This window comes from Malus sylvestris, chromosome 7, assembly GCF_916048215.2.
Source record: "Malus sylvestris chromosome 7, drMalSylv7.2, whole genome shotgun sequence".
Lineage (NCBI taxonomy): Eukaryota > Viridiplantae > Streptophyta > Magnoliopsida > Rosales > Rosaceae > Malus > Malus sylvestris.
The window spans coordinates 13,651,712-13,723,800 of record NC_062266.1 but is presented as its reverse complement, the minus strand read 5'-3'; the positions used below and the strand labels follow the sequence as shown (position 1 = coordinate 13,723,800).

General features: G+C 36.9%; 1 protein-coding gene, 3 long non-coding RNA genes and 1 pseudogene across 11 annotated transcripts; 3 read left to right on the top strand and 2 right to left on the bottom strand.

Moving 5' to 3' along the window:
• Window positions 1-17,038: 17,038 nt before the first annotated feature.
• Window positions 17,039-20,357, bottom strand: LOC126630541 (autophagy-related protein 8f-like). Of its 5 annotated transcripts, XR_007626028.1 has the most exons (8): window positions 20,207-20,350; window positions 20,068-20,085; window positions 19,813-19,908; window positions 19,615-19,670; window positions 18,404-18,456; window positions 17,673-17,791; window positions 17,222-17,424; window positions 17,039-17,114 (listed from the first exon to the last, which is right to left on the bottom strand). XR_007626028.1 is itself a non-coding variant. In XM_050300656.1 (7 exons), the coding sequence occupies exons 3-7, from the start codon at window positions 19,847-19,849 to the stop codon at window positions 17,336-17,338; spliced, it is 354 nt and encodes a 117-aa protein (XP_050156613.1). In that variant the 5' UTR covers window positions 19,850-19,908; window positions 20,068-20,085; window positions 20,207-20,350; the 3' UTR covers window positions 17,039-17,335. The 5 variants fall into 5 exon arrangements, 4 of the variants coding, with proteins under 4 accessions (XP_050156613.1, XP_050156615.1, XP_050156616.1 ...); XM_050300656.1 differs by having other exon boundaries at window positions 17,039-17,424; XM_050300658.1 differs by having other exon boundaries at window positions 17,039-17,424; window positions 19,813-19,863; window positions 20,207-20,328.
• Window positions 20,358-25,031: 4,674 nt separating this feature from the next.
• LOC126629261 (uncharacterized) lies at window positions 25,032-26,689 on the top strand. Its single transcript, XR_007625692.1, has 3 exons — window positions 25,032-25,467; window positions 25,573-25,983; window positions 26,574-26,689. It is a non-coding gene; the product is annotated as an uncharacterized LOC126629261 (long non-coding RNA).
• A 224-nt stretch (window positions 26,690-26,913) lies between these two features.
• LOC126629262 (uncharacterized) lies at window positions 26,914-30,010 on the top strand. Of its 4 annotated transcripts, XR_007625694.1 has the most exons (4): window positions 26,914-27,080; window positions 27,168-27,212; window positions 29,164-29,214; window positions 29,302-30,010. It is a non-coding gene; the product is annotated as an uncharacterized LOC126629262 (long non-coding RNA). The 4 variants fall into 4 exon arrangements; XR_007625693.1 differs by having other exon boundaries at window positions 29,164-30,010; XR_007625696.1 differs by lacking the exons at window positions 26,914-27,080; window positions 27,168-27,212 and adding an exon at window positions 27,238-27,532.
• Window positions 30,011-32,324: 2,314 nt separating this feature from the next.
• Window positions 32,325-33,268, bottom strand: LOC126629263 (uncharacterized). The gene is made up of 3 exons (XR_007625697.1): window positions 33,179-33,268; window positions 32,891-33,007; window positions 32,325-32,404 (listed from the first exon to the last, which is right to left on the bottom strand). It is a non-coding gene; the product is annotated as an uncharacterized LOC126629263 (long non-coding RNA).
• An 11,171-nt stretch (window positions 33,269-44,439) lies between these two features.
• On the top strand, window positions 44,440-57,613 carry LOC126629260 (E3 ubiquitin-protein ligase At3g02290-like; annotated as a pseudogene).
• The last annotated feature ends 14,476 nt before the right edge of the window (window positions 57,614-72,089 follow it).

Here is a 72,089-nt window from a genome sequence, read left to right as displayed (position 1 = left end):
TTCTCGGGATTGTTCAAAGGCCGGTTTGAATTTGAACGATCTTGGATATATAAAGGTTTAAACCCATCTTAGTCACGGCCTTACTAATTTTGGCAGAGACGTATGATTATAGGAATTCTACAATTACACTCAGTCTCTGTTCTAAAATTGGGTGAAGGCTAGAGAGGTTAGTTTTTAAAATTCATGATTTATTAATGGAAGTTTAGGGATTTTGGGGGCTAAAACACACACACACATATAGCCTATATATGTGGACTAAATCCATGCCTTTAAGGAAGCTGTTTGGGTGAGCACTTCATGACAGTGATGAATTAGTTGGTCAGCATTCATCGACCTCTAAATGCCTTTTAATTAGCCTCTTCCGTTGTATACGTATAAAAATATGGAAAAGATTTGTGCGTACATGCAATAGAAAATTTAAAATATTCGCCGAACCACATGAGCTTAGGTCCCTTAGAAAGTAAGAAAGTTAACAATGACATACGGAGTACTCTATAATCTCCTTTTTATGTAGGGTTGGTTGCAAATTAGCTGGATATTTGTATACATATATTATATAGTAGATTGGCAAAAAAGTTAATTGAGAAGCTTCCCCAAATTTGGTTTATTAATGCAATAGTGTTGGTTCGATCAACATTCTAACACAGTAACCCATAGGTATATGGAAGCGGTTCCAACAAAAAAAAAACAGTAAGGAAGTGGAGCATTGAGTGGTTTAGCTATTGCAGGCAGTGTGCTGGGGAGTAAGGTTTCAATTATATTCACACACCCAAAATTACTTCTCCCACACCTTTTTAATTTTTAAATATTTTTCTATCAAGTGTTAGTGGTGTGTAAAAAATATTAAAAAATTATAAAGGTGTGAGAGAAGTAATTTGGGGTGTGTGAATATAATCTCTCTTATCCTTTATTACCATTAGTTTATTTGATTCTTAGTTCTCATGTGAACTAGTGTGCATTGGTTGTAAATTATTAATTCGTCGATTTTCTCTTATGTATACGATTTATAAATTATAGTAAACTTTGTGGTCAGTTGTACGTACAGTCACATTCTAATGTTCTGGTGTTATCTCGTAGATTTTGAGTGTACTGTAAATATGAAAACTGACAATTTTCAACGGTATAATAAAGAGATGAGACCTAAAAAATAATGTTTAAAATATCTCACATTGTAAATGAAAGTGCTTTAGTTAAAAGATCTTATATTCTTTACCCATTGCTAATTGGTTCTGAATTGGATGTTCACATTCTACTAACTTGCTCACATTACTATACTTGATATTGCTATTTGGTCATATATAAAAATACGGCATTCTTGGGCCAATATGTTTTTATTTACACAAAGTCGCACAAATCCGGCCCACAAACTTCAAGGCCCAATTCGGGATCCTATCCTAGAGCTCTGACTACCTTATCTTTTCATTTCAACCCGTTTGAGGGCTCGAACAGGGTTCTCCCCAAAGCTTGTAAGCCAGCAGATGACCAGACCAGGAATATCCCACCTCCTTAAATGTCAATGAATCCGACAATGTTGATGTCACCGCAATATGGGTGATTTTCGGAAGGATTGGATCAAAAAAAAATATTTTCAATTTCTTTAAAAAATTTGGAATCAAATCAGATTGGATAACAATTTTCAAATTTAGAATTTTCGGTATAATCAGAAATTTTGAAATCAAAATAATCTTGAAAATTTCGGAACATAAGCCGAAAATTCATACTTTTATGTTTTTTTTAATACTCTCTTAACTTTTTCGTACATGAAATTTATTGTTCTTTCTTAATATTGATATATGCTTATGTATAAATTCAATTAATATTGTGATGTACTGTTTGCTTATCTTTTCTAATATATAAGTGTATGTTTAATATAAAAACAATTAACAAAATGTATTATAAAAAACTAACAGTAAAATACAAACATTGGATTACAAAATGTATAATTTGCGTAAATAACTGTAAAAAATTGGAATTTTTTGGATTATTGGAATAAGTTTAGAACACTTTGAAAAAATTTGGATCAGAAATTCGAAATTCTCAAAATTACTAGGGAATTTTAAAATGACAAAATTTTATTTTCAAGAATTTATGAATTTTCTTGTTTGGTTAGCCTAAAAAAACAATGGAATTTGAATACGGAATTTGTTATTTTTAAACTCTCTCATTGAAATTGAGAAATGACACATGTTTTCATAGAATTTAAACTTGGGAATTGGAGGTCTCAAATTTCAAGTTCTTTTTCCCACGCAGAAATTCTAAATTTCTAAGTTTATGAATCTAAATAATGGAATTGGTGCATGTCAATTTATAAATTCTGACTTTTGTTCAAATTCCAAGTTCATTTCTCCCATATGAACATAGTGTAAATGCATTCCAATTTTTGTTCCAATTTTCGAAAAATACTCGGATTCGAAATTTTAGGGTTTAGAATCGAAAACACCATTCCAACTTGCAGCCTTACACCGCAACGATCATGTGAAAAGCAATAGGGCAAAGTTGAAGGCCACCATTAAGGAATTAAAGTCATTGTCAGCACTGTATGACCGACCTACCTATATTCTAGCTCAGCAATAAGATTGAGGCTGCTTCTTCTCCATTGCTTATAAATAAAGATGAAGGCCTTTAAGCTCAGAACCTTCGTATACGACTTTACAAAAGTTTAAGTGATTTCAATCAACCCAACTATTTTACGACACAAACCTAATTGTTTTTCAGCAAAACCTCTAGCTCTTCAACTACAATCTCAAAGCTTCCATTTGAAGAAAACACTGCTTACAATCTTAGATCTAAAATTTTTATAGCTCTACTACCCCCGTTGTATGATTTGGTTGACGTGCAATTTCAACCACCATGATCACCTTTGTCTGATCCTAGTGACCTCGATGGACTCCTGTAACACTATCTTGTCCTAGCATGACCTAAATCTTGGTAGAGTTTATGAAAATGTGCTAGGTTTATTAAATTTTATGTAATATTTTTTTCCGCCAATCTTATTTTCATTCTCAGTTTCTTACATTGTATGAGTGTTCTGTGGGAGATGCATTTTGTTTTAGCGTCGGGAACTAGTATGAAGAAAAGACTTTAGGGCATGTTTATTGACAAATGTATGTTATCATTCTCATTTTTTATATAATTCATGTTTATGCCAGCATATAAAGAGCAAGTCCACCTCACTAGGGCAATAATTGTCCAGTCAATTGGGCAAAGGCAAATATTGCCTAAGTGAATAGTAATTGTCCGAGTGCATCTTCACCCGGTAAATAAATTGTATGAGCAATTGATATTAAAAAATTATTTTTTAAAAACATTAATATTATATTTCATTTCGAATAGCATTTATAACCAATCTTATCACGTTACGTGTTATTATCCGAAATTACAATCCCGTCCTAGTCACCCGACGCTTCATATTTCTATACCTTTTATGATTTTAAAGATTTTTTTATTAGCTGAATTAATATAGACTGTTGGATGACATTTTTATGCAACCCAAGAGTCCAGGCTGTGCCACGTGTTCACAAAATCTTTTTCAGATATTTCTTTTTTTTTTTTCAATCCAATAGCCCTGGTTCGCAATCCTAATTGCCTGCAGCGTGGGCCCCATCGCCTGCATTTTTTCGGACGGTTGGTCATGGGCCCATTGGATTGTCCGACCATTGGGAGTGGGTTGGAGAGGTTTAGGTGTGTTTTGGCAGATTTAATCAATAGGCAATTAGATGGGTGGAAATGTTCTCAGGAATAAAAAAATGAGGGAGTCTCACTTTAAGATCCTCTACGCTCGAATCCTAGTCAGTCTGGCTACAATGGAAGGAAGCAGAGCTCGACTGCTCAATCAGGCAGGAATAGCCCAACTCAACGACTGAGTGGATCTAACGTCAATCACGTTTTATTTATTTTTACATCAGGCACGTGAATCACATGCGTGCAGCTAAGCGTGAGCCAACAAGTTTGTTGCGCTAGGGCCCACATTGCAGCCATCTACACACACAAACTGTTGAATTACCCAAATCCGACGGTCTATGTTAATCTGACATATTTTTTAAAATTCAAACAAAATAAAAAAATGGAAAATATCTAAAAAAAATCATTGTGGTCACATTGCATAATGTGGGTTGTTGGATTGCAAAAAAAATAAAAAAAATTAATTCAACGGTCTATATGAATTTTGTAAAATTCCATTCTCGGATTTCACTATTATAATTTACGTATTTCGTATTTGTAGGATTTTATATTATTTCTTTTCATTATTTTTAGAGCTTTAGTTAACTAGTTGCAAAGTTTGAATTCACATAGTTAGTTATTGAAAATTCGTAAACCATTTGATGTTGATCTTAATATCTTTAGATGGAACTCTATCCCACAAATGAGTAGGCAAAAACCGTTTGCATAATAGAGTTGTAACGAAGGAGAAATAAGTGAGCAAACATAGGGGCAATATGGTCATTTGGAGCTCTATAAATAGAAGGCCCCAATTTGTTGGAGTAACCTTCCCGATTTGGAAAAGGGACAGCCAGGTTGACTCAACGAATCGGATTCTTGCAACTTGACTCACGATCTTGGTGAGTTTTCTAGGCCGGTCTCCAGTGAACTAAGGCGACACAAAAGGTGAAAGATGTGGAAAAATAAGTGGAAGAGGAAGGAGAAGAAGAAGTGGAAAAACAAGTGGAGGAGGAGGAACTTCGACCCAAGCACAACTTCAATCCACATGAAATTGAGCCCTCACATGCTTTACCAACTCCCTTTCTCTGCCTCTTGTTCCCGGTGAAGACAACCTTATGTTGGAACTTTACAATTAACTTCTCACCTTTAGCTGTTGATAGAAAGAAATAAATAACTTCTCACCTTTAGCTGTTGTATGTCTAATAAATAAATAACTTCTCACCTTTAGCTGTTGTATGTCTAATAAATAAATAACTTCTCACCTTTGGTTATCATTTCAACCTAAATGCATTTGATAGAAAGAAATAAATAACTTCTCACCTTTAGCTGTTGTATGTCTAATAAAGCCGTGAAACGGTGAATAAGGAAGAATCTTCTACTCAATGGGGACCTTATATTCTCACTAGAATAGGGCTAGTTTCTGTATAGAACATTTTCCTCTTGAGCAAGGACCGTTCCATATATAGCTGCTAATCCAAACTGCATTCCACCTATTATGGACAGCAGTTGGTAACTGAAAGCACTACTCAATCCTTATAGAGGTGGGGCTTTCCATCACTTCAACATGTTTGCCTTAAGGTCCTACTTTAAAGGAAGGAAGTTAACATAATAATTAGCTCTAACTAATTATAATTATAATGTGACAATTAATCCTTATCATGACTTGTAGAGTCCAAATAAGATTCCAACACCTTAATCTTTGCCTCTCTCGATGAGAAAAACACATCCAATGAACAGAAAAAAAAAAATTAAAGGCATAAGATTACTGCGTCATAGTCGCAACGCACCTTTAATCCTACTGAAATCGATTCCTCACCCCATCTCCCTCTCTCCACCTCTTTTTCCTTCTTCAATGCGCTGGTAATTCCTTAGTTCCTCGCCTTCCCTTTTCTCTTTGACAAAAAGACACCATTGAATAAAAAAAATTCAAATTTTTTTAATTACACTAAGCCACAACAACCCAATTTTACTGTGAGCTCAACAAATCAAGACTGCCCAATTTCCGCCCGCATGCAGAACCTTATACTAAGGTCTGCACCTTAGAAACGCCCATAGTATTGCCATTTCATATACGCTTTCCATATGATCATGGCATATAGTTTGAAACAGTGTAACATGGCCCCATTCGGGGTCTACAAAAATTTTGTATGGTGCGGGGACAGCAGACAAGAGCAGCGTTGACCATCCCTCCTTTTGTTCCCCTAGCAATGAACGCGACAAAATATCCTAACCGTCAATACCGGCCAACCTTGACACGTGGTGAGTAGCCATGTGAGGTCTCCAAAGTGTCGACTGTAGCTGCCATTGCTAAGGGGTTCGTACTACTGTTTTTTTTTTTTTGGAAACTGCCAAGGGGTTCGGACTTAATTAGGAAGAGGAATGCACAAATTATGCCATTGAAACCTCTTAAATATTGGAGGGGAAAACCATCACCCAAACATCTTAAATATATTGTGCAAATACTTATACTACATACCTATATATTCATTCATTCACTTACTATTTATTTATTTGTTACTATATATTCATTTATTCACTTACGAACAAATATATTCCTAGTACAACACATGTACAAACAATAATTCTTTCAACATTATTTTCCCTTTTATAAAAATGGTAGGGTACAACAAAATTAATCATTTGTATATTCGCAAGTTGACGAACATGACATATAACATACACATAATATGTAAATGGATCAATACACATACTATGTAAATGGATCACACAGCTAGTGGCGAAGCCAAAATTTTACCCCAATGGGAACATGTTTATGTCATACTTTTAATCTTGACCCTTCACAAACATTAAATATGATGCCAAGATTCAACATCAATCTTAGATATCTATTGTTTTGCTAATTCTCTAGTATCTTATAGAAAAATGTCATCTTATTGGTTCTGGGATGTGAAGCACTTATATGGAGGAGGGTGGAGTGTCTTGGGGTAGGATGGAGAGTGATATCTAAGATTGATGTTACTTTTGGGGGTCAAGATTGCACCCATTGCTATGGACTGGTTCGGTTTCAATTAGTTCCTTTTTTTTTTTCGAAATTGAAAACCAAACCAAAATTACTATTCGGTTTAGTTTGATTGCAGTTCGGTTTGAGTTCGGTTCATATTTTTTTACCTAAAAATTGTTTTTAACTAATCAGCTCGTACTTCTTAGTATGCTTGTAAATTTTTTTTTATAACAAACGATATTATATACACTAAGGGGGTGGGGGAGTGGGTTAAGCCTCACGACGAGCTAGCAATAATGAGGTTCAAATTCATATTTGGCGAGAATTAAACCTAATACCTCTCTGTATTAGACATAGTTCCTTTGCATCCTTCAATCTTTCATTCAAAGACAACTTCTCTGCAAGAAGTGCATATTTCTTATCCTTCTTCTTTGAGTATGAACCTTCTTTTTTATTTGATTCAAGATTTTCAAAACCTTTCTTTATAAGTTCCCAAAGCCCATGAGATTTGAAGATGATTTTCATCCTAATAGTCCAAAACTCATAGTTGTCACCATTGAAGATTGGTGTTCTCAGCTCACAACTCCTGCAACCTGCTACATGCCTGTTGATGAAGTCCTGATCCAAGAACCAAAAACTCACCATTTGAATATGCCGTATATGATCTAAATTATAACAAAAAACCAGAACCCATACCACTGCAACCAAAAACCCAGCACATCCATTAACCTGCCATCATCATATCACAAATCTGTACCCGCATGATGACCCACTCCTGCAAATCCCCGGAATCACGCCTACACCGTCGTGCAACAATTTGAGATCCAATCATCCAATCATTCATGCGCCTTTGTTGTCCGACGAACATAGTTCCATTTATGTTTCGCACCACCATTTGCAAATGCTGCTACATGTTTGCCTGTTGAATATTTGAACGTAGATTGACCCAAAACCACCACCTTTGTGTTGAAATGTAAATGTGTTCACTGATTTATGTTGAATTTCCAGGTGTAATATTGTTATTGGAGAGTGTTGGTCAAGTAGCTCCTAAGCTAGAGGAATGACAGATGTAATTAGCTCATAAGCTAGATTAAATGGAGGCTGAGATTGATTGATATGTGTAGCTCTCTCTCTCTCTCATCCAACAGTAATATACTGGTATTGTTGTGAGCTCACAAGCCTAGCATGTGAATGGTCAATCAAGCATCACCAGAGCAACATTCTCTTAGTGAAGGAATTTCTAGATTTTATTCTTCCAATTTTGTGCTTCCATTTGTTCTTTCATTTTTCTACACTCATCACAGAGCATTTAGCTACAAATTCTAATATGGCCTCAGAGCCGGTTTCGATCTAATATATGGGCGTTTAATTATGTGAAGAATCACAAGTTGTTTCAAGGCGATCTTTCCTTGATTCGAACTTCGATTCTTAGAGATCCAAGTCTAACATGGCTGGCTCTAGTGGGAGTGATCTAAAAGCACCTGTGTTCAATGGTCAGAATTTCGATTTTTGGCAGATTAAGGTGAAAACCATCTTCCGTTCCTATGAACTATGGAGTTTGGTTGAAAATTGGGTTGAATCATCAACGAAGGAAGAAGAACTCACAGCTAATGAGCTGAAACTCAGAATGAAGAATGTTGTGAAAGATGTAAGAGCCTTGGGTATCATACAAAATGCAGTCTCTAATCAGATTTTTCCCAAAATCTCTAATCAAGAATTAGCCAAGGTGGCCTAGGATATCTTGAAGCAAGAGTTCATTGAAGATAAGTAAGTGAGGTTAGCTAAATTACAAGGTCTTAGATGTGAATTCGAGTATACTAGATTGGCTGATAATGAATCTCTCTTTGTGCTTTTCGATAAAGTGTTTGATTTTATTAATCAAATGAAAACTAATGGTGAAGAAATTAGCAATCAATGGATAGTTAAAAAAACTATTGATTAGCTTGCCTAAATCCTATGATATTATAACATTTGTGATTGAAAATACCAAAGATCTGGAGGTTATTGATGCACAAGGTGTTGTTTCCATCTTGAAAGACTATGAGCAATGCTTGAGTAGGTACAAAGAATGTAGCACAAAGAAGGCCTTTGCTAGTATTGATATCCCCCAAACATGCTAACAAGTTTGGTGGTCAAGCTGCAAGTTCCAGATTTCATAAGGGTTTTAAGAACAAAAGGAAACATTGGTCAAATAAGGTGAATAATCTTGTGAAACCATGGCCGGGTAACAATTTTGCTAAAATCCCTTTGTAAGATTTGTGATAAGCTCCATTGTGGTGAATGTTGGAACAAGGGGAAACCCAAATGTCATAAATGCAGTAGTTTAGGCATATTGCGAAGGATTGTAATCTCAACAAACCTTTGCAGCAAGTCAATTATGCTACGCAGATTAAAGATGTTGGGAATCTTTTTCTATGCTAGTTATGATTCAAATGGAAAGAAGCTGAGTGATGTATGGTACATAGACAATAGATGCATCAACCATATGACTTCTAGAAAGGATTTACTGGCTGATATCAACATAAATGTTAATGCTAAAGTTCAAGTTGGCACTGGTGTTTTGGTTGGTAAAGGGTCACTTATGATTGAGAGAATGAGGGGAAATAAATACATAAGGGAAGTTATGTTGGTTCTTGAAATTGTAGAAAATCTTCTAAGTGTAGGGCAAATGACTGAACATGGTTATTTCCTATTATTTTGAGATTACAAGGTGGAAGTCTATGAAGATAGAGAGTTGACAAATCTGGTTGTGAGTGTTCAACAGAAAGCAACAGATGCTTTGCTTTGAAGTTTAATTTTGAGAAACAGTTTGCACTAAAGACAAATATTGTGCAGGACTTAGTTACTTGGATCAAAAGATTTGGCCATTTGAACTACAAGAGTCTGAAAATGTTTGAAGAGAAGAACATGGTTATCGGACTACCTGAAATACAAGAGAAAAGTAATGTATGCCAAGGTTGTGCTATGAGAAAACATCATAGGGATGCATTCTAAAAAAAAACAGGCATAGATAGCTAAAGAACCATTGGAACTGGTTCACTTAGATGTTTGTGGTCCAATGAAGATTCAAACATTGGGTGGCAACAAGTACTTCCTAACATTCGTTGATGACTACTTTCGGATGTGTTGGGTTTATTTCTTGAGGAACAAGTTTGAAGTATTTTGTGTCTTCAAGAAATTCAAATCAATGGTTGAATTAAAAAGTGGATACTCACTGAAGAAAATGAAAACTGATAGAGATGAGAGTTCATTTCTAATGAGTTCCATAAGTTTTGTGAAGATCTAGGGATGGAAAGACAATTGACCGTGGCTTACACTCCACAACAAAATGGAGTGGCAAAAAGAAAGAACATGACAATTGTAGAAATGACAAAGTGTCTATTGCATGAGAAATAGTTGCCCTATTAACGATGGGGTTAAACGGTGCATACCTCCGTATACTTATTGAATAGGTGCCCCACAAAACCTCTAGATAGCATTACTCTATTTAAGACTTTTAGTGGAAGAAAGCCAAGAGTGAAACACTTGAAAATATTTAGTTTTGTATGCTACTCACTGATACTAAGTCACCTGAGACATAAATTGCAACCTACAAGAACAAGTGGCATATTTGTCGGTTATGGTACATGTGAAAAAGGGTACACGATTTATAACCTTAGCACAAGATAAATCATGGTATCTAGAGATGTGCTTTTCAATGAAGATGAGAAATGGAATTGGGCGACTAGCATAACTACAAATGTCAGAATTTCACTGATTGACTCATAAAGTGAAGCATCGACTGAGAATGGTACTGAGAATGTTCCCTTGTCTCAGTAGCTATCAAGTAGTACTCATTCTGGTATTCTGGCATTCTAGAATCTGAAACTTATGATATGACACCTCTGAAGTGGAAGAAAGTGAGTGAAGTGTATGAGCACTATAATTTGTGCATTATGGAACCTGAAAGTTATACTGAAGCAACAACTGATGTGTCATGGAATAAAGCTATGGAAGATGAGCTGAGCATGATTGACAAAAACAATACATGACAGTTAGTTAATAGGTCATCAGATAAGCCTGTCATTGGAGTAAGCTTGGTGTATAAAACTATATTGAATCTTGATGGATCAATGTCAAAGAACAAAGCTAGATTGGTGGCTAAGGGTGTCACGCCCCGATCCCGACATACGTTCAGGATTAACACGTGACGTCAACAAATACCCGTATCTCTGACATACCCCGCCTCCGGGATATGTACAAAGCCTAATTCAATACTAGAATTGCTTTACAATTTTTGTATACTTTATGGCTACATCTAACCTCCTCGTTAAACTGCCTACGTACCCTCATTTAGGATCAAGCCATTTGTAGTTCGTCGCTCACAAAATCAAACATGTATCACACTGAGTTCAAGCAGAAAAGCATAGCTTTCCTCAATCATTTATTAGAACCTGATCAACATAAAATTTCTGGACTCAGGGTTACATAGTAAACCCCCATGAAGAATCACGATTTCTCTTCCATACAACAAATAACGCATTATGTCTCAACATGATATCGCAATTCATAACATATAACATATGAAAGAACTGACAAAGCACAAACCGTTCTCTAGCCACATTAATTAACTAATTTGATCAAAATACTAACAATCATTTCCATATCTTCTAAATTCATACTTTATTAAATCATAATCTAATCGTAGAAAATCCCGAATGAGTCACCCAGACGTCCAACATCTTTTCTGACTCAATTCACAAGATTCTCGAAACCATTGTCACAATATATATAAAATTAAGGCTAGAGTAACATAGTTAGGCCAAGCCTACTTCTCCAAATAATGAGATTTTAGACCACTCCACGAAATCCCACAACCTCGGGCTTCTGACCACTCAACGGAACCAAACTAAATATGATCGCCTATCAAATGTACCAAGTAAAACTAATCATCATCACCTCTAGAATGTGTATGGTCCCCCATCGTTGATATATCAAGCAGAACCATAAGCATAATCCCATCATGCAGACAGTGATCACCTATCGCGGATATACCAAGCATGATCACCCTTAGCATATTTATGGTCCCCCATCGCAGGTATACCAAGCAGGACCATCCATGTACCACTACTACATGGTACGATCTCATCATCTCACATTATACCCAATTATACGTATGCACGCTATCGATTCTACATATCAACCAGCATCTAGTCATATGGAGCACAACACAAGGAATTCCCCTAATTACTATTTCTACTAAAAATCTAATAAAGTACCTAACTCATCTCCTGACTTTCATCCCTATCACATACTAGGTAGTAATGCCAAGTTCAAATAGGTATTCAGTTGGCAATCATATCCAAAATATTATCAAACAATTTTTAAATCCCATAATTGTCATAACATTCATTATAATTATCAATCACATTATTAAAAAGATAGTTAAACACATATATATCACAACCTTCATCAGTGCACAAGCCAAATCCTATTTAATAAGCATAGGATGGCTAAATATATATAAATCACATTTCAATAGAAATCATATTTATAAAACCAATTCATTTTCACAATTGATACCAATATAAGAAATTAAGATATAAGAAATTAAGATAATAAGCATATCTCATATATCCAAGTCACTATCTAACCAACATAGGTCCAATGGTCACACGTCGTCGCATGAGCCGCCGCGGGTGGCAGTCGGCTGCCCCGACTCGCTGGAAAAATTCAACTATTTTTAAAAAATTACCAAAAATTACAGAAATGAAGATCTCAAGGAGTAGAACAAGCTTTATACTTATGGCCAAGTCCAATTTGGCCGGGAAGGCCCTCAAATTGGCTCGCACCTGTCGAAACCCTAAAGTGGGTGTCTTTCAATTCGGCTCCCCTTGGTGTTTCAACGCCCCAACCACCAATTGGGTCTTGTTCCTGGGTCTAAAGGAAGTTGATTAAGGATGATGGTGAATGGTGATACTTACCTGAATGACGAATCGCCGTCGAGAACCCCCGGTTCTCCGATGGAGTTCTACCCGAATTATACCTTAAAAACCCTTGATTTTTGGTGGAGATGGAAGGAGGAAGGTAGCTGAGTAGGTTGCAGGTGATGAATGGGTGCAAAACACCTGAAAAATGAAGGATTTTGGCTTGAAATTGGCCGGGTTGAAACCCTTTCTTTTTGTGAGTGCATGGATTGACAAAAATTTACCCGGGGGGGGATCCTTTCCCTCTTTTTCTTTTCTTCTCTCGCCACTCCCATGGCTTTCTTTTTTTTTTTTTTTAAGCAACACGACTTCAAACATCTGTAACTATACCCTTATAATCCGGACTCACAAACAGCTTTCGCCTATGCATTCGTGACTTCGAGACCTATTCGAAAACGTTTTGTGACCTCGAAAGGTCAACGAGTAATAATGATTTTCCAAACTTCACTCTTCGTAATTAGTTTAATTGAAATCTAATTTCAAATAAATTAATATAATTTCTCGAAAATAATATAAATCTCAATAATACAAATATATAGATTATAACAGTGAAATCCAAGAATGGGATTTCACAAAAGGATATGCTCAAAAGCCTGGAATTGATTACAATGCGACTTTTGCACCAGTTGCTAGGCTTGACACTGTCAAGACACTATTGCTTTTGCTGCTCAGAAAAGTTGGAAATTGTTCCAATTGGATGTTAAATCAGCCTTTCTAACCAGAAGGCTATGTGATTGAAGGAAAGGAAGATAAGGTGTACAAATTGCATAAGGCTCTCTATGGTTTAAAACAAGCTCCCAGAGCTTGGTATGGGGAGATTGATTCATACTTTACAGAGTGGATTTCAGAAAAGCTCAAGTGAGGCAACACTCTATACAAAGTGCAATGCAAATGGAGGAATCATTATTGTCTCCATTTATGTAGATGACATACTCTACACAGGGAATGATTTTGAAATGATTCAGAAATTCAAAGAAGATATGATGATCAAGTATGAGATGTCTGATCTTGGTTTGTTGCACCATTTTCTGGAATGGGAATTATGCAAACTGATACCAGCATATTCATTCACCAGAAGAAGTATGCAACTCCCTTGCTTAGCATGTTTAGATTGTAGGATTGCAAAACAGTGAGCACACCATTGGTTCCAAATGAAAAATAGAGAAATGAGGATAGGAGTGGACTTGCAGATGAGTCAAAGTACAAACAAATTGTTGGAAGCTTGTTGTATCTCACAGGAACTAGGCTGAATTTGATGTATGCAACTAGTTTGTTAGTAAGATTCATGCACACTCCTTGCAACAAATATCTTGGTGCAGCAAGAAGAGTCTTAAGATATGTGCAAAGAACTTTGGAGTATGGTTTAAAGTATGAAAAGGAGAAAGGGGCAGTCCTAATAGGATACTGTGACAGTGATTGGAGTGGCTCATGAGAAGCACATTAGGCTATGCATTCTCATTTGGGAGTGGAATGTTTTCTTGGGCCTCAGTAAAACAAAGTTGTGTTGCATTATCCATAGCAGAAACTAAATATTATCAATGCATCAGAGGCAACCACTCAAGCTATTTGGCTTCGATTTGTTTTGGAAGACTTTGGTGAAATGCAAACCTAAGCAACACCACTATGGTGTGACAATACATTTTCCATTGCAATCACTAAGAACCCTATTTTCCATCAACGAACAAAGCACATTGATAGAAGGTACCATTTTATCAAGGATGCACTGTAGCAAGGAAAATTTGACTTAAAGTATTGTTCTAGAAATGACCAAGTAGCTTGACATCTTTACTAAGTCTTTGTCAAGAAAAAGTAACTACTATTTGAGAAGTATGCTTGGAGTAAAATCAGTGCACAATTTAAAGAGGAGTGTTGAAATGTAAATGTGTTCACTGATTTATGTTGAATGTCGAGGTGTAATATAGTTATTGGAGAGTGTTGGTTAAGTAGCTCATGAGCTAGAGGAATGGCAGTTGTAATTAGCTCATAGGTTATATTAAATAGAGAGTTGACATTGATTGATATCTGTAGCTCTCTCTCCTCTAACGATAATATGCTTGTACTGTTGTGAGCTCACAAGCATAGTGTACGAATGATCAATGAAGCATCACCAGAGTAACATTCTTAGAGTGAAGGAATTTCCAGATTTTGTTCTTCCAATTTTGTGCTTCCATTTGTTCTTTCATTTTTTTACACTCATCACAGAGCATTTAGCTACAAATTTTAACACTTTGCACCCCTTGGCCGCTTGCAAATCTCTAACGCCTATCATGAATTGCCCACATCCAGTGCACCTGATCCATCGTCATCCTTGTTGAACCGTCAATGTACCTGTATGAACCCTGGAACTCGCCCGTACCCAGAAGTTACCATCTACACCTGTTGTCTGACGAAGTCGTAATGCTTGCACCACTTTTGCTGCTGCAATTTTTCAACCTTGCTTGAAACCCAGAAGAAGAAAAAAAAAAAAACTAATTGCTACACTTGCATGTTTGTGCTTTTTAATTTTTTTTTTTGGAGAAGAGAGGAAAAAACTGAAGAAAAAAAAAAGAGAAAATGAAGAAAAACAACTAGGCCACTAGTTGTTTTGTTTTGAGGGTCACATGGGCTGTTGTGATTTATTTGAAGCTTGTTGTTGGGCCCTAAGTTTTTCAGAATGATTGTTGTGGAGTTTGCTTGCCCGTCAATGCCGTCACTCAAGTCTTGGACTGGTGAGCATTTGAATGACAGTTTTTGGAGTTTCTGAAGGTGTTTTGTTTGTTTGTTGCCGTAGTTGGGATATGGGAATTATGTTCCTTTAGTAACGGGCCATTCATACGCCTTCTTTCCATACTCCCAACATCCGTTCGTTGAATCTGTTTGCTAGAATATGCTTGCATTTTTGCCTATTGGAATCTGCATGCCTGAATCTGTCTGTCATCTGCCATCTAAATCTATATTCATTAGCCACCAATCTGAATATGGAATCTACCTGTCCGCCTAACGGAGCTTGCCTGTCTAGGCCAAACTTAGGTTCATTTTTAATGTTTGGGTTTGGGATGGTTTCTTAGTTTTAGCTCTCTATAAATATAAGTTGTAGTTTAGTATGAGAACAAGTCAGTCACAATGCAATTCTCGAAGTTGTAGTCGTTTCGACAATCTTGTTTATTTATTTTGCATTAATAAAATAATGTTCATAGCCATATTTCGTTTGTCCATTTTTATTTTCAACTTTATGCATTTGTAGAGTAAGAGAAATCTCTCTTTGTAAGAAAAAAATGAGCCTATTTTGCTCCCCACCATTAATTGAGAGTAATGGTTACCACCTCTTTGATTACCGTTAGATGAGTTTGATTTAACTTATTTACGATACAAATATCAAAATTTAAATTCATATAACTACAATCAATAGGGTGGTGAGGCGAAAATATTTCCTAAATGAGACAACATGATCACGTTCACCACACAATTTGATAGGTGAAATGATTTCACACATCTTTTTATTTCTTTTGCAGATTCAGGTTTTCTTTCATGTCCATTCATATTTGATTTATTCAATTTTATAAACAAACTGAAATGCACAGGAAAAAGAAAATGTGCGAAAATCATTTCTTAGCAAGTCACTTTTGAATGGTCTTAAATACTTTCTTTTTTCTCAACCAATAGCAGGTGTATGTGGAGTTACATTTCCATAATCATTCTTAAAAAAAAAAGAAGTTATTTAGCCAAATCACAAAGCGTTTCTCCAATTTGTTATCGTCACCATTATTTGAAGGGAACTTTAACGAAAAGCACCCGGTACTGTTCACTTTTCGTTAAAACTCTCTTTAAATAACTTATCACTTTAGTTTATGACAATGAAATGAATAAAAGTAATCCCTGAATTTGTCCACCATTGTCATCCTATGAAAAATTTGTCAATTTCCTGATTAAATTGTCACGTGAACGACCACGTGACCACCTTTGAAGGTATTTTAGTCAAACCAACTCCACTTAACAAGAATATTGACTAGTTTTTCACAGATAGACCAACATAATTTAAGGTAAACAAACTTATGAACCACTTATATCGATTTTTATTGTCAAAGACAAAGTAAAAAATATCAATCTCAAAACCATTTTAGCTCAAAAACCAAGAAAATGGTTATGAATAGAATGGGTCAGATTCGTACTTCTCGTACCGCAGAATTAGATGATTAAGAGAGAATTATCAATTTAGTTGTTACATAAATCTATGTGTATATTGGCTTTTTGTATAGATGAACCTCAAATATTAGGGACTTAAAAATTGAGACGATCAAGATCACGTTGTTAAAATAACCAAAATATATAACACGATATAAAATGAATGCTCTTAACCATTTGAACTATAAGTTCTTATGGCTCGCCATATATTTGGCAAAGAACATGATCGTAAAGTTGCATTCGACAATGTTTTACTTGTACTGTTCCAGACTCCTAAGACCATGATAGTTAAAAAGCATATGATTAGGAATTATTCATTAGATTGGGATCATATAAGTTGCTGAAAAGCTGTATACAAACCATTCCTGTACAGAAACAGAGAAAGCACTTACATGTCATGCAGATTGCGATATTGTAGAAGATAACGTGTTAACAGACATGGGTAAATATAACGATAAAAAAAAGGTCGTACCCAGTGCACAAGGTTCCCGCTTTACGCAGGGTCTGGAAGAGGTGACATGGGTAAATATAACGATGATAGAGAAAAATAAAAAATGATAGAGATAAGGCAATATCTGATCATCCGCTACCCAAATGTGTTCTCGCCACTGTATGTAACATAAAGAAATCCATCTGCATCCTTCTTTTCATCATATATGGTAGACATTATTGCTCCTGCAAAAAATATGAAATATAGTCCTCATAATCTTTGAGAAAAAAGTGGGCACGATGTCATAACTTCTACAGATCCAAATATTATTGAAAAATTTAAGATTATATCTCACAATCTTACTGAACATCTTTCCAATTGACTGTACAGGAATAACACACTTTACCATGACCAATTGACCATAATCCATGATTGGTCATGGATTAAACACAAATCAGAGGGAGGGAGACGGAGTGAAGTGACCACTAGATACCTGTGGCTGGGAGGACATTGTCTACAAATATGAAGATTGCCTTTTCTGCACTCAGTTTAATTCTCTTGCGGATGACATGGACAAATTGACCCACAGTCAAATCAGCTGGAACTAGGTATCTGCTACGTACCAAATGAAGTTATTAATATATTAAAAGCAGTTTAGCATTAAGTACCGAATACAACATATAGATTTGTACTGATAATAATAGAGAGAGCTTTAGAGCAAGTCCACCCATTTGTAAAGGGAAAAGGCACTATTCACAAATATATTTTTTTAATCTTTTTATACTTTGTAAGTTTGTTCCATGAAAATAAAATGATTGTCTAATTTCAATAATATATTTCAAATCAAAGGAATGAAGAAGATGGTTAGGGTATTTTTTGTTTTTTCAAAACTTTTACCCTTAGAATAATCCTAGCTGTTGAATTTCAAAATTATTTGTTGGATGCCCCAGTTTGCACCACGTGGCACGTGTAAAAAAAAAAAAAATTCAACGGTCAACAGTCCATACCACCAACTGACGGTTGGAAATCCAACGGCTCAATTTGGAGGAAAAAGGGGCCACTTGGCCCAATTGCCCTTTGATTTTGCAACCGGTGGAGATGATTTTTTTTGGGTCGGGGGCAATTCAACCCACATGCCAAGGCTTCCATAGCACCGGTGGAGTTGCTCTTAGCCAACTAAGAATATTCATTACAAATAGGAAGTAATGTGAAACTGGTGCTTACTTTTTCCTGTCAATGTTGGGAATATCGCTTCTCTCTGCCTTTTCCACAATCACCTTCAAAGAACAAAAGATATAATTAAATAGAAGCAACGATTGGCATACCACAAGTGTGTTGATGCATTTGAACCGATATTACTAGTCATGTACAATGGTACTATTTAGAAAGAGATGAAGAAGTTCCATAATCTTGAGGGCTAACATTTGCAGACAACTCATATTTTCATACAATGCATCCTGGTAATGTTACTGATCTAAGTGGATGATAGTTCTATGATTTTCAATGACAATTCATGATTCAGCCATTCCCTTTGATATACCAAATGAACATATAAATTTAAATTATAATAAATCCTCACAATTTCCATTACATGCGTTATTAATCCTCTACACTCCAACATTCCATGAAACAAAGCACAATAAGCCCAACATATACCAAAGCAGACCATTTTTGTTATACCACCCTCGATGGAAAAATCGCAACAATATTTATGAATTTTCAAGCTCGCTCATAACAGACCAAGGTTAGGCTCTTTTACGGGAAAACAAGTAAATTATGATCTTTGTACCCCTTTATAAAAGTAAAGGCAGTCAGTCTCTCAATAATTTGCAGTATACTGATACAAAACATCTATTATAACAACAAGGTGCACAGGGAAACAGATCATCAACATACTACTTTCAGTCTAAAACTTAATCGCGTATGAAGGCACCTCGACACCCTAGTTCTGCTACTCATCATATCCAGGAAATGAAGTAAATAACATGAAAAAAATAATAAATATCCATAACAGGTACAAATACACCTTTTAAGTGTTGAGAAAACTACTCAAACAATGACCTTCAGCAGAATTTGTGCATCTTGCTTGAGACTACAATACCTAGAATTTTATGCGGAAGCAAGCACCAAGAAACCTACAGTGCTATCCCACATTTTGATAGGCACGTTGCTAATTGAAGTTTTTACTTGAAACACGAATTCCTTCAATGCAGTGTGAAACTGATTACTATGCGGGTTACAAAATTATAAAACATGATTGGAGCTATGAAGTGTCAATATACACCCAACTAAGTGTTTAAGAGGCGGAAAAGAGAACTTATATGATAGAGAAACACTAGACATTAAAAAATAGCAAGGTAATAGCAAAATTCGGTACACAAAGATAACTGTGAACGAGAATATGTCAAATTAAAAGATAAAAGCTTGGTCCTTACTGGAATTCTGTCTGAATATTTCTCTCTAATCCTTGAGGCCTCAGCCTGTCTCTTCTCTGCATTTAAAAGATACAGCACAATTAGCAACTGATTCCGCAGACTTGTAAACATCACAATTATAAATTCTGAAACTGATAAAATTGAATAGACTATACACAAGGCATAAACAAATTCAGCATATGAACACCAAAAACTTACCAAATTCATGTGCTTGCTTGAAGCTGCTTTTGGTCATAATTCTACAATCCACTGCATAAAAGGGACCAAACAATAACGGCAAACTATATATATAATCTGCTCAAGAAACCCAAAAAATAAAATCAAATTAAAAATTGAGTAGAAGTCATGATCAAAGTCGTAAAATTCAAGAAAACATCCAAACCCCAGGAAAAAAGAACAAATTCTTTCAGAAAAATCAAAGAAATTCAATCAGGTAAACAATCAATTAAGTACCTGATTCCCTTGGATGCCCTGAATAAATATAACAATCCAAGATAAACATTAACAGTCCAAAGTTATAATTTTCCAGTTTCTTTCTTCTTATTCTCGGGAAACAAACAAATCCAAAAACAAATAATTGAAGAAAACTTACAGAAAATATTGGGGAGGAGTGACAGACAATCTGCTGAGTTCTTCACTTTGCAGACAAGAGACGGTGCCTTCTCATCGAGTTCATGTAAGTATTGCCCCGCAATTTAATAATCGGTTTTGTCTTCTCTTTCTTCGGTGAGGTTTGGTCCACCGGGTGGCGACCAATGAGATCTTGGCATATCAGACTAGGACCGGCTTCTCTGCCCTCCCATTTTTCATACACTATCTTTTCCTATTTTGTACGGTCACGGTTAAGCGACGTCAACATTTTATATTGATTTTTTTTATAGAGATAATAAGACAAAAAAAATAGTAATATAAAATATTAACGTGACTTAACCGTGACAGCATAAATATGAGAGAATGATAATTTATGGGAAGTGGGGGCAGAGAAGTCACGTCCATCAGACTAAGACCTAGTTTGGGAGTGAGGTGCTTAAAAAAAAAGCACCCATGAAAAAAAGCTGTGAGGGTTTTAGGTGTTTGGTAAACTGAAAAAAAAAGGGCTTATTTTGGAAGCTGCTGTAAGAATAAGCTGAAATCAAAGGAAAAAGCTGAAGCTGCTATTTGTAGCTTTGGAAAACTGGCTTTTTTTCAAAGCACACGGAGCTACAGTGCTTCTTTAATGAAAAGATCCACTATTAGACTACTTTTTTTTTCCAAAAGCACTTTTACAAAAAAGTTTACCAAACACTCTGCTGATTTTTTTCACAGCCGCTTATTCTCACAGCACAGCCGCTTATTCTCACAGCAGTTTTTTTTCAAAGCACATTAATACCAAACCAGCCCTAAGAGATTGGTCCCATTGAAGGCAATATTGGCTATCGTGTATTGACATTTTAATACTACGACTTAGGTGATTTCTAACCGGGCCGTCCATAGGATCATAAATCAAAGGATAGTTTTTTTTTTTTTTTTTTTTTTTTTTTTACACAAAATTTATATCCAATAAAGGTTTGGGTAAAAAACTCTTGGGACCTACGTTGATGCAATGCATGACATTAAATATAGTTTTTATGTTAAATTTGATTGTTTGTGGCTTTTCATATTTCAAAGATATGTTTTATTAGGTTTCTAGTAACCATAATAGTTAGTAATAGGTATTTATCCTACCAATGTTTGCAATCTCTCTATTTAAAGGACTCCATATGTATATTTTGCTTTGTGCAATTGAAGTGAGTGATTTCTCCTTCCCCAATCAAGCATTTGGCTTGATCATGTGAGCAAATCCACGATTAGCGACGTGAGATAGCTCCGTTGCCCCTGGTTGAGTGATTCTCAGGTTATCTATCCCTCGTCTTTTCGAGACCCTTGGTCTTTCCTGCATGGTACCAAAATCCAGCCATATGCCCAGCGGACTGACCATCTTTAGCCAGCTAGCCCCTTCAGTTGGGCCTAGTTAGAATTTTTATTTTTAAAATGAAATTAAAAATTCTAATTTTTTCCTATAAATACCTAAAACATTTATACACCATTTCTCACATCTTTTTTACCGTTTCATACACCATCTTTCTTACTTATTTTATTTCAATTCTTCGCATTCTATCCACTTCAAACACTCTTTTCATACACACCCCTACCTCTTCCAATAATCTTTCCTTTAATTTTTTCAATAATTTTCAAACGGCGACATCTTCAACTGGTACTTAAAATATGTCCGGAACTCTATTTTAATATGATAGTTTAATTCAATTAATCAATAAAATTAAAGAACAAACTTAAAATAATAAATTATTTAGGGGGCAAAAATAGACCCCTCCAGTTGGAGATGGTATATAAATATGACATGACACTGTTTATTAAAAAAATATTTTTTTTATTTTGTAGGGCTATAATCTGGATGGGGACAAAATATTGCTCCTTCGGTTGAAGATGACCTTAGTATTACGATTTGAGCACTTAAGTTTGAATTTTGTGGATCGAGAGTTCTTAATTAAATCTCACCCCTTAGTTTAAATATCTAATTGGTGTGTGTGTGTCTATATATATATATATATATAATTGGTGGAAGTTTCAAGTTGTGTCTAATTTTAAGATCGAAATATTTTGCAGAGTGTTGAAGGTTTTAGTGTGAGGCACTCGAGGAATAGGGTAAGTAACATTTAGAGATTGTTTGATAATTATTTTATTTTTAACTTTTCATTTTCATTTTTTTTTAAATTTAAATAGTTACTAAAAAAGTTTTTTTTTTATTAAACTGGAATTACTCCAAAGCAAAGCTAAAATACACCAAAAAAACCCACACTCATATACCACCCCGGGCCCCCACCACATCCCGAGCTCAACTCCATCGTAGCATGATATTGTCCGCTTTGGGCCTCGACCACGCCCTCACGGTTTTGTTTCTGGGAACTCAGATGATAACTTCCCAGTGGGTCACCCATCATGAGATTGCTCTCGCACGAACTCGCTTAACTTCGAAGTCCTAATGGAACTTGAAGCCAGTAAGCTCCCAAAAGTCTTCGTGCTAGGTAGAGATGGGAATATACATATAAGGCTTATAGGATCCACTCCCTTGGACGATGTGGGATGTTACAATTCACCCCCCTCAGGGGCCCGACGTTCTCGTCGGCACAGATCCGACCAGGGATTGGCTTTGATACCAAATTGTCACATCTCGGCCCGAGCCCCCACCACAGCTCAGGCTTGACTCCATCGTAGCACGATATTGTCCGCTTTGGGCTCTGATCACGCCCTCACGGTTTTGCTTATGGGAACTTAGACGAGAACTTCCCAGTGGGTCACCTATCATGGGATTACTTTCTCGCAAACTCGCTTAACTTCGGAGTTCCAATGGAATCCGAAGCCAGTGAACTCCCAAAATGCCTCGTGCTAGATAGAGATGAGAATATACATATAAGGCTTACAGGATCCACTCCTCTGACCGATGTATGATGTTACACACATAGAGGACAAACAACGCTACAAACCAGAAAAATAACATACAACAGAGTGATACAGGGTTAAAGACTAACACAGTCAACAAACACATGTCATCCTAAATCACTCCAACACTGACTCTAATTAATGTGGACAAGGTAGACCATCTTTGTTCAAAATATGTACAATCGAAGATGGGGGTCTTTCGACCCAAGTATAATTGCTCATCGCCGAGTACTTCGCAGAAGCTAATCTGTGAGCCACCATATTGGCAGATCGAGGAACCCAATACCATCTACACTGTTGGAATGACCCCTTCAGCTGCATAGCTTTCCAAAGTATTGGAACTGCCTCCCACCTTCCCTAATAAATGGAATTGCATAAGCTAGAGACAACTTTCCTTGAATCTGATTCAATTATAACCTTCCCTAACTCCAAATGATTAGCAAGCTTGCACCTTTCCAAAATAGCTTTTGCCACAACTTCTTGCACTCCCTCTGCCAAAATACTTTGCTTCCTAGCAGCAATAAATTTGACATTAGAGTCTCTGATCACCGTGGCCACATATCATTTTTTCGTTGTCGAGATCCAACTTGTATCAACATTTATTTTGTACCATAAAATCTTAGGTGGAGACCAAACCAAGATTGATTGAAAATCTCGAATCAAATTTGCTTGATTACCTGGAGAAGTTCCCGATCCCAAAGCAACCATGTTCGACCTTTTGTTAGCCTCCATGCAGGTAACACGACCACAATTAATTTTATGAATTACCTGCAAAGACAACATAGTTTTCTGATTGAAAATAGCATTACATCTCTCCTTCCATATATTCCAACATGTGAAAGCCACTTGTGATAAAATTCGGTTCTTATCTTGCTTACTTCTCATATTAGCATTAATTAAAGAATATAACCAATTTTCAAAAGTATCAATTTCATTTCGATTCACCTTGTAATTAAGTTGACCTCCAAACCAGACAGGCTGAACCCATTGACACAACAAGAACAAATGCTCCACCTATTCCTCTTCCTCATTACATATAGGGCAAGTAGGAGAGAGAGCAACATGTCATTTAAAGAGATCCAACCTGGTTACCAGAGCTCTATGAAGGATTTGCCACATGAAAATTCTGATCTTTGGAGGGACCTCCAGCTTCCAAATACTCTTCCAAACTTGTTTGTTTATCGAAACAAGTAAAGATGATCTCCTAAGCCGAATAGGAGCCTCCCTGCTATGAATCCAATGATAACCAGACTTAACCGTATACTTAGCCTCTTCTCTGAGGCCAAGTGAATCAATCATACAGGAATGGTCTCCAATTTGTACCTCTTTTATCTGTTCCATCTCACGTTAAGCCACACAATAACTAATGGGTTGGAGGTCCCATTCATGAGAAGATGGCCTAATTCTGGAAGTAAAAGTTTCAGTTTCCAATTTTAACAAAAAGTAAAAAATGATGACGAAATGGCTCCTAAGCAAATTGTTTTAACTGGCTATATGTTTTGAAAGCAAATTTAGGATTAAACACTTGGAGGTGAAATTCTATGGTAGCCTTTAATAAATATTAGGTATCAATATCATTTAAGTTAAACGATGATAGTGTAATGCAATCACGTTAAGTGTTTATAATATTTTACCTTTACAATGTAATATGATTATGGTAAGGTTCTCATTACTAACACATCATGACATTACTTTACTTTAGTCTAAAGAAGGGATTCTAATTGCACTGGTCAAATGAACAGTGTTTTGTGATGGATTTTGAGTTATTTACAAAATTGCCATCGCTTCTACACTTCAGATTGGAAATTTCAATTTATTTACGAAATTACCACCACTTCTCCCATGCACGTGTCGGCCATCGTAGAAAGGGTGTTCCGTCGGTCTCATCAGAGTGGGTTGAGGGCAGGCAGAGTGACAGAGGGTAGGTCTAGGGTTTATCTCTCTCCCATCATCTTCTTCTTCTCCATCAAAACCCTGATTTTCCCTATCCGATTTTTCCTATTTCTCAACATACCCACCTCCCCTCTCAAGTCTCTAGCTTTAGCCGGCCGCAGCTCGACCAAACTAACCCAAACCCTCAAATGGGCAGCCCACCCGAACCCATCACCGTCCATCCCCATCATCACAGCTTACTCCACCGACCCACCTTCCCTCCACCACCTCTGCACCCAAACCAACGTCCAAATGCATTCTCTTGCTTTGTTTTTGGAATTCGTTTTTAAATTTGATATCTTTTTTGAAGCGGCTGGAAAGAGGTCGCATGAAAATTTCTCTTCTGGGAGTTATGGAGGAGTTGAGAAGGAAGAACAGAGTCTTCAGCAAAGATTCAAAGCTGCTTCGCTTTCTTTCTCAAGTGTTTCATCAAGGAAGAAGATGGTCAGTTAGTTCTCTATTTTTCAAAAAAAAAAAAAAAAAAATCATGATTTGAAGAATTTTTGGGAAAGTTTTGAGAGTTTGAGCTTATGAATTCATGTTTTGCAGAAACCAAATGAACCCAAGATCCGGATTCCCAAAACTTCAGGACCCGTAGAAGAGGAATAGGCCATTGAGATTATTCTTAATGCATGCTGAAACAGAATCTCAACAAGACATTACGCTGCTGATTTAATCATCAACTATAGTATTGTGGTCTGAATTTTTTCTTATTAAATTCAGCTGATATTTTACCCATATTAAAATCTGTATGTGCAGCATTCGTTTTTGAGGTCTCTAATCCCAGAGTCTTTTTTGTCAAATCCTTTCAGTAAATTAGCATGTCGAATCACGTTTGTTGATCTTTTTTCGAAAGCATGTTCACTGAGTACACTACCTGCATAATACAGGCTTATATAATACAAGCTTAAAAAGATATCAGAATTTATGTTTGGGAATGAGCTTCCTGCCAAAAGAGAGGTAATTGTCTTATATCTTCTTCTTTCTTTGTGTTTATATTTATTTTTCCTGAGTTGTGTTCAAAATTGACAAACAAGAACTACAAAGGCAGCTAAGAATATCCAGCAATCCATTAGCGGTTGAAGAATTAATTGGCTGTATATCTTGGATTTGTAGCGTTTTCGTTTCAGAAACATGTGAGACTTTATTCACCATGTATATCTGTGCAATGTATATCCCTTATATATTTATTGTACAAAATATTAGTTCACTTACAATTTAATTCTATTTATCGTTGTCGTATCTTTTCAGGGTAAACAGTTAATGTTGAAGTTTATTGATACTGCAATTTTTAGTTCTATTCAATAATACTTTTAGTTATGCCTGCTCAAATTTTGGTTTCTAGAAACGCTTTTAGCCTTACCAAAGCATTCCCAAACACACTCTTTAAGTTGATCAATCATTTGTTTTGTTCAACATGGCACGTTGCTCTTTAATATTTATGTGTATTTGTTAAAAATTGAATCACTTGATTAGGATGAGAACTTCAGTTTTGGGTTTTGTTCCATAGGGACCCTGGTTGTTCATTTATATCTTTGTGAATTTTGCAGTGAAATTAAGGAGAGGATTAAGAAGACCAAGTAAAGAAGAGGTGTGGTTTTGGCGTGGTTTTGCAATCTATGACTGCAGCTGTGACAAAGCTTTTCGTAGTGGTTAGGATGGTAAAAGTTTAAAAATGTCTAATTTTATTCACATGTGTATTCTTTTTCATGTGCATAAGCAAATGTACGTGCATAAGCAAATGTACGTCCATAAGCAAATGTACATGCATAGGCATGGTGTGTGTTTTTCTTCTTTGATTTGCCTTTATTTTTATTGAGATTTGGTCAGTATTAATTGGATATTTATATTTTAGACTTTACTCCTTATGTGGTTTTAGGAACCCAACATGTGAAGGGTTAATTCTATTTTTAGATTGAAGTAATATAAAGGGTGTATAATTTGGGAAGTGCCTTCAATTCTACTCTCATCTCTAATATGAATATATATTACAACCTTGGCCCTGAGTAATCCAAAAGCTAAAATCACACCCTCTCAATCTGAACTTCATCGTAGATGTACTCTTTTTCCCTCTTAATTGCTTCTTAGGGCTTCTCTGTTTTGATTTTCATCATCCAATTTGTTAAATTTGTTGTTAATTTCAGGGTACTACCAGTTTGCTGCTGACTCCGATTCCACACTTCAGAAAGGTACGCCTCTAATTTATGATAAATTTTGCTAATTTTCTTCTATTGATTTGGAAAGGTATGACTCCAATTACTTTGTTTTCCACAGCCATCTTAACATCTGCATCCCCAATTGTAGAACAAAAGCTAATCCAATTGCTAATCTTAGCATTTACATCACCACCATTATCTTTCGATTTTGAGTGCCTTTATTGAATAGAGGACAACTACACAGATTTATATCTTCAATATACAAATATCAGCACTGATTTCTTTTGTTTACTAAATACGTGCATAATCTGTGGTTCGTTTGAATTTTGATATATGTCAAACTTATAATACAGGTACTGTTGTGAATTAAGCTGCATACTAGCTTAAATTCAACCTGCAAATGACAATCATGCAAAATGGAATTGAAGAGAATGAAGAAATCGAAGGAATAAAGAACTTGCTAATTTTAGAAATAGCCGTTAGACTTAGAATTGCAATGGCTAGTTTAGTTTCTACTTTTAGTAATTAGAGCTATTATTCTTATCTGTTTTTGGATTGTACTGTGCCATTCGATCCTCTCCCAAATGGAGAGGATCCTAGCCTCCAATGGCGTGAATGGCTGGAGATGTGTCCTTTCTCCCTAAAATGTAGGATCTGGGCATTTGATTGTTTTTGGGGTTATAGACTTGTATTTTCTTCTTCGATTTCAATTTAAGAAAATCTACTGAGCATTCACTACTCTCTGTGTTCATCCTTCTCTACCATTTTATCTACCATAAAGCTTCAACCTTTATTTAGACCTGGTATTCGTGTCGTGTTTTCCGTGTTCGTGTTGTTTTCGTGTTATACCCGATATCTTAACGGGTCGTGTTGTGTAACAACCGTTAAAATAAACAGGTAAAATGACCCGACCCGAAATCGACCCGATAATATTAACATGTAATATGATCCGATCCGTTATCCGTTAAGGAAAATATATTTTAAACTAATAAATAATCAAATAAAAAACATAATACTAAATAAGTATATACATATCATATTGTCACATCCAAAACATAAAACATATTTTTCTTTTAAGTATATTTTCACTTACCTAAAGTCTTTAATAGTTTATTGAAACGTGATATCAAAGATCTGAACCGTTCATCTTCTTACATTTGTCATATGATCATGTTTTCAAAAAAGAAAATTTAAAAAATAAAATTCAGTAAGAAGAATAAAGCGTAAATGGCAATCAACGGTTAAATATAAATTTAAGGTTTATGAATTATAGTGTTGGATTTCGAAGTTGACCCCTTCATGAAAGTTGTAAAGTTTGTCACTATGAGTGATTGTATATTTTTTTTTACATTTTTTACACTTCTACAATAATTATTATTAATTTTATTATTTCCCTCAAATAAAAAACATTATTCATGAAGGTTTGGAGGATTTTAAAAATCTAAACGATAATGTAAGTGTAAATCATGAGTGTTTATATATTCTTTCACATTTTTCATACTTGTATGTATGTCTTCTTAGTTCTTGCCTATACAAATACTGTATTAGTTTATTTTAATTTTGGACAACAACATGTTAAGTAAAATTTATCCTAGTAATGATAACAAGGAACTCCCATAATAAATAATGACTAAAACTTTTTTTTTAAACTTATATAGAATAATAATACAAAACTATATATTTAATATAGAATATATTGTATATATTAATATGGCTATTGTATTTTATAAGAAATCTTTTAGTAATTAAACTTTAAAATTATCAAAATAAATTTTTTTCTTAACGGGTTGAAACAGGTTACCCATGTGTTACCCACGTGTATACCCGTTAAGAATAACGGGTTCTTTATGGGTCACCCGATAAGTTATTGTATTGACCCGAAACTTGTTATTTTCAAGTTGTTTTCGTGTCTTGTCAGAAACTGCTGGGTCTACCTTTATCTGTTAAACAACCTAAGAAACCATGCCTGATACCATTTGAACAGGTACTAGGACGTTGTTTGGAACAGAGTTGGAGGTGACGATGTGGTGGAAAAGTATGTCCTCTTACTTTCCTCTCTACCTAGCATATTACATAATCTTTCCAACTTTGACTAAAATTCATATCCACAACTCATTTGCAGGCTACAAGGACTGGATATAGAGTAATGGTCCAATAAAGGTTTTAGAATGGTAAATGATTGCAAAAGCAACATGGAATTCAATAGTTGATATTTTGACTATAAGATGATTTTCATCCCTGCCTTAATTCACTTAAATCATGTGATTTCATGCCTCTTTTTGTTCTGATTCTGAGAGTTTGGGATGGATTGTGGTTTAAATTTTTGCTTTGATATGCCTCTAGACAGCCACCACCACCACCGGTCCAAATCTGACGGCTCGCGCTGTAGCATCTGCGTGAATGTCCCCGCACAACTGGACTCCGGGACGTTTTCCAAATAAACTCCAGATTCCAAAGGGTGCGGCTGAAAGGGTTGAATCTGAGGCAATCAAATCCAATCCAGGGAAGAAATTGGATAGTTTCTGAGGTGTGGCTTTCTATTTTTAATCAAGTTTTTCTTTTTACGAAATTGTAAAACCACTTCAATTTTTCAGCAATGGTGCTTGCAAACTGCGCAGGCTAATCCGGAGAATACAGTTGGGGTATTGACAATGGCAGGCATAGGGGTTCGGGTTTTGGCTACTCCAACCTCTGATCTTGGCAGGATTTTGGCATGCGCGCAAGGTATAGTTCTCAATTCATAACTAATTTGTTTGTGTGATTTGAATTCAAAAGTTTATATGTTTATCTTATTTGTAGAGTTAAATAGCTGATGAATCTTTATCAATGAAGCAGTGTGAATGATCATTGTCTAGGGGGAACATTATAATCCAAAGCTGTAACTTGAGTTTTGGAGTGAAATTCAAAAAACCTTTAGTACTAAACTAGAAATTGTAACCGCGCGTTGCTGCGGGATTGAAAATTATATGAAATGTTATACAGCTTTATTCTTCTCATAAAACAAATATAACAGAAGTAAGTTTTTGATAATTAGATAACGGAAACTGGGTGTAAAAGTGGCAAAGTAAATGTAAGCGGTGAAGCTATCCTAATTATGTCCCTAATCATCTTTATTCAACACGGCCTTGAACAAAGAAGCAAACATTTCAACTTTGGTGATTGAGCATGAACTTCAGCACGGTAATTAGAAACTGAGGGCCATTTCCTTGCGTTGGCTACCTACAAAATCTCCAACTTAAAAATAAATGACATGATACAGCAACGTACTTTCTAGGTGACACCATATAAACGTTGCTAGTCCAAACGCAATAGTGTAATATTACAGTATAGAATATGAATTTAAAACGTTCAGTTTACCCCCCAACCCATTGTTAGTCTTCCTTTCGCGTATATGTCCTTCCCAAAGTTTCCCATAATATGATCTCAAACTACTGCATCGGCGTATGGCGTATCTTTCTAATTTCTAGACCATCTTCTAAATTCATGAAAAAAAATAGATACATAAATAAAAACACTTAAAAGAGGGTCAGTAAAAATTTTAATGAAGATGAAACGCAGAAGTAGAACCAAATAAGCCACATTCCAACTTTCACAATTTTACGTTAGAAAAATAATCATATAATCATGATTGGAAAGCTTAAATTTAGAAATGGTGCAGAATTAACACTTCAAAATATTCATTAAAGAAACTCAACAAAGGGTAGAATGTTTCTAATATTTATATTTTATACCAAAAATTAGTCTTCTGGAAAAGCGAAAAAACACAGATCGGGACATGAAATATATAAAATTCGAGTAATAGGTACGCAGAAGAGTCATTTAATGGTGATTGTTCGACCAAATTTTGTTAAGCAATCACATGGATTATGCATGTGATAATAAGTATCATGTAGAGCAATGTCTATCCCATAATTTCCTAGGACTATTCTAGTGAGTCTTCCTATGGTGAACAAAAAGATGAACCCTAAGCCAAAGCTAGATGATTGTAACAGTCAGATAATATACTCACTGGAATGTTGAACTTCAATGATTCAACTATACGCCAAATACTTAAACAAATATATATATATATATATATATATTTACTGAATACAAATATAAAAAGGCAAGTAAAAGAATCCATGAATATCCATATTGTGTACCAAGTTAGTAAAAATATACTCTAACATGACCAACTCAAAAGAAAGAGATTGCTTCACTCAATATGTTAGTAGAGAAACAATTTCTTACATATTTCAATAAATCCAGAAAAATGGTTCATACATTGATTCAAAACCTTAGATCATCACTGTAAAGGACCAGTGGTATTATGTGTGTAGATGTAGAGACTAACCCAAAATTAAGACACTTTACCTGACCACCGACGAAACAAAAGGCTCAAAAATAGGATTTGAACTTGGATTTGAACGATGACTACTACCTCGCTCTGAGCTCAAACCTGGCAATTAAAGAAGATACCATGAATTTTGAGACATGCAATTCAATTATGAAATAAACGACTGAACTTTCAGACATGGAATCCGAAATTAAGCTTCACCATAGTAATATGGGACGGACTTAAAGACTTATTGAGGTTGCAGAGACTAAATCAGAAATAATTTACCAAATAAATAAGCCATCAGTTGGACCATGGTGTAATCATAGCATATATTATGACCACATTAACTGAACATTGTTTGTAAACAAAATATGCAACGCAAATAAGCTTACACAAAAACCTTCCAAAAACAGCAAGATGTCATTTAATTGTTAAGTAACAAAATTATAATACCAAAAAAATAACTTATTGAAGACCCATATCTATTTATTTCACCCAAAATAATTAAAAAGAAAACTTATGAGCGAAAAAATCCCTAATCTAAAAAATTCAGCCCCTAATGTTACAGGCCAAATTAATTGATGTGAAAAAAACCAAAAACTGAGAATTGGGTTTGAGGATTTTACAGATGAAACATTGGAGTAGTGGACAAACTCCTATGCTTCCTCTTCCTCTAATTAAAGTTTAGTTCTCTAGTGAAGTGGTGTTAAGTTTAAGTAAATGTCAAAAAGGAAGAACTTTGCAAGAGAATACAATATTATTATGATGAAAGTCAATAATTACACATTGAAATTATATAGCGGAAAGAAACCGTACTAAATTTGAGGCCCAAACGATCAAACTTTCGAGCCCTTCCTTTCTCAATATTTTCCAGCAACCAAACAAACTTTAAAAGAGCCTGTAGAACCTAGAGCAAGCATTAAAGAAAGTCAACAGTGCAGGGCATACACGTTTGCCAAAATAAAAAAGGAAAGATGTTTCCCTAGCTATATTTCAGGAATCTAAATATGTCTCCTCCCTTGATATGAAGAATATATAGTAATAGCTTATAATTTGTTTAACAATCTATAGGTTTTAACAAACAATTAAAATCAATCGTTTTTAGAGATGAGACTAATGCTTCAATTGCATCTTTCTGTGTAATTGAAAGTAGAAAATGGGAAAAAGTTAGAATGTTTACCATTTAACCTGAATAGCAGGCCTCGTAAATTTCCCTACTTATGCTAAAAGATAATCAACAAAATCAACTTTCATCACATTTGAACCTAAATCATGGTTAACTTATGATAGTTACCATTTCTTTCTATCATTACTGAGATTTGCAGATTATGAGATTAAATAAATATTTTGCAGATTATGAGATTAAATAAATACAGATACCAAGGAGAAATACCTTTGGCTTGCTTTCGGGTTTTACAACGGCTGCAGGTACATATTTCCCTTGACAACTTCATATGTGCTACTTTGTATTTCCTTGTAGAAGTACAGGATCGGATAATTTCTGGCACATCTGTAAATGGCACAGGAATTAATCCTAAACAATATTAAAGCAATAAATTGAAATCCCCAATTCCCCATCCACAAATAATTGGAACAAAAATCCCATCTCTGATTATGTGATTATCCTAAGTTTTATAAAATCTACTCTACTAACATCTGAACATTGACAATAAGAACTTACCAACTTTTGAGCAACTGACATCTGAAGAAAAAAAATGAATTGAGAAATTAAGGTATTGTAATGCAAAACTAAAAATTCTGAAGGAAAAAGGTGGAACTAAGAAATCATGCCATCAAACAAATTTGAGAAAAAAGGGGAACTAAATTTAGGTTGAATAGAGATGAGAGTGTTCGTGGCTAGAATTTCCGTTGGGGATGTTTCCTAGCCGACAAGCACACAGCTCTCCGAGAGGTTGGCGCCAGTCGATACTTTCTGTCGGGCTTCTGCTTCACTGGTGGGCTTGTTGGGCAAAGCTTGTCGGGCAAGGCTTGTTGGGCAAGGCTGAAAGAGAAGGACAGAGTTAACTTTGAAATGTGCCTTTGTGGGGCCTCAGGTATAGGCCTTGAGGCTCACAATCAAGATTAACTTTTAAGTGCTCAGGCGTGCCACTGCCATCTTCAACATGGCAGATGTAAAATGGATGTTGAGTTTTAGTTGTATATATATCCGAGAGGCTGTTTTAGTTATGAAATGTGCCTTTGTGGGGCCTTAGGTGTAGGCATTGAGGCTTCCAATCAGGAACTAACCCCGTACTTGAATATATAATGTTTGTTTCATTGATTACAGAAGTATTATGCCTATTATACTTCTGATTACCCGAGCCCGAAAAGCCGAAAGAATCCAAATAGGTGCCTTTGTAGGGCCTTAGGTGTAGGCCTTGAGGCTTCCCATCAGAATTCATTTTATGCTCAAACGTTCTATGATAATCATAATATAATAGAAATAACACTAAGGGTTAGGTAGATTACTTGCGCCCCAAGTAACGTCGGACTTCTTGTTTATCAAAGATTGTCGTGGATGAGTTAAGTCCACATAAGGTTCTTTTTTATGCCTTGAGACCAAGGACTTTTAAATGATCAATCTTACATGCCCGAGGGCTTAGAACTTAGATCTGATTTAATCTGCGAAGACATATTTAAATCGGATTCAAGAACTGAGGAGCCTTTTTAATCATCAACTTGCCAAAAATAACTTGGATACAACTGGAAGTATACAACATATTGCTAGACTATTGAATGAAAAGACAAAAAGAAAAAGGGTCGGGCAAGGTTTCACCTTGTCGGGCAAGGCTGATCATCTTGCAACTTCCTATCTTTGTGGTTTATCAAGGGGTTTGAGAGCTTAGAAAGAGGGGTAAGGAGATGGGTTTACAAAAGGAAATCGATATTACAACAAGTTCTAGACAAGGTAGCAGAGCTATTACGAAGGTTTTGGGTGAGGGTTGATCCCGAAAGGGATGAAGACTTGGGCTAACTACAGCTTCGTTGAAGGCAAATCTGGTTTGAGGAGAGTTTATGCTTGTATTTGTTTGTTTGATTGAGTGTCCTTATCTTTGATTTCTCTTTCTTCTTTTATAGACACTTCGGCTTGGCCTCCTGTAGTAGTAATCTTGCCCGAATGCAACTTGAAGGGCAATGACTCATCAGCTTTTTATTTGTACTGCCACTATAAAGTGCTTTTGGGCTGATTAGCTGGCTGGTCTATACCACTTGACCTCTAAGTAGGTGAGCAAGTGGTTTAAATGGTCTGCACCTAGTTAGAAAAGGGCCTCTCCTGCCTTATGGGCTTTGGCTGGGCTTCGGGCTTTTCTCATTCTAGACTTTTTTCTTTTGGGCCAACTCTTTCTTGAGCCCAAAGTTCAAGTTTTAACCCAAACAATGCCCCCTTCAATTAATATTCAGACTGGAACTCCAGGCGCCAATATTAATTGAATAGCCACATGCGCCTGTATCCTTGTTCTTGGAACTTGTATCTTCTGGTTGAGATCAACACAACCCGGAGTCTCTTGATCTTCCCACGACTCTTGAACTACCTTCTGATATTCCTATAAATTCAGGCTCAAATCATCTTCAACCTTATCTGTTATCAACCTTGAGCGTTTTTGCCTCCTTAGTTTTCTTCCCAAAACTATGAAATGAGTTATTCAGGATTCAAGTGGAGTTTCCTAAAACTTCCTTTTCGTGAGAAAAAGAGTTTTCATCAGATAACTACTATCTCCAACACCTTTGGTTAAACATCCCGCTATCCCCAACACCCTTGGTCAGGTGGTTTCTTCATGAAGGCTTGCCTTCCTACTCGTTGCTATGACAAGTCAGGCTTCACCATCATATATGGTGATGACTCTGTCTGAGGATCCTCTACCAAGCTCATCTTGGCCGCACAACCCGATCACCTGATCAGATTTTATCCATGAAGACATCGGAAAACCAGCTGAGACACCATTGCATTCAGAAGGAATCGAACATAGCACATCAGAATTGAATCTGTTGTAAATTTCACCAATTTGTCGAAATGAAATAAACATTATCTTTAGCAACTTTGTGTCTTTCTGTCTTCTTGAATGATTGATGAACATACACTGCACTTGGGTATCCCGAAGCCTACTTTACCTTGCATCCTCTTCAATATAACAATCTCTAACATCCCATAATGTAGGATAATACTTTTTCAAGAATTTAACATTAATGGGATGTTTCTGCCAATTTCCTTCGAGGTCTGCCAAGTAATATCCTCTTTTGTCTAATACTCGACTAATCATGAAAGGACCTTCCCATGTCGGGCTCCATTTTCCAAAGCCCCTGAGCTGAGCTCCTAGAGGAAAGACTGTTTTCCACACTAAATCTCATTCCTTGAAAGACTTTATCTTTACCCTTTTGTTATAAGCTCGGGCAACAGCTTTCTTCCCTTCCTGAATTTGGTTCAAGGCTTCAATTCGGGCTACATCTAAGTATTCAATCCCTTGACACATGGCTTCGATGTACTCTTCACTGTGTAACCCAAACTGATTTTGAATTCTGATAGAACTTACATTGATCTCCATAGGAAGCATTGCATCTTGCCCGAAAGTTAAAGCATAATGGGTTGTCCCTGTTCCTGCCCTCTTAGAAGTTCTGTATGCCCACAGAGTATTTCCTAGCTTTTCATGCCACTTTTCTGGACTATTTGTCACCATTCTTTTGATAATGTTTACCAAAATCTTGTTGCTGGATTCTGCCTGGCCATTTGACTATGGGTAGTAAGGACTAGACTAGATCATCTTTATTTTGTATTTGCTTGCAAACTCTTCAACTTCTTTTGAAATAAAAGACGGCCCACGATCCGTTACTATGGTTTCGGGCACACCAAATCTGTACAGAATCTTGGTCTTAATAAAATTCTTGATTGTAGCTGAGGTTATGGATTTTACGGCCGAGGCTTCAACCCATTTGGTGAAGTAATCCGTTGCTACAATTATGAAAGTGTGCCACTTGCTAAAAGCTGGATAGATCTGCCCGATGAAGTCCATTGCCCATCCTCTGAAGGGCCAAGGCTTAACCACTGGATTTAAAGGCACTGAGGGCACATGTTGGAGGGGTCCGTGCCTTTGACATTCTTCACAGCCTTGAGCATAGGACTTGCAATCTTTTTCCATGTCGGGCCAGAAATACCCATACCTTCTAAGCAACCACCTCATCTTCGTTCCAGCCTGGTGTGCTCCGCATATTCTTTCATGTACTTCGGCCATCACTTTCATGGATTCCTCTTCGCCTAAGCATTTTAATAGTAACTCGTCTGGAGTTTTCCTTAACAGGTTCTTCGCCTATAAGACATACTTGGTTGCTTGCTGTCTATTCTTCTTGATTGTGGGTGAAGAGGGATCCTTTAAATGATGAATGATGGGTGACCTCCAATCTTCTATCTCCGTTTCTAGAATCATTACATCTAGACTAAATCCTCTTTCCAGGATAGAAGGAAGGTTTCTTCTTTGAATCTCGACATCTACCCCATATTTTCTTTCCTGTATTGGCACGCCTGAGGCTAATTGCGCCATCTCGTTGGCCGCTAGGTTGGATCCTCTGGGAACATGATTAACTGATATCTCAGAATCCCAATAACTCAGAAATTGTGTGGCCGCCAAGTAATACCCTGCCATGGTGATATGTCTGCACTTGAACTCCCTATTTAGCTGGTTTATTACCAAATCCGAATCACCAAACACCTCTACCTCCGCTACCCCCAGATCCATCAAGATTTCCAAACCAATTATTAAGGCCTCATACTCTGCCCGATTATTGGTGTTCCCTTGGTAATCTAGGAGAAATGAGTAATAATGATAAACCCCTTGAGGGTTGATAATTACAATCCCAACTCCTGAAGCCTTCTGAGTGTAGGAACCATCAAAATACAGCTTCCAATGAGTAACCCAGAGGCCAGTTACTCTTCTTATCTCTTGCTGGATCCACTCTTCTTTGCCCAAGATATCTTTGCTTGGCGGGATCCAAACACTAGTAACTTCCAGGGTTCCCAGGATATTGATTATCTCATCTAGAGACTCTTGATGCTCCGCCAAGAAGTCAGCAATTGCTTGGCCTTTGACTGCCATTTGGGGTACATATTGAAAGCTGAACTCTGATAATGCTAGAATCCACTTCCCAATTCTTCCTGTAGCATTGGTTTTGACAACATGTACTTTATCACATCTGTCTTGGCAATGATATGCACGTGACAAGGTAACATGTAATGCCTCAGCTTACTGGCAGTAAAATACAAAGCTAGACACAATCTTTCCACTGGAGAATATCTTGTTTCTACCTCGATCAGAATTCTACTGAGGTAGTACACCGCCTGCTCTTTCCTGCCTTCATTGTTTTGAGCTAGCAAACTCCCGATTGATTTCTCTGAAGCAGAGATATATAGCTTTAAGGGTTTTCCCCTTTGAGGTGGTACTAACACTGGTGGAGAAGTCAAATAGGCTTTGATACTGTCGAAAGCCCTTTGGTGTGGTGGTCCCCACGCGAAATTCTCTTTATCCTTCAGTTTTAGCAAATGAGTCAGCGGCTGGATCTTGCCCGCTAAATTGGCAATGAATCTTCTCAAGAAATTAATTTTGCCTAGCAGCCTCTGGAGTTGCACTTTGTTGGTGGGTGAAGGCGACTCCATTATTGCCCGCGATTTGTTTTTGTCCACTTCTACACCTCTTTGATGAACCAGGAATCCCAAGAAGTTGCTCGCTCTTACTCCAAACGCGTACTTCTTTGGATTCATCTTCACTTTGTGGATCCTCATTCTTGTCAATGCTTGCCTGAGGTCTATCAGATGCTGCTCTTCTGTTTTGGATTTCACCACGATGTCATTAATATATACCTCCATGTTATGGCCAATCAGATCATGAAAGATAGCATTCATTGCCCTTTGGTAGGTTGCACCAGCATTCTTGAGCCCGAATGACATGACCAAATATTCATATGCCCCCACATGCTCGGGACACCTAAAAGCTGTTTTATGTATATCTTCCTGGGCCATCTTTATCTGATTATACCCGTCATTTCCATCCATAAAAGATAAAACTTTGTGTTTTGCTACTACATCTATGGATAGATCTGCCATAGGCATGGGATACTCATTTTTTGGTGTAGCACTATTAATATTTTTGTAATCAACACAACATCGTACTGCTTTTGTTATGGCCTTTAAAATGGGTACAATGTTGGCTAACCACTCTACATATCTGGCTGGTCTAATGAACCTAGCTTTTACTAGCCTCTCAATCTCTTCTTTGACCTTCTCTTCTATCTCCTTTGACATCCTTCGCGGTGCTTGCTTAACAGGTTTATATCCTTCCTTGATGGGCATTCTGTGTTCCACTAAGGTTGATTCTAAACCTGGCATCTCAATATAATGCCAAGCAAAACAATCTTTAAATTCTTGCAAAAGAAAAATAATCTTTGCCCGATCATTAGTCTCTAATAAACCACTTATTTGTATTGGTCTTGGATCTTCCTTTGTCCCTAGATCAATAAATTCCAAAGGATCCTGAACTTCTGGTGGTGGCTTATCAGGTTTTGCACACAAAAATTCAACCAACTCCGGGCTTTCGGGCAAGTCATCTGGCCCATCTAGGTCATATATGCACTCGGCCATTTGTATGGCCCTCTCCAATTCTTCTCTATAAGATTCTTCCCTGCTTTCATCCTGGCTGGTCGAAGCTCCTAGCTGCCATTCCTGCTCTTCTTTTTCTAAGAACTCCCTTTCTTGCCTTCTTCTCTCCCCATACACCAACAACCTTTTAATCAGGGACCTGACTGCCATTACCTGATCCTTCCTTTTTTGTTCTGTCATTGATGGTGTAAGGGCGTTGGGACAATACAAGGCCTATCCCATTCCTCTCTAGTAAGGAGCATTCCTTGTTCTAAAAGCTTTTGGGCCGTCACCTTGGTAAGGCGGCCGTTCTCATCTGCTCCTGAACATTTCAAAATTCCTATGTTGGGATTGTAGAAACTTGCTTCTGCAACATTGGTTGTAGGGAGAAATGGTCGTGATTCGGCCTCTACCATCTCCCAAAAACCTAGTCCCTCTGTGCCTGCCTCATGATAAACAGCCACTTGTTGATGTAGAGTGGAGGGTATGGCAAAACGTTGGTGGATTCCAAGTAAGGCTCCATAGGTGGAAGTGCAATCTACCACAAAGAATGTCATCATGATCTGTTTAGACCCCAAATCCACTTTTAAAGGCAATATCCTATAAGTCTTGGTGATAGAGCCCGAGAAGCTTGAAACCGTGAGGTCTGTAGGAATAAGATCTTCTGTGCCTCTCCCCAACTTTTTCATTTGTTTGGCTGGCAGTAAGTTAACAGCTGCTCCTTCATCAATTAAAATTGTTTTGAAAGGAACCCCTTCCAAATGGGCTGTAACGTATATTGGCTTAAGATGATTGGCAAGCAAAATGTTTGGGCGGATGAACACCATCTTATCTGTATAGATCCTTAAAGGACCATCCTTGGATGCTTCGGATGATTCAGCTCTTCCCGACTCTCCATTTTCAGCTACTTCAACACTGACATGGGCCATCATTAGCTCAGTTGTCACATAGTCACCTTCCATAACGACGGATAACACATACGCCATGTTGATATGAAATTTGCTAGGCTCTGGCAGTTATTCTTTATTGCTCCCAATCTGGTCTATGAACTCATCTAACCAAGCTATCGCATCTGCTGGAAGTAGTGGTTCTGGTGCCCCCTCTTGTTGATTCATGCTCGAATACTGTGTTTGCTTTGGAACTTCACTGAAAGGATCCACTAATGATAGAGAAGGTGGTTTTCTTTCAGGTGAAACAATTCTAAAACAGATAGGCTCTGTTTTCCATCCAGGAGTTGGCACCATGATCATATCTTCTTGAGCTCTCCTCAAGATCCTATATTTCCCAGGGTGCAGGCTTTGCGGTACATGGTTTCCCTTGCCTTCTGTCTTGCTATTAGCCTTTTCCACCTCTTTTTTACTCAACCAGCGGAACTGACTACTCCCTTCAGATGACGTTTTCTCCAACTTTTGATTCTTGGATGCTTCAGACGTCGCATGAGTCTTTAAGGAGTTCATGTAGGCTTTGTGTTGCCTTTGGACCCTTTTGACTATGGAGGCACCCATTTGTTTAACGGGCTGTCCATTTTTCCCAACCACGTACCATTTTCGCCCGAGGCGGGCAGGGTTATCTTTTTTGACAGGATTTGTTATCCTATCATTCCTCTTGACTTCCCTCCCCATATGGCCGTATTGAGAATGCTCTACACCTCTCTCTTTTGGCTTTTTGACATCTTTATCTTCTGCCTCCTCAGAAACTTCATGATTGCGAAATATCTCTGATAAAGCTCTAGGTTAGGAATCGCCTCCTAACCACTGAAAAAACTTCGGGAAGTATCCCTTCCTGCAGTTCATCTAACTTTTTCATAGGTCTCTTTTCTTTTTTCTTCTTCATTCCTCCTGATCAGTTCATGATCCATGAGGACTCCTGTGGGTGGTATTTCGAGCTCACACTCGCATTGGCATTACTGCATAGAACCATCCCTTTGATTATGGCTGCTTTTGGATGTTCAGGCAATTTGATCACCCCTCTTGTGGATTTGTCAACCAATCTTTTTTCTTCTTCCCTTGTAACATTTTCTTTCCCCTTCTCAGCCCATGCCATACTGATCATATTTATTGGGGCATCTGAGAAGGGATCCGCAGGTTTGTCCATCACTGCTTCCTCTGGCTGGTTGATTTTAAGTCTCTCATTTTCCCTATCATCTTTTTCCCCAAGTTGTGGTAAAGATATATGAATAGTTGGTCTTATAACCAGGTTGGCTTCCCGTTTGAAACCCGCGGACGCGTTCTTCAGTCTTTGCAACATTTGTAACAAAGTAGTTTGCAAATCTTCTGGTAGTTTTGACATATTTCTTTTGATCAAGTAGATATCCCACCGGGCGTGCCAAAACTATGTTCGTGGCTAGAATTTTCGTTGGGGATGCTTCCTAGCCGACGAGCACACAACTCCCCGAGAGGTTGGCACCGGTTGATGCTTTCTGTCGGGCTTCTGCTTCACTGGTGGGCTTGTCGGGCAAGGCTGAAAGAGAAGGACAGAGTTAACTTTGAAAGGTACCTTTGTGGGGCCTTAAGTATAGGCCTTGAGACTCACAATCAAGATTAACTTTTAAGTGCTCAGGCGTGCCACTGTCATCTTCAGCATGACAGATATAAAACGAATGTTGAGTTTTAGTTGTATATATATCCGAGAGGCTGTTTTAGTTATGAAAGGTGCCTTTGTGGGGCCTTAGGTGTAGGCCTTGAGGTTTCCAATCAGGAACTAACCCAATACTTGAATATATAATGTTTGTTTCATTGATTACAGAAGTATTATGCCTATTATACTTCTAATTACCCGAACCCGAAAAGCCGAAAGAATCCAAATAGGTGCCTTTGTAGGACCTTAGGTGTAGGCCTTGAGGCTTCCCATCAGAATTCCTTTTATGCTCAAACGTTCTACGATAATCATAATATAAAATAACACTAAGGGATAGGTCGATTACTTGCGCCCCAAGTAACATCGGACTTCTTGTTTATCAAAGACTATCGTGGATGGGTTAAGTTTACATAAGGTTCTTTTTTTATGCCTTGAGACCAAGGACTTTTAAATGATCAATCTTAGATGTCTGAGGGCTTAGAACTTAGATCTGATTTAATCTGTGAAGACATATTTAAATCGGATTCAAGAATTGAGGAGCCTTTTTAATCATCAACTTGCCAGAAATAACTTGGATACAACTGGAAGTATACAACATATTGCTAAACTACTTAATGAAAAGATAAAAACAAAGAGGGTCGGGTAAGGTTTCACCTTATTGGGCAAGGCTGATCGTCTTGCAACTTCCTATCTTTATGGTTTATCAAGGGGTTTGAGAGCTTTGAAATAGGGGTAAGGAGATGTGTTTACAAAAGGAAATCGATACTACATCAAGTTCTAGACAAGGTAGCAGAGCTATTACAAAGGCTTTGGGTGAGGGTTGATCCCGAAAGGGATGAAGACTTGGGCTGACTACAGCTTCGTTGAAGGCAAATCTGATTTGAGCAGAGTTTGTGCTTGTATTTGTTTGTTTGATTGAGTGTCCTTATCTCTGATTTCTCTTTCTTCTTTTATAGACACTTCGGCTTAGCCTCCTGTAACAGTAATCTTGCCCGAATGCAACTTGAAGGGTAATGACTCATCAGCTTTTTACTTGTATTGCCACTATAAAGTGCTTTTGGGCTGATTAGCTGGCTGGTCTATACCACTTGACCTCTAAGTAGGTGAGCAAGTGGTTCAAATGGTCTACACCTAATCAGAAAATGGCCTCTCCTGCTTTCTGGGCTTTGGCTGGGCTTCGGGCTTTTCTCCTTCTAGACTTCTTTCTTTTGGGCCAACTCCTTCTTGAGCTCAAAGTTCAAGTTTTAACCCAAACAGAGAGTTGCTTACAAAAAATCCAAACAAAATCCCTAAAAATTTACACACCAGAAACCCTAGGAATCACCATGATTGATAACCAATGGGCCATTGGAATCATCCACATGCCGATGAACTCCGATCATCGTCACTCGATCTTCATCTCCTCCCAAAGTCAAAACCCTTTTAAATTCGCGACCCGCTAACCAAAACCCATCCAGAAAATCTCAAGGATAGACGAGAATTCCCAAGAAAGATTCAAGTATTGGCCAAGATGATGTTTTTTCGATTTAATAGAGGGCTCGAGGGTTTTTGGAATTTGTTGGTTTTAGGGTGAGATTAAGTGTGAAAGAATTTGTAAAAATTGATTTGTTGTTTGTGGTTTCTGAGAGAGAAGAACAGAAGGGTAAAGTGAAGAAAATATGGTCGAAAGCTAAAGGTGAAGAATGATGGAATTGTGGCGGGCATACAAACCACGCAGGGGCAAATCCGTCGTTTCACTGTTGGTCAATGGGCTTTCTCACATGATGAACAATGTTTTTCTTGAACTTTAGTATATATAAATATTATCGTGTATGAATATGATAATTAGGGATGTTTTCAAAAAACCGAAAACCGAAATCTGAAAACCGAAAACCAAACCGAACCGAATTGAAAAAACCGAATTGAACTGAATTCTTTTGGTTCGGTTTGATTTTAGTGATCTAGAAACTGAACCAAACCGAACCGAACCGAATTAATTAAATTAATTTTTTATTTAATTATTTGTTTTGGGTATTATTTTCTAAACCCAATTTGTAAGTTAAAATGTGCTAAACTCAATGTGTTGCCAAACTTTAAGCTCAAAATATTTTTAAAAGGCCTATAAAAACTCTAAACCCTAACCTATTATTTCTCCCCCATATAAGGTTCCGGAACCAAAACTCCTCCTGAAGTACCTACATCCATCTCTATAGCACTGTCTACTTCTGCCCCAGCTTTCTTTTCCAAATACACTCTCATATAACATGTAATAGAATCCATAAATATTTATTTCGGGTAGATTACTTGAGAGTAATTTGTGATGGAAAAGAATCCAACACACACTAAATAAATCCACCCACACATTACTTTTACTAATCAAGTTGTCAACAAGCAGTTACAAGCAAACAACCTTGATCTTTGAAAAACATCATACAATTTAAATTTTCTAAGTCATTTGTATGATTTTTGTGTTGTGAGGTTGTTAGTTTGGACTTTGGAAGACTTGATTGATGATTTTAGTTCAACTTTAAATGTTTATTTTCATTGTTCTTTGATTCTAGTTAGAATGCTTATGTTATGATTGTGTTGGATATGTTAAAATTTCAATGTTTTTCATTTTTTGAAAAAAAAAAACAAAAAACCGAAACCGAACCGGAAAAAACCGAACCGAAAAAAACCAAAAAAAATGAACCGAACCGAAATTTCGGTTTGGTTTCGGTTTTGGAAAAAAATTGAACGATTTAAACCGAACCCACCCCTAATGATAATAATCTAAAGCTGTAACTTGAGGTTTTGGAGTGAAACTTAGAAGAGCTTTAATACTAGGTGATGAGTCCATATTATTTTATATACCTTACCCTAATCTTACTCATAGTTTATTGGTTACTTTGGTAGAATTTTGATACTTTGTTATGTATTTTCAATGTAGGAAATTCGACTTCCTCTTAAGCAAAAAATGATCAAACGGATGGATTTTGGAATGATTCCAATTGGAGGATGTCCATGATTCTTTCAAGATGATTATGACAAAATTCTAGATTTTTCCACCGAGCTGTTTGACCGTGGCGATGAAATAAAAGTCTAGTGTGAGCTTTCCCAAATGGCATATTTTGAGGAAGATTATTTTTGAAGATTTGTATGGGACGTCTTCAGTTTTCAAAAGAGACATTTTGGGACCAAATCTGAGTTGATTTGGTTGGTCAAAAATGTGATTTTCTGAAAAGTCCGAATTTCAGTTTAAATAGGAAACCTTTTATTTCCTAGTTATCTTATTCTATTATGTTTCCTAGTTTTTAGAAGATATTTTCTAGGTAGGATTTTATTGTGTAGTAGTATAAATAAGGCGATTTAGCCATTAGAAAATAACGAATGCATCATTTTGGAGAACTTAGCTAGACTTTGATGATTTGTATTTCAAGATGTTTTCTATCTTTTTTCTATTTCAATAAAATTCCTTTTGTTTTATGGTTGTTCGTAACTAATCTCCGTTTGCTAGGGCAATGCCTTGAGCCTTAGCATGAATATGTAGTTTTTCTTTAATTGCTTATGAAGACAAGGGACCTAAACCAAGTGAGGTGTGTCAATGATGAGGATGGAAAGGTTCTTGCTACCGAGAACTCATTATTTTCATAAGCTTTTCAATGAAGGACATGAAAGGGGTACTTCTTTGGGGGAGTGGTTGTATCTTTGAAAAAGATGAAGCACAGAAAAGCAGTGGGTCCAGATGATATACCGATCGAAGTGTGGAAAGTCTTGGAAGAGACGAGTATCGCATGGCTCACAGACTTTGTCAATAGGATTTTGAAAACGAATAAGATGCCAAATGAGTGGTGAAATAGCACTTTGGTGCCTATCTACAAGAATAAGGGCGACGTATAAAATTGCATAAACTATAAGGGTATTAAGCTAATGAGTCATACAATGAAGCTCTGGGAGAGTCATTGAGCATATATTGAGGCAAAAGACACGAGTTTCAGACAACCAATTCGAGGTCATGCCAGGGCGCTCAACCATGGAGGCAATCTATCTCTTACAAAGATTGATGGAAAGATATAGAGATAGAAAAAATGATTTACACATGGTCTTTATAGATTTGGAAAAAGAGTATGATAGGGTCCCAAGAGACATTTTATGGAGGATTTTAGAGAAGAAAAGAGTAGGAGTAGCATATATCTAAGTTATAAAGGATATGTATGAAGGAGCAAAGACTGCCATAAGAACTCATGAAGGACAAACCGAAAGCTTCCCCATAACTGTAGGGTTACATCAAGGCTCATCCTTAAGTCCTTACCTTTTTGCATTGGTAATGGATGAGTTAACGGGACATATTCAAGATGATATTCCTTGGTGTATGCTTTTCGCAGACGATATAGTGTTGATAGATGAAATTCAGAAAAGGGTAAATGCGAAGCTTAACCTTTGGAAAGAAGTGTTGGAATCTAAAGGTCTAAGCCTAAGCCAATCAAAGATAGAATATATGGAGTGCAAGTTCAGTGCAAATGGAGACCCAAATGAGTTAGGGGTGAGGATCAGAGATCAGGAAGTACCAAAGAGTGACCGCTTTCGCTACCTAGGATCTATCTTGCAAAAGAACGGAGAATTAGATGGAAACCTCAACCATAGAATACAAGTTGGATGGATGATGTGGAAGAGTGTATCCGGCGTGTTATGTGACCGCCGTATGCCACTAAAGCTCAAGGGAAAATTTTATAGGACGACAGTAAGGCCAGCGATGCTGTATGGCAAGGAATGTTGGACGGTGAAGTATCAACATGTACATAAAATGGGTGTAGCAGAGATGAGGATGCTTCGTTGGATGTGTGGGCACACGAGAAATGATAAGATTAGGAATAAGGATATCCGAGGTAAAGTAGGAGTAGCCGAAATTGAAGGAAAGATGAGAGAAAATCGGTTATGGTGATTTGGACATGTGCAAAAAAGGTCTACTGACGCTCCAGTTAGAAGATACGACCACGGGACAGAGGTCCAAGGCCGAAGGGGTAGAGGAAAGACCTAGGAAAACTTTGGAAGAGACTTTAAGAAAAGGCTTAGAGTACTTGGATTTAACGGAGGACATAACACAAAACTGAGCGCAATGACGTTCTAGGATTCATATAGCTGACCCCACTTAGTGGGAAAAGACTTTGTTGTTGTTGTTTGCTTTGAATTACTAATCACTGTGTTTAAACTGTCTCTATATCTTAATGCTTAGCTACCATTAGGATGTTTAGATAAGTAATCGGATGCAATTCGGTCGGAATGCCATCGGAGGATTGAGTATTGCTTCTTGTGATTGATAGTTGTAAGTTCACCTAAGGTGAATGCCATGTCTTAGGAGTTGCATGGTTTTCAAAGGGTTTTCACAAAGCGTAATGAGTCATGGATGTTTATATTTGATTTGAATGCCACAAACAGATTGTATGTTTGATATACGTTCTAACTTGAATGCCACAAGTACAATATGCATAAGGAAAACCTAACGTTCAAAGTTGCATGTGTAATTCATAAGTAATTGGTAAAACTACATAAGATTGTTCAGGTGATGGCGGAACCCTAGTGTCCTTTTATCATTATTTTCTAAGATTGTTCCCTTTTCAAATTGGTTTCTTTAATTTTTTTTATTTAATTATTAATTAAATTCGTTTTTAATATTTTAGGTCATAAAATCAACATCTTCCAAACTTTGTTTTCAAATAATTAATTAAGATTTGGTATTTACATAAATTATTCATTCAATTCTTGCGGAAAACGACCTTACTTGAGCCGTTTATACTACAACTACCTTGTTCTCTTGCAAGTATTTTTATCCCTACTTTTGCATGTGGTAAACAACCCTATCACTAGATATTATTGTGTATGAATGTGATACTTGATCTTACTATACACTGCGAATAATTAAGAGATGCTGAGCCATTTTTTTAACTGTTATTTGTCTTCAAATACTTAAATGTTGACTCTTTTGTATATATTGGTGGAAATGCAGAGATGGGTGCTCTTTGCTGCTGTCCTTATGGTGAGGAATTCGAAGAATATGCGCTTCCGAGCAATTCATTATAGGTATTGCTTATTCCTGAGATACTTTTTCTAGCAGTTATTCACTGGGGTAGGTATAAAAGCCATGATGATCTCAATAATTTGTCGGTTCTTCCATTTAGGAACTCTCCTAGGAAATTTACGCAGTTTTCTATTATCGGATGCATGTGGTTATATCAATGTTTTAGATTTATTGTCTGAAAAAGGAAAGGATAGTGGACCATAAATTGGCATGTCACTTGGAAACTGAGGAGCCTGATGCACCTAAAACAAATCCGTCTACATTACTTCTAAAAAATTGTAGTGTTAATGATGGCTACAAAGTAAACTGTTCGAAAGCATCTATCACTTTTAATTTTGGGACAACATACTTTTGCATGTGGTAAACAACCCTATCATTAGATATTATTGTGTATGAATGTGATACTTGATCTTACTATACACTGCGAATAATTAATAAGAGATGGTGAGCCTGTTTTTAACTGTTATTTGTCTTCAGATACTCAAATGTTGACTCTTTTGTATATATTGGTGGAAATGCAGAGATGGGTGCTCTTTGCTGCTGTTCTTACGGTGAGGAATTCGAAGAATATGCGCTTCCGAGCAATTCATTATAGGTATTGCTTATTCCTGAGATACTTTTTCCAGCAGCTATTCACTGGGGTAGGTATAAAAGCCATGATCATCTCAATAATTTGTCGGTTCTTCCGTTTAGGAACTCTCCTAGGAAATTTACGCTGTTTTCTATTATCGGATGCATTTGGTTATATCAATGTTTTAGATTTATTGTCTGAAAAAAGAAAGGGTAGTGGACTATAAATTGGCATGTCACTTGGAAACTGAGGAGCCTAATGCAACTAAAACAAATCCATCTACATTACTTCTAAAAAATTGTAGTGTTAATGATGGCTACAGAGTAAACTGTTCGAAAGCATCTATCACTTTTAATTTTGGGACAACATACTTTTGTATGTGGTAAACAACCCTATCACTAGATATTATTGTGTATGCATGTGATACTTGATCTTACTATACATTGCGAATAATTAATAAGAGATGGTGAGCCTTTTTTTTAACTGTTATTTGTCTTCAGATACTCAAATGTTCACTCTTTTGTATATATTGGTAGAAATGCAGAGATGGGTGCTCTTTGCTGCTGTCCTTACGGTGAGGAATTCGAAGAATATGCGCTTTCGAGCAATTCATTATAGGTATTGCTATTCCTGAGATACTTTTTCCAGCAGCTATTCACTGGGGTAGGTATAAAAGCCATGATCATCTCAATAATTTGTTGGTTTTTCCGTTTAGGAACTCTCCTAGGAAATTTACTCAGTTTTCTATTATCGGATGCATTTGGTTATATCAATGTTTTAGATTTATTGTCTGAAAAAAGAAAGGGTAGTGGACCATAAATTGGCATGTCACTTGGAAACTGAAGAGCTTGATGCAACTAAAACAAATCCGCCTACATTACTTCTAAAAAATTGTAGTGTTAATGATGGCTACAAAGTAAATTGTTCGAAAGCATCTATCACTTTTAATTTTGGGACAACATACTTGAATAAAAAAAGATTTTCAAAGTTATTTTTAAATGAAAATGTTCTTTCCAAAATGCTTAGCTTTTATGAAGGCAATCCCAATAAGATCCATGGGTTTGATTCACTTTAATTTTCATATTTCTTATTTGTTCGCATTTCCTCATGTTCATGCAGTATTGTGCACCTTTCCAAAGGCTTGATGGACGACCACCTTCGTTACCTATTCAAATGGCCACTTTGGCATCACCAAGAGTAGGCACAACGCTACATAATAATCCCTTGAATGATACTCAGCTCTCATTTCCAAGCCAACCCCCTTCGATGCTGATCAGAGATACTCACGTTTACAGCGTGATGGCATAGTTTCTAGGCGTGAGAAGTCAATGACTCATTTGTAAGAAGATAATGCAACAACTGAGAAGATGCAGTTCTGGCACCAAATCCCTGGGTTTTGGGAAGAAATGGAAAGCAGATGATACTGAAAAAGATTGTAAGTTATGCTTGATCACTAAGTACATTAGCAACTTTAGTGATTGGTCTGAGCTCACCTTATATATAAGAAGACATGCTGAAATAATGATAAGAATATGGTAATTCACAAATGATTAGGATTGTGTGAATGTTAGTTTAAAATGAAGTTTCTGTGTTAGAATTAAAAGAAGTATGCATGGTGGATTTTTATAGGTGTCATGAAATTTGTATACTAGTTTTTTTTTTTTTTTTTTAATTTTTTATTATTTATTATTATTATTCTATGGGAATTAAGTCCAAATTGTTAAGGATACTGAAGGACCACCTACTAATCATGAACACAATGTATCAGATTAATACCTAGATACTTAGCTTAGTTGTTAAGTGTTGGTTTGTTAGAGTTTGTTGTATTAGAATGCTTAGTCAGCATTAGTGAGTATTTATGTATAACATACACTTTGTACTGGAGAATGAATTAATGAGAATTATTCTTCAACAAACTCAATCTTTCTCTAGATTCTTTCTATGTCTAAACTCTCTCTAGAATCTTGTTTTCTTTACAGATCTTTAATCTTCAACATGGTATCCTTCGCCACTGTCTAACGACTTCTATCCTTTGCTTCCGTTTGTGTGCATTTTCTTACTTCCCAAACAGATCTTTCTCTTCTTTTTTTTCTGAAAATTGTTTGTTGCTTTCATGGTGACTTCCTCTGATTCACCTTCTTCTGGCCCTAATTCTCATGGCGAGATGTCTAATCTGCTTCACCCTTCAATTGCATCGATTACGGTTCAGAATGTTGATGGAATGATTTTGATTAAACTCAATCGTTAGAATTAGATTACCTGGCGTAGTTTGTTCCTTTCTGTTCTGAAACGATTTAAGCTTCTAGGTTTCGTCAATGGCGACGATCTATGTCCACCGGAATTTGTTTGTGATTCTTCTGGATCTCAAATTCTCAACCCTGCTTATGACTTTTGGTGTGAACGTGACCAGATTCTGACGATTTGGATTAACTCTACCCTTGCTGAGGATCTTCTTCCATTGATGATTGGGATGGCAGCTTCGCGATCTCTTTGGCAGTCTCTTGAGCGTCGTTTTGCTGGTGCTTCACGCACTGATGTTTATAGTCTTCGCTCCAAGATCCAGACTATTCAGAAAGGTGACTCTTTGTTGACCGACTATTTCAACTCCATCAAAGAAATCTCAGATAAACTGGTCACTGCTGGTGAGCCGATCTTTGAGAATGATCTTGTAACTTATATTCTTTCTGGCGTGCTTGATGAGTATGAATCATTTGTTGATTCCATTGAGACGCAATCTGAAGATGTGACTACTGATGAACTTCACGGGCTTTTCCTTAGTAAAGAAATCTCGCTCCAGAAACGTAAGACTCGATCATCTTCTTCCTCCTCAGCACATTTTCATGCTTATACAACACAACAACATTCTTCTGGTTCCAATTCTTTTCGAGGAAATTCTAGAGGAAAGTTTCAGAATCGGAATCGTTCTCATCAGACTCGTAATTTTAGTGTTAATCGTAATTTTGGTGGTGTTCTTGGCTCTGCTCCGAATCAGAAACGATCTTTATCCTCTGGTTTTATTCCTAATCACTATCAAGCGGGCTCATCATCCTTTTTCTCTGGACGTTATCTTCCTTGTTAGTTATGTAATCAGTATGGTCATGGTGCCTTTTGTTGTGGTCGTCTTTCTCAATTTGCCTCTCAGCAATCTCCAGGCTTCACCAACACTCATGTAGGTATGTCTGCCATGACTGTTTCCCATTCTCCAACCTACTGGCTTACTGATAGTGGTGCTCCACATCATGTGACTTCCGATCCTACCTCTCTCAACTCAGCAATTCCATATACTGGCACTGAACAACTAGTTATTGGTGATGGTAAAGGTATCTGCATTTCTCACATTGGATCTGCCCTTATTTGAACTGCTAATGCTGTGTTTAAACTAAATAATGTCCTTTTAGTTCCTAAAGCATCTCATAACTTGCTCTTCGTATATCGATTTGTTCATGACAATTGGTGTTCTCTGACATTTGATCCATTTGGATTCTATGTCAAGGACCTACGTACTGGGAGGATGCTTTTTTAGGGCCCTAGTGAAGGAGGCCTCTATCATTTTTATTGGAATGCATCTAATGGCATATCTGGGGTTGTTGTTTCTCCTCATGCTCTTATGATAGCTCAAGCTGACATTAATATATGGCACAGAAGGCTTGGACATCCTTCTAGTGTTGTTTTTAAATAAGATTGTTAATAAAAGTCAACTGCATGTTGCTGGTTCAGTACATAAACAATCTTTTTGTTCTCATTGTCAATTTGGGAAAGCTTCTAGGCTTCCATTTTCTGTTGTACCATGAACCTCTACTAGGCCATTTCATATCATTCATGCTGATGTATAGGGTCCTTCTCCCACTCCTTCATGTACTGGCTATAAATACTATCTTGTTCTGGTTGATGATTTCACCAAATATAGTTGGTCTATCCTTTGCACTTCAAGTTTGATGTTTGTTCTGTCCTTAAAACATTTGTTTTGAAAGTTCAGAATTGGTTTGATAGTAAGATTCAGTGCTTGAGATCTAATTCAGGGGGTGAGTTTCTCAATTCTGTTTTACAAGGTTTTCTTAATGTTCATGGCATTATACACCAGTTGAGCTGTCCTCACACTCCACAGCAGAATGGTTGTGCAGAAAGGAAACACAGGCATATTGTTAAAATGGGTAGGACTCTGTTATCTCATAGTGGTTTGCCTTCCAAGTTTTGGGTAGAAGCTTTTCAAACTTCTATGTATCTCATCAATAGACTACCTTTTCAGTTTTCCTCTTGTCCTTGGGAGTTATTGTTCAAGGTTGCACCTAAGTATCACACCTTGAAGACCTTTGGTTGTGCCTGTTACCCTTGGTTGCAACCTTATAGTTCTCACAAACTGGACACAAAGAGCAAGCTCTGTGTATTTTTAGGGTACAATTTGAATCACAGTGGATACCGATGTCTAGATCCAATTACCAACAAGCTGTACATTTCCCGACATGTTGTCTTTGATGAAACTTCCTTCCCTTTTAAGCAACTCCCTGCTTCACCTACTACTTCTTCTTTGTCATCTCTTACACCATCAGCTTCTCCCTTTTCCTTTACCATACCAGTTCTTACTTCAACAAATTTACCACCTGCCTTTCCCACTCCCTCTTCTTCTCCATAACCTACAGAACCTGCATCCATTGATCCACCTCCAGAATCTGCATCCATTGATCAAACTACAGAATCTTCTATTCCCGTTAATACACATCCCATGGTTACAAGGGCTAAGGCTGGAATACACAAGCCTAAAGTATTCAATGCAACTAAACATCCTCTTCCTACAATGGTTGATTCCCTTACTGTTATTCCTCCTACTCCAACCACCTACCTACAAGCTTCTAAGAATGCAAACTGGTTGGCAGCAATGCAGGCTGAGTATCAAGCTCTCCAGTCCACCGGTACTTAGGTTCTAGTTCCTTATAATCCTCAATATAATTTGGTAGGCTGTAAATGGGTGTTCAAACTCAAACACAAAGTTGATGGTTCTATAGAGCACTACAAAGCTCGGCTTGTGGCCAAGGAGTTTCATCAATAAGAAGGGCTTGATTTCTCTGAGAATTTTAGTCTCGTAGCTAAGCCTACTACAATTCGCATTTTCATCTCTATTGCAGTTACATATGGTTGGTTTATTCACTAGTTGGATGTGAGTAATGCCTTCCTTCATGGTTCCCTAAAAAAGGAAGTCTATATGGTGCAACCTCCTGGTTTTATTGATCCAACCAACCCTCATCATGTTTCTAAACTGCAAAGATCACTCTATGGTCTCAAACAGGCACCCCGAGCCTAGTATGAAGCATTTTATGGTGCTATTCTCTCATTGGGATTTACTCTTTCCTCATCTGATACTAGTCTTTTTATCAAGAAAGACTCTACTATTACTTTTATATTGGTTTATGTGGATGATATTATCATCACTGGGAGTTCTACTATTGTTTGTCAATCCATCATTTCAAAGTTGCAATCTTTGTTTCCTGTCAAAGATTTGGGGGATATCCATTATTTCCTAGGCATTGAGGTTCACAGATCCTCTACCAGTCTTTTTATTCATCAATCCAAATATGCCTTGGACTTGTTTAAGAAGACATATATGCTTGGTGTCAAACCTTGTTCTACTCCAGTGAGTTCCGCCAAGTTGGATCATTCTGGCACTATTCTTTCCAATCTTACACTTTATAGATCAATTGTTGGTGCTCTTCAATACTTGACCTAGACTCGCCCTGATCTGGCTTTTGCAGTGAATCAGGTGTGTCAGCACATGCATGCTTCTAGAACTATTCATTTACAGGCTGTCAAGAGGATCTTACGTTATCTCAAGGGTACTATTGACTCAGGTTTATGGTTTAAACCAGGCAAACAGTTTCTCACAGCTTGGTCTGAAGCTGATTGGGCCGGTTGTCCATTTGATAGACGATCTACTAGTGGCTATTGTGTTTTCCTGGGTCCAAATCTGATTTCTTGGAGTGCCAAGAAGCAAACTACTGTGGCATGATCATCCACTGAAGCAGAGTATCGGTCTTTAGCCAATACTACTGCTGAGATCACTTGGGTGTGTAAAATTTTGCAAGACATCTCTTTTCCTCTTCTTCGAACTCCTGTGATTTGTTATGATAATCAAAGTGCTATTGCATTAGCTAAGAACCCAGTTTTTCATGCTCGAACAAAGCATGTCGAGATTGATTACCATTACATTCGAGAAAAGGTTCTTCAAGGTCATATCAGCATTCATCATGTTCCTACTCTCTTCCAGATTGCTGATATTTTCACTAAGTCCTTATCTGCAGATCGTTTTGCTACTCTCAGTCACAAGCTTTCAGTTTGTTCTCCTCCCTTCAGCTTGAGGGGGTGTGTTAAGGATACTGAAGGACCACCTACTAATCATGAACACAATGTATCAGATTAATACCTAGATACTTAGCTTAGTTGTTAAGTTTGGGTTTGTTAGAGTTTGTTGTATTAGAATGCTTAGTCAGCATTAGTGAGTATTTATGTATAACATACACCTTGTACTGGAGAATGAATTAATGAGAATTATTCTTCAACAAACTCAATCTCTCTCTAGATTCTTTCTCTGTCTAAACTCTCTCTAGAATCTTGTTTTCTTTACAGATCTTTAATCTTCAACACAAATTTGATAGGGTAATATAAATTACAAGAAGAAGAGGAAGACTGAGCACCGATCATGGCCTTCTCTTCCTGCCTCTTCCAAATCCAGACATGGTAATTACTCATTTCTCATTTCTCATTCAACTCCTATTTTTTTTCTTTTTTTTCATTTTAAATTTTCTTAAAATTGATCAATTAGCAAATGGCATAGTTTGTGATATACTGTAATATGATTTGAGTGATTATTATTAATTTTAATATTTCATGATCAGAGAGATGATGAATATGCGAAAAGCTTTGCGAGTTTTAGCTTTGAATAAATGAAAGCTAGGGATTCATGGATTTTTTTTATAATTTTCTTTGTAATGTTTCAGCTATGTGGCGTTGGAGTCATTCCTCAACAGGAGCGTGTTATTTTGGTCTATTAACAAAGGAAGCGAGTTGCTCTGTGCTAAAGGAGGATGGTGAGTCGAAATTCTTGGCCCTATTTTATGGTTATGAGAAAAACCATAATGAAAATTAATATGGCATTCATACATGTAATCCTCATTTTATCAATACTTAAATATATCCAGTTGAGCATGATCAGTTTCACAATTATCTCAGTAGTAACCGCATCATAACAATTCCTTCCTATAAGGAACTCTCATGCCAACTGATGGTTTGTTCAGAAGTTTCCCTTATTTTAACACTTACAATATTTATGATCCATTTGACATTCCTACAACAATGCGCGGGCTTAATGTGTTGCATATCAATTGTTCCTGCTATATGGCTCAACAAATGAGACAAATACATGATGGTGTACCTCAGTGGCGAAGCCAGGAATTGTCGGGGGGAGGGGCGATTTTAAAAGAGTGCGTTAAAAAAAATGGCAACAACCAAATCCCTTTATATAGTAATGTCTTCCATAATTTATCAATATAAACAAATTACAATTGTTGTCGGCAATGTTGCATAATAAGCTCATTATCAATAAAAGCAAATACATCTCTCAATGTAAACAATCATGCTATCACTCAACCATTAATCTCTTATTTTGTTACGCAATGGTGCTTTCATAGTCGTTCCATTACGTAACTGTATAATGTAAAGAAAAAAAGAAAGTTTTAATAAAACATTCCGGTACTGTTTACTGTTAACGAAAAACCACATTTTTTACCTTTTCCTGGTACTATTCACTACACCTTTATTTGTCATTTTTCATTAAAACTAAAGTTTTTTTAGACTTTTCGTTAGTTTTCCTTAAAAAAAAACTTATACTCTTAATCCTAGAGTAGACTATACTAATATGACTAATAACAAATCAAACCAACAATTCAATTAATCAATACTAATAATCATACAAAATACAAATGATTCAATAAACAAAAATTTAATTCAACTAATCAATATGAATAATCATATACATTATTCAATAATTTAATTAATCAATCAATAATAAGGAATTCAATTTTTACCCTAAACAATTATTTCATTTTTTAATAAACATAAATTCATATCAATAATCAATAACCAATAACCATATTAGTTTATTACCCTATAATTTTATATCAATTAAACAAAATTAGTATTAAATAATCAATTAGAGTTTGAAATAATATAAATTTGGAAAAGAAAAAAAAAATCATCTCAAAATTGGGAAGGATGGCGTGGCGACTGAAATGGAAAGGCCAACGGAAAGGGGTTGGGTTGGGGCACTAATGGAAAAGGGCACTAATGGAACTTGGTAATGGCGAATGGGGGGACGGGGTAATTGGCTAATGGCCCCAATATTTTATTTTATTTTTAATGAAGGAAGTAAAACGACATAGTTTTACTTCAAAAAAATTATTTTTTATAAGAAATAAACCCTGCGCGCAAGTGCCGCGCAGCAACAGATGCGAGAAAACCAAACCACCGTATTTTCCAGTTTCCGGCCGAACGAAAGGGGATTAGGACTCGCTCTTTGGGTTATTTTCCGGCGAGCGGAGGGGCGACCGCCACCCTTCGCCCCTATGTAGCTTCGCCACTGGTGTACCTGTATATTTGTCTAATCTGTCTTTTATTATTGTAAGCAATGCGTTGCTATTGTATTAAAATAGTACATCTACTATTTGGATAATATGTAACAGAACAAAATTATGTTACAAATCTGGGCTGACAACACGATACAAAAATCTTACCTTAAATGTCTCAAAGTCACTTCAATTATTTACCCTACTCAACTTAAATCTAGTTCCCTTTTTTTCTCAAATATGTTTTATGGCATGATTGTTTGATCTTTTACTGAATAGTTGTTAAGAAATGGTGATTAAAACGCGGCTCATATTTTTTGCAATTTTTTTGTTATGCAGAAATATGCGTCGTATGATAGGCGAGAATTCTTCTTCATTGTGAGCATTTAGGTAAATCCTGTCTTTCAATATTTTTCTATTATTCTGTGCATTGTTCTTTCTTGGGTTTTCTGTGAGATTTATTGGAATGGTGGTTGTTTAGTGGTTTTCTAGGTTGCTGATAAAAGAATTTTTGGGTAACGTGGTGGTTTAGGGGATAGCTATAGTCTTTGACGGATTTCAAATCAAGACAATATTTTAGTTTAAACTATCAGTAACTGAAGGCAGAGGAAAATTTAGATTTTTGCCTTCTTTTTCTCGCCCGGTCTCAGAAAAGCATGTAATAGAGTCACCACTTTTTTATAATTTTTAGAAGTATTTGGTGGTCGGCTGGACGATCCTATTAGCTTATCCATTGGAGGTTGTTTGGATTCATATTTCTACTTTTTCTTGAATATGTCTATTAATCATAAAGATGCTTCTGAAGAATGATAAGTAACGATTTCCAAAATTTTATTGTAATGTTTTTTTAATGTTGTCAAAGAGCTAAAATTGAAAGATGGGTTCTTTTTTAGTTCTGTCTTTTTGTTTTTGTTTTTGGTTTGCTCTTCTGGTTGAAAAAGGATGAACATTCTTTTTTATTTTCTCGCTCATTTCATTTTCTATTTCAATAAAATCTCATACTCATGAATATCATCAAGGCGGATAGCATGAAATGTTAATGCATTTTCCTCTGCCAGTTTATCAATTTGAATTCCACTTTATTTGTGGTTTGTTAATTGAAATATGCACCGAATTCATTATTTTGAGTAGTTCTTACTTGGCATTTGTAAGCTTTTGATTACTTATGAAAGGTTATATATTTTATGTGAGTTTATAAACTTATAACATGGAATTAGTTTCTTTTCAGTTGGGTTAAAATTATATTGATTGTGGTGTTATAAAGCTCATTTTTAAAGTTAGGTTAAAATTGTGAGTGAGGAAAAGAAGAGAAAAGAAAAATGTGAGTGACGAATAGGTGCCTGCCCTACAAGACACATATTTTGCCATCTTAACTACAAGGGCAAATGTGTGAACTGCATGTTGCTTCTGTTTCTTCTGTTTCTTTAGTTTCTTATGGAAGCACAACTTTTTTGGCAACCATGTCTTTGTGATCAAGAACGTTCAATTTCTTCCTACTAATTGTGCAATGTCTTTACATGTCAGCTCAGTTGAATGTATATAAAAGCCAAGATGCTTATCTTATCGACCTCATTCACTCATGTGTCCTTCTATTCATTCATGACTGTGTTGAATTTATTCAGGTTAAATGTGTCTAATTCATGCAGTTATGCCTGAAACAGTTGGTTCCCACCGAAACACACAAGCTTATTTTCTAGTTATTACTATAATATAGTTAGTGATTACATTATGGACATTCTATTACACTATCAAGGTAAATTATTATATACTTAGATGTGATGCATTACAAAACCAATGTTTATAAAAACACCATGTACGTCTTATTATGCAATATAGGCGTAGGTTATTACTAGGGAACGTCATAAAATTAAACAACATCGTAATTCACTCGTCCTTAACTTATAACAATACAATGTGACTATAAACATGAAATTTCCTATAACGAATAGCAGATGAACATGTGTACACAATAAAATTCATATTAAATGAATGTTTAGGGTTACAATCTCTGTGGTTTATTCTTTTTAGGAAAATTTCTCTAATCTTGAGATTTGATCCAACAGTTGTAAGAACCTGATCTTGAATCGGGACGAGATTTCTTCAAGGGTCGTCGATGCTTGATATTAAACGAAACAAGAGTGATTTCACATTGTGGGTGGTCATCGTTTTTAATATGGATGAATTGGCACGTATGTTTGTTATGCTTGTTGATTCTCCATGAACTTGATAAAGAACAAGAGTGTTTGGGTGTTTGGTGTTTGCTTTGGCTATAGAGCTTTCTACTTTTCTCCAAAAGTTTGGACATAATTTGTTTCTTTGAAATTGAATTTGATTCACAGGTGGTGAACACTTGATCTTGAATTGGGATTGCGATTTCTTCAAGGGTCATCGAAACTATCTGAACAAATTTGGACCACGAGTAGTGTCACGTTGAAGATGATTTTTGGCTTTCATGGTGGATGAACTGGCACGTGTTCTTGTTGACTCTCAACGAGCGTGATGAAGAGTGCAGAGAGTTTTCTAAGTCTTCTGTGTTTTTTGTGTGTCTGAGCCTTCTTTGTCTTGGAGACTCGTATTTATAGGCTTCTATATGATTCTTTGCATTGAATCAATTCATTTTCTAGGTCTTGATTTATGTAATTTGTCTACATAAATTGTCTGACTAAAGCTTGATTTAAACTTGATTTGGTATTAGTTTGACATAATTTACGCTTTATTTAAGGGGAACTTTAACGAAAAGCTCCCGGTACTATTCACTTTACGAAAAACCATATTTTTATACTAAAAAGTCAATCCTGGTACTATTCACTTTACCCTTTATTTTGTTCTTATCGTTAAAATTCAAAGTTTTCAAGCTATTTTCATTAGTTTTCATTTATTTAAATCAAGGTCCATTGAAAGGTAATTTTCCCAGAAGGTGCTGTCCAATTCCATCAGACTTGATTTGGATGTAAGCAAGGATGATGTAATTTGAACTTGATTTGGTACTAATTTGAGCCGAATCAATTAAGTTAATTGACATGATTTATGTTTTGATTTAAATCAAAGTCAATTAAAGGGTAATTCCTCAATTGCTTCCACCATCAATTTAATTTGGTATTTTTTTTTTTTTTCATTTCCTAGAGGTCGACACGTTTTACTTTCGATGACTTGTTCGATTTTGGTGAGTCACATACCATGTGTGCAATTTGTGAGACCATGACGCGCGCCTGGAAGTCAAAACTTAATTTGTCGATTAGTATTTATTTCACAATTTACATGTTTACAAATACCTCAACTTCAAAGTGTGTCGTAAACAACTGTTTGTAGTGTGTAGGAGGTGTGACTTGAAAACCCGTTGGGCGAATGTATTTTTTTGCTTCACTATGTCGAATGTTGATGCCAATCTTGAACCAATCAGTGCATTTTTTTTTCTTTTCTGAAGCCAATTGGAGCATTAGACGATAGCTACTCCAATCTCGTCTCATATGGCAAGAAATCCCATATTTTCTTAAACAGACCGTTCAATCCAATCTACAAGTTTGACTGATGCAGGGAGTCCCAACCAAATCAACCTGGATGAACTCCTAATCTTGTATGTTATTGGAACTCCACAATTTTTGCTGTTGTGGGATTGACTTGGTAAGTGAGTGTGCAACACTCCTTTATTTCTTCATTGGACACCACCCCATCATTGTGATAAAAGATATTGTATTTTGTATCTTGAAAATGTTACAAGAAAAACCTCCATATATAACAATGCTGGAGTTCTAAACAATAAAAGGCAGCAGCTGCCCCAACTACACTCAACCATATGCAATAAAAGCTAGCCTATACAACACTAAGTGTCTATAAAATAGACCTCTTGACTTTGTGATCAAAGGCCTTATTTTGTTGGATCTTGTTTCCTGACCTTTGTGTCCACAACAGATAAACTTGCTAACTTTTCTCCATCATCCCCCCGCAAGCTCATGAGCGGGCAGCGAACGAGCTTGGATTTTAAGAAACGAAAACGATCAGCGGACAAACCCTTAGTGAAGATATCTGCGATCTGAAACTGAGTAGAGATATGACGAACATTCAACGAACTCGCCACAACAAGCTCATGTACAAAATGATAATCCACTGCAACATGTTTTGTTCGAGCATGGAACACAGGATTAGACGCCAATGCAATAGAGCTTGTATTATCACACCAAATGAAAGGAGTGGAAATAGGGATGCAAAGCTCCTGCAACAGCTGATGTAGCCATACAAGTTCAGTTGCTGTGATTGCTAATTGCCAATATTCAGATTCGGTACTTGACCGAGCAACTGTGCGTTGCTTTTTGGAACTCCAAGAAATCCAATTTGGACCAAAGTACACGCAAAAACCACCGGTAGAGCGTCTAGTGTCGGGATCTTCAGCATAATCTGTGTCAGAAAATCCAACCAAGTTAGTACCACCACGACGAAACAGAAGTCCTTCTTGAGGGGTGTCTTTTAAGTAACGAAGTATTCGCTTGATGGCAATCCAATGAACAGAGGTGGGCTTATGCATATGTTGACATACCTGATTCACTGCATATGTGATGTCAGGCCTCGTGATGGTTAAGCATTGTAAAGCCCCTACCACACTTCGATATGTAGTAGGATTATCCAATGAAACACCATCAATGGAGCGAGGTGGGGAGCCAGATTGAACTGGAGTAGCACAAGGCTTGGCATCCAACATATCTACACGCTTCAACAAATCAATAATATATTTGGTCTGCTTAAGATGCAACCCATCATCACCACGAGTTGCTTCGAGGCCCAAGAAGAAATGGAGGGGTCCCAGATCTTTCATAGCAAAACTCTGACCAAGTGCATAATAAGTGAATCAACATAAGAAGACTGATTTCCTGTGATAAGAATGTCGTCAACATAGATCAGTAGAATCAAATACACTCCACGGTTATTAAAGATGAAGAGAGAGTGATCTACTTGTGATGCCACAAACCCCAAATCAATAAGATATTCAGATAATCTATGAAACCAGGCCCTTGGAGCTTGTTTCAAGCCATTAAGGGACTTGCGCAAACGACAAACATGATGAGGATACTTGGGATCTTCAAAACCATGAGGTTGTTTCATGAATACTTCTTCAGAAAGATTCCCGTGCAAAAATGCATTTTGAACGTCAAGTTGTCGTATAGGCCAATCATGAGAGATGGCAAGGGCAAGAACAAGACGGATGGTGACATGCTTAACTACCGGACTGAATGTCTCGGTATAATCAACCCCCATCTGCTGATGAAATCCGTTTGCGACAAGACGAGCTTTGTCCCGCTCCACCATACCATCGGAGGTTCACTTTATGCGATATACCCACTTACAAGGAAGAACATGAGTAGCATATGAGGAGGGTACGAGACCCCACGTACCAGCATCTTTCAAGGCTTTAAACTCCAATGTCATTGCATCACACCAATGAGATAGTTGATTAGCCTCTCGGAACGACGTGGGTTCATCATCAAGAGCCTGCAATGATGTTAATAGAGCATATTTTGGGTTTGGTTCCGGATTTAGAACGAGTAAGCATGGGATGTGAATTAGGAACTGAAGAAATTGAAAAAGATGGAGGTCCATCAAGAGAAAGCGAACCATGAGAGTGATCTTGGGTAGGTTGAGAATGAGGTGGTGACGAAGTTGGAATTGTAGAACTTGAGGAAGGATGCAAGGGAGAGAGAGGTGCTGCACTAGAAGTAGACGTTAGATTATGAGAAATAGAAATATGAGAAGATGAAGGTACCTGAGTAGTTAGAGGCAAAGGAGAAGGCGTGATAACCACGGGAGAGGCTTCAAATGGCGAGACTGAGAAGGATTGTGTAGGGTTGTCGAAAGGAAAAGTGCCCTCATCAAAGACAACATGGCGTGACAAATAAACCCGTCCATTTGACATATCATAACAACGATAGCCCTGATGATTAAGGGAGTAACCTATAAAAACACATTGTTTTGAACGAAATTCCAACTTATTTTTATTTGAAGGTCGTAAATATGGAAAGCAAGAGCAACCAAAACACGAAAACTGAGATAAGAGGGCTTACGACCAAACAATTTTTCATAAGGTGAAACATAATTCAATTGACGTGCAGGTAGACGGTTAATTAAATAGATGGAAGTGTTGAAAGCATCTACCCAAAAGGAAGAAGGCATTTTAGCAGTAGCAAGCAAAGTAAGACCCATATCAACAATATGTCTTTGTTTCCTTTCAGCAGTACCATTTTGTTCCGGTGTATTAGGACAAGTTAATAGATGCTCAATTCCATTATTAGTTAAAAATTGTTAAAATTCATTACTCATGATTTCACCTCCCCTGTCAGTTTGCAAAGATTTTATCTTATAAATAGTATGAACAGATAGAAGGTTTTCAACAAGCAATTTGAATTTTTGAAAATAATAAAAAGCTTCATACTTAAATCGCATAGGATATATCCAGGTGTAACGGGAATAGTCATCAAGAAATATTATAAAATATTTAGAACCCTTAACAAAGGCAATTGGTGAAGTCCATACATCACAATGAATCAATTGGAGACCAAAGAAAGCCACAATCTTGAAAGGAAACTTTGACGAACCCCCACGAAATGGATATAATCCATTCTCACTCTTCCCATGGAAAAGCGTCCTTCCCGTGGATAAAGCCTTCACAAAAAAAATCATTAGGAGTGAAAATGAAGTAACAATGATTATCACAACAAAATTGATGAACGCTGAGTAGATTGGCGGAAGCAGAGGGACAATGCAAAACAGAATGTAAAGGAAATGTAGACAAGGAACCGGAACCAATATGTTTAATAGGCAAACCTGCACCATTGCCAACAGCAACTTGATCATGACCGGTATATTCTGTCGAGAGATTAAAATTAGGTAAACCATTCGTGATATGCGACGATGAATAGGCTTTAGGTGCCCACTGTCGGGCATTCCCCATCCCCCGACAATACGTCTCCGGCTTCCAACCGAGAGTTTGATCCAAGGAGGCTGTAAGGATGTGAAATCTCACGTCCTTGGGGGATCCATGGACTCAATCAAAGTGTTGTGGGGAAGCTGGGAGGCCGACTCCTGAAAAATCGACTGTCTCTTCTCCACCATCATGCCAGTGTAATATAACATGAAATATTAATAATAATATTGAAATAATAACTATGATACTTGAATGTGTAAGATAGTAATTAAAATTGAAGAATACTTACATGAAGGGACTCGACCAACTTATCCTTGGATCGAACATAAACGTTTGCAAAGACGTCGATCTCCAGGAATTTTGAACCCCCCCCCCCCCCAGAAATAAAACAAGATAAGAAAAATGTTAGTACGAAAAAAAAATTAATATTACTGACATATTAAAATTTGAATATTAAAAGCTTTATTATTATATGCCCTCGTACCTCCATCCTATATGAGAAGGGCCTTGAACCCGAATGGTGGAGAAAAGTCTTCTTCTCCCGATTGATTTTGTTGGCTTTCGCCTTCTTTTGTTATACACAAAATAAACATATTAGTTGTAATTTAGATGACATATAAAAAAATTAATAAACATTAATAAGAAACATATAATACATTTAGACTTATTAAAATACGTACCACATAGGTGGGCTCCTGAAAATGACTGTAGAGCCATGCCCAATTTTCTTCCTGGTTCTCAAACTCCTTTGGGCAATCCTCCTCAAGAGCAACTTGCAGATCATCAAACATCTCAAAATGTTGGTGCAGGTCGCCGTTCCACTGGTTGTACCATTCAGGGAAGAGCTTGTTGACGTACGCCAACATATGGTTGTTGATGTTGTCGAAATTGTAGTTTGTCCCAATGTAACAAATATTTAAAAGAAATTAATTAAATACATTTATTAATATAAATATATAAACTTTAAAGGAAAAGCAATAAAAACTAAAAAGTCAGGATACTTATTGACAAATAATCACGCACCTTCTTCCTCACCTCTTATCGCCTTCCAAGACTTCCATCGCATAGGGCAATAAGTCCGAACGATGTGGCCAATGCGTTATGCTGCTCGCCGTTGGTGTAGCCCGATGCTCGTCGTCGTATCCGATCGTGATACGTTCATTGGTCACCCGGGTGATCTTCACCGTCTTCAATTGGCGACAAGGACTCGGGTTTTTTTTTTTTGCTGAAAAAAATACTAAAAAAAAGTCAAACAAGCACTATAAGTTCTACTGAAATTTCGACAAAACCTCCCCTAAAGTTATAACATTTCCCAAACCTTGGACACTATAATGAATAATATATGATATCCAACAACAATCACAATAGTTGAAAAAGCCAAATTTGGACCAAACGCACAATTGTAGTATGCAACAATTTTGATTGAACTTACAATATGAATAACTAAGTTAACAAGGAAATAAAGGGAGTTTTTTAATTTTACATGGCTATGACCCTGAGGCATCAGTGGTAGATGCCGATGTCGTGTCGGGCATGCGGGGGCGACGGTGAGCACGCCTGGTGCTAACAGGTAGCACAATTGAAAATGTCGATGATGCCAGCGTCTGAGAGCCTAGGAGACCCGAGGACCAACCGAATCAACCAGATTAACTGTACTAGGGTCCATTTCCACCAAAGCAATGGCAGCTGAAGTAGGAGGCAGGGGAATCAAACGGGGTGCAGTGGTCACCGCCTTACAACTTCTAATAAGATGCGACATCTGCATAATTAGAAAAAAAAATTTAGTAAGCATACATAAACCCTATCACATGCCTATTTATGTGGCATATCACTCACACCAACCCCACTCATAACTAAATCAAGCAAATAAACCATATACTGTTAAACATTAACTAAATCCCTAAATCTGAAATCAAGCATAAAATCGGTTTTATCCTAATTTCGAATATCACAATCCTTAATGTTTTGAGAAATGAATGGTATACAATTAAGTCACCAATACCATATATGCATGAACAAGATCAGTAATTTCTCAACTCATAGAAATCTAATTCCTAAAATTTTCTAGAACCCTAATTCCTAAAATAAGCTTTTGTTTAATATAATTCACGACAGTTTTAGCAACATCCTCACCGACATGCTCACTTGATGACCATCTTTTTTGTGCGACTAGTGATTCCTAAACAAAATAAGCAAAATAAGATACAATTACAAAGTGGCAAAGCATCTCAGTAGCCATGGCTACCACTATGAACCCTAATTCCTAAATTTTCTAGAACCCTAATTCCTAAAATTACTAAATCCTAAAATTATGAATTCCTAACCTTAATTTGAAATTAAGAAATAATCCTACAATTACTATTTCCTAGAACCCTAAGTACAAGTATAACATTAGAATTAAGTAAATTGAAAAATTATCTCGGATAAATAGTGTATTTTTGAGAGAGAGACGAAGAGAGAGAGCGAGAGGTTAGACGGCGAGAAGGTGAGAGGGTGAGAAGGCGAGAGGGAAAGAGGGTGATAGAGGTTAAGTGAGAGAGAGGGTTGTCGGAGGAGGAAGAAATGAGGGCTGTTAGAGGGAAAGAGGGTGAGAAAGGTTGAGGGAGAGAGTTTGCAGCGTTGGGAAAAAAAAGGAAGAAGTGAGGGGAAAAGGGTTTTTGGTAATTTTAAATCCCAAGATTCTTGCATGATGAAGAGAAAGGTAATTGTCGAGCAAAAAATTCAAAATTTCACAAAAAAAAATTAATTTGGTGCCCATCCAAAAAATTGTGGCAGCCAAATTTTCAGAGACTTGGGCGACGAACAAGAAGGTATTCGTCGCGCAAATGATGTTTCAACAGTGAATATCTTTCTATTTGTCACGCAAGTCTCTAAAAATTAAATTTACCCGGGTAAAATTTATTTAATTTTATTTCATTTAAATTTATTCAAATAAAAACAATTTATCTATAATATAAGATAAATAAATTACAAAACAAATATCATTTAATGTGTTTTACAAAGCAAGACACAAATAAATTGCATTATTCTTTATCCAAACTATAATAACTGTCACTATCGTCGATATCATCATCTTCAGTCTCCCATTCATCCTCGTCGATAAGTACGTCACCATCGTCATTCGGGTCCATACAGCATCGTATCGAGGAAGATTACCGAGGTTAATTGTAATTGACTCAATCAATATTTCAATTGAAGCTACTCCTTGAATCTAAAACGAATCTTGGATAAGATTTGTATCTCGAAGTGTTTCCGCATCATTTTTCATCGAAGATTCTAGACGTTGATCAACAATGTTATCGACATCGTCATCAATAAGGTCTTGTTCTGGTATAGCATACACGTTCCTTTGATCCATCTTATGAACAACTTTCCAACCTCTCCCAGCTTTAGGGTCATCTAGATACAAAATCTGTTTTGCCATGTTTGCCAAAATGTAAGGGTCGCCATCATACCAAGTTCTATTAGTGTTCACAGATAGTAAGCCATGGTCAATTTTAACACTTTCTTGCCTATTTGGGTTTGTATCAAACATCGACACTTAAACATGATCACTTGGCATCGTTCTTTGTAAAGCAATTGCACAACACTTGTTAGTTTGCCATAGAAATCACTGTCTGTACTTTCACCTCTACTTAGGACATGGACATCGCTATTTTGCATACACAACTTGTCATTTTGCACAGCCCCGAAGAACTTGACACCGTTAACATGGCAACCTAAGAACCATTCAATGCGAATTGGTTCAAACGCCAAGTTATATAACTCTTTAATGTAAGTGGGAGAATTCGATGTTTTCTATTGATTCACCTAATGTTATACAAAAACATACACCTATTAGTTTGAGAAAATTAATTACTACAATATACATGTCAACTATAAAACACTTAAAACTTACATATTCGAGAAACCACTGTGGAAACAATTCACGGTGTTTCTTGCCATACGAATGTGATTGATGTTCTCGCTTCATAATCTCTTCATGCATTAGGTGTGCCATTGTCTCGTCACAATTGTTTAGTACGAACAAATGCACTACCTCCCTATTATTTTTGAAAAACGACACGCCTTGTACTGGATCTCCAAAAGGTTGTGTGCTTTGGGCAAAAACAATTTCTCCTTTCTCACACCCCTGTCATTATTGTGCTAAGGACGATTGAAAGTTGTCTCCACATCTTAAATACATTCCACAAAATGTAAACGACTCATATGCCACCCAAGGCTCTATAATTGATCATTCGGGCTTCACCTTATTTCGTACACTATTTTTCAACTCTCTGAGAAGCCTGCCAAAATAAAACGATATGATACAAATTAGTAAGCGTCAATTAATGAAGAATAAACAAAAGACAAAGATTATATGCCTTTCTATTGGATACATCCATCAATAGTTGACATGACCAGCAAGCAATGCCTCTTTCGACAAGTGAACCGTCACGTGGATTATACTTGTGAAGAAAGCTGGACGAAATATCATCTCAAACTTGCATAGGACTTGGACAAGGTCATGGTGCAACTGATTAGCGTTCGTCTTTTGCAATGATCATGACGTCAGTTGGGAAAAAAATCTAGACAACAACATGATTGTCTTCACTGCATCTTCTGGCACTAGGTGTCGAATACCCACAGGAAGTAGGCATTGCATAACCACATGGCAGCCATGGCTCTTTAGTCCAACAAATTTACCCACAACAATGTTCACACAATGCGTAATATTAGAAACATATCCATCAGGAAACTTTATAGACTAAAAACTTTAAAAACACTTTTTTTGTCATTCAGTTTCATGAAAAAAAAACGCAAGATCCCTTCTGGCTTTATCACTATCCCTATTCATACATAAACCACTCCGTATTCCCATTCGTTACAAATCAAGATGAGCTTTGATCTTGTCCTTTGTCTTGCCTTTGATATCTAGAATTGTGCCGACCAATGTGTCAAATACATTTTTCTTAACATGCATAACGTCAAGGTTATGTCTCAATTTGAGTTTCGACCAATATGAGAGCTCAAAAAATATAAACTTGTGCGCCCAGTTCATATGTGTAGAAAGTCTGGTCCTACTCACAATTTTCTCGAACGGAGCAAAATCCAAGCAGTTAAGCTGTTTCAAAATCTGAGCACCAAACCATTCTCTGGGTCTGAAGTTAGGCCATGTTTTCCCGTCGAACTCTTTATCTCGCCACTCATGGTCTTATGGCAACCATCTCCGATGACGAAGGTAACAAATTTTTCCGGCGTGCCAACCAGATGTTACATCCTTCTTGTATATAGGGCATGCCATATAATCCCTAGTGCTTCACCTGGAAACCATTGCATATGCGGGAAAATCGTTCACAGTCCACATCACTACTGCCCGCAAAATAAACATCTTGCCAGTACACTTACCGTATGTGCACATACCGTTTATCCATAAATCTTTTAACTCATCAACTAACGGCCTTAAGTAAACATCGATTGACCAACTAGGATCCTCAATTATCAATAAAGTCATCATCATGTTTTTTTTTTCATGCATTTCCAAGGCCGCAAATTATATGGAAATGCGAAAAATCGGCCAAGTGATGTGGTGTTGGTTTAGAACCCCAAACAAATTGAATTCGTCAATGGCAAGTCCTAATCTAATGTTCAGGGGATCAACAGCAAAATCGGCGAACGTTTGATCGAACTCTTTCTATCCCTCCTCATCTACAGGATGCCTCATCACATCGTCGTCTACCCATTTTTCCTTATGCCATCTCATGTCCGTGATAGTATGCGTCAACATATACAATCACTATAACCTAAGCTTCAAAGGCAGATAAAGCATGACTTTTTAAGGGATCTTAGTCGTTTTATTCTGAGATGTCATTTTGAACCTCAACTCATTGCATATAGGGCATTTATCTAACACTTTATTTTCTTTATTGAATAAAATATAATTGTTTTTGCAAGCATGAATTTTTTTATAACCCAATCCGAGACCATTCAACATCTTTTGAGCATTTCTAGGTCTTTCAGCAAACAATTGTCCTTTGGTAGCATTCTCTTGAAACCCCTAAAAAGGTACATAATGTCCAAATATATCTTATTTCATAAACGAAAAAAAAAACAAATAAACTTCACTCCTCCTTTGGGGCATCAACAGGGGCATCAGGAACTCGCATGCACTTTGCAGCCCGCTGCACATCGGGCTTCCACTGCCGGAAATGCATATTGAAAAGGTCATCCAGATACTTCTACTATTTCTCATCGGTTTCATCAACATCCCAATAAACTTGTAATGCCAATAAAAATAAATTGGTAATCACAAAAATATTACTTTTTAACAAAAACAATTATACATTCTTTAATACAAACTTACCGAGAACTCTCGCACCATGGACTTCTTCAACTCCTCAGACACCATTTTTCAAGGCTTCAACTCAGTAGAATATTGGTTCCGCACCAGACCCCCAATCTCAAACCTAAATTCGGTGTACGCATCAGTTCTACTTTTGTCTTCATATGAGGGCAATCGCTTACAACGGAACCTCTCTATTCGCAGATCAGCTTTCCTCATTTTTTTTCTACCACAAAATTATAAAAGTAATAGACTATTAAAAATAAATAAATAAATAAAACTTCCAACAATATCAAATATAAGACAACTAATTCAACTATAAATTTCTTTTTTACCTTTCCCTTTACAAGAGCCTTCTCCCTCACAACTTTTCGTTGGAGCAGGAGCCAAATCGGCCGAAAACTATAGGGTTTTGAAACTGTATTTATATAAACCCACAGATTCTTTGGTTTTTCTTTATCTGGCAAAAGGGTGAACTGAAGGTGTACAAAAGGGTGATGCTAAAAGACAAAGATTGTGTTATTCCCTCAAAACCATGGCCTCGTGGATCAATCCCAAACTTTTTTCTCTCTGCTTTCTTTTGTTTAATTTCTATGTAGATGTATGAAACATCAACGCATGACCTGCTGCCTGCTGCTTGCTCTGTTGCGTCTACCTGCTAATTCCTCCATCCCTTTTGTGTTTTGCAGTTGTGGTTGTGTCTATGTCCCTTGCGGCCTGCTTACTTCGTCTCTTTATGTGTTCTACGGCGTCTTCCTTCTCGGCTTATGTTGTATCTGCCTGCTGCGTCTTTGGTTTCGTCTTCGTGCTTACTTTCCCATGTTTCCTTCGCCGAGTGAAAGTTCAACAGTAGCTGACCTCTCTTGCTTGGATCCTATGACATTTTTTATATATAGTATTTGTTAAAGGACCCGCCTTGAGCACTTGGGGGTTGTGCTTATCTGCAACAACGAGAAGTGTAGCGAACATTGTCGACGAAATAAAGCTAAATTGATGGACTCAGCTTGGCCTTCATAATGCTTTCAACCTAGCGGCATCAACCCGGCATAAAGCAAAATGGTGGTCAACTAGAGGTGGTGCACATCAAACTCTACCGGCAACCTGCTCCTCAATAGCATGAATTTCATCCAACTCGTGACACAACAAACCAAGGAATAATGAGGCTAACGGAACTATATGGCCCTGGGCAATCGCCATAGCCGAAGGAATCATGCGTCTGTGGAAAGTATCTTTGCTCTCGCAGAAAACAAAGCGACCAAGCCACAGACATCACAGCCTCAAATCTACAGTTCAGCTCTTGAGACTTCTGCCATAAGTGTTTGATCCAGTCGTTAAAACGAAGGGCCTTACTTGGGAAAGTGGGGGCTCCCTTCTGCAGCGCCTTGAAAATTTCCGTATCGGCCAGAGGGACGTCATAATGAAATGGACCTATGTTCCCTGCGATAGACAGATGCATGACAAAAGTGTAAGTCTATGTGTTCCAGCGCCTAACCACATGCATGAGGAAGTCTGATTACATGCAGACTACTTGCTTCTTGGTCAAGAAGACAGAGTCCAGGACCTTCGCTCTCTTCAAAACTTTGCACTAATTCGGATTCCAAGCTTGGCATCTACGCACTCAGCCCAGTCGGTAGCCTCACCGCACAAGAACTCGAAGTGGATAGGAACCACAGTGAACAACCCATTCTCTATACAACAGCGTGAAATGCATCTAGGATTAACAAGGGGTGCCGACTCCAGAAAAGGCTCATCCTCCTTAAAAGCTTTATTCTGAGGATCGAGAGAAGGACGTAGCTTGCCTCGTTGAAGCCGGTCCTCAGTGGTGAAAGATCCATCTACAGCAGTCAAACACTTTGGGGATCCCGATACCATGGTTCACATATAAAACACGAACGTCAAACTATAAATTCACAATCCATCATGTCTGCGAGACAAAACATCCAAACACATA

Excerpts from the sequence above, each read along its gene's own strand:
- LOC126630541 (XM_050300659.1), bottom strand. The coding sequence starts at position 19,849 with ATGACCAAAAGCAGCTTCAAGCAAGCACATGAATTTG. Across the intron at positions 19,671-19,812 it reads CAAGCAAGCACATGAATTTG|AGAAGAGACAGGCTGAGGCC; the intron begins GTAAGTTTTTGG and ends TTTTAAATGCAG. Across the intron at positions 18,457-19,614 it reads AATATTCAGACAGAATTCCA|GTGATTGTGGAAAAGGCAGA; the intron begins GTAAGGACCAAG and ends TGTTCTTTGAAG.